The 70,924-nt window shown below is 51.2% G+C and overlaps 3 protein-coding genes across 6 annotated transcripts in view; all 3 read right to left on the bottom strand.

Annotated features, from left to right (window-relative positions):
• Positions 1-15,201: 15,201 nt before the first annotated feature.
• On the bottom strand, positions 15,202-25,917 carry LOC127587219 (uncharacterized). Its single transcript, XM_052045429.1, has 6 exons — positions 25,754-25,917; positions 22,451-22,801; positions 20,505-20,765; positions 17,277-17,371; positions 16,516-16,669; positions 15,202-15,309 (listed from the first exon to the last, which is right to left on the bottom strand). Exons 1-5 carry the CDS (start codon positions 25,842-25,844, stop codon positions 16,541-16,543), a joined length of 927 nt encoding a protein of 308 aa, XP_051901389.1. The 5' UTR covers positions 25,845-25,917; the 3' UTR covers positions 15,202-15,309; positions 16,516-16,540.
• A 4,799-nt stretch (positions 25,918-30,716) lies between these two features.
• On the bottom strand, positions 30,717-47,434 carry LOC127587218 (hepatocyte cell adhesion molecule-like). Of its 4 annotated transcripts, none has more exons than XM_052045424.1 (5): positions 47,305-47,434; positions 36,944-37,288; positions 33,875-34,132; positions 32,476-32,579; positions 30,717-31,018 (listed from the first exon to the last, which is right to left on the bottom strand). In XM_052045424.1, exons 1-5 carry the CDS (start codon positions 47,354-47,356, stop codon positions 30,767-30,769), a joined length of 1,011 nt encoding a protein of 336 aa, XP_051901384.1. In that variant the 5' UTR covers positions 47,357-47,434; the 3' UTR covers positions 30,717-30,766. The 4 variants fall into 4 exon arrangements, with proteins under 4 accessions (XP_051901384.1, XP_051901386.1, XP_051901387.1 ...); XM_052045426.1 differs by having other exon boundaries at positions 33,875-34,129; XM_052045427.1 differs by lacking the exon at positions 47,305-47,434 and adding an exon at positions 43,734-43,815.
• Positions 47,435-53,578: 6,144 nt separating this feature from the next.
• LOC127587144 (uncharacterized) overlaps positions 53,579-70,924 on the bottom strand; it is an 18,366-nt gene continuing 1,020 nt past the window's right edge. The window contains exons 2-6 of the mRNA XM_052045336.1: positions 70,841-70,924; positions 69,022-69,291; positions 68,145-68,414; positions 65,956-66,081; positions 53,579-56,296 (exon numbers count right to left, since the gene is read on the bottom strand). The exon at positions 70,841-70,924 is cut by the window's right edge and continues 96 nt beyond it. Coding sequence (XP_051901296.1) covers positions 56,256-56,296; positions 65,956-66,081; positions 68,145-68,414; positions 69,022-69,291; positions 70,841-70,924 — 791 coding nt within the window. The 3' untranslated portion in view covers positions 53,579-56,255. The remainder of the gene's footprint in view (positions 56,297-65,955; positions 66,082-68,144; positions 68,415-69,021; positions 69,292-70,840) is intronic.

Here is a 70,924-nt window from a genome sequence, read left to right as displayed (position 1 = left end):
GCAACTGTGTTTGACTGAGCAGGTCAGGTATCCCGGTCTCCCAACAACAAGTTCCCCAGAGACTGATATCCGTGGTTTATCTGCAAATAAACACGTTAACGGTATCGTTAAAAATATGTAAACTTTAAAACAGCATAGAGTTATTCAGTGAAACTTTAGGAAGGTATTACTTCTGCTCTTTCTTTGTACCGGGACAGGTGCTTCTCCACAATTATTACTTAGGATTGCACAGACACCAGTCTAACCAACATACACATTCACGCATGTTAACGTGCATAGTTCTCTGAACACTTCTTCTGTAAAGGCCCGAAAATGAATGTTGACCCTCCACTAGAACATGGAACAGTACAGCACAGGAACGGGCCTTTCGACCCAACATGTCTTTGCCAAGCCTGATGACAAATTAAAGTTATCCCTTCTGCCTGCACATGATCCATATCCCTCCACCCCCTGCATATTAAGGTGCCTATCAAAAAGCCTCTTGGACGCCTGTTGTATCGGCCTCCACCGCCACCTCTGGCAGTGCCTTCCAGGCACCCACCACTCTCTGTGTAAAAAAACACACAACCCGCACATCTACTTTAAACTACCCCCCTCACTTTAAGTACGTGTCCTCCAGTATTTCAGACTTCTACCCCGGAAAAAAAGATTCTGACGATTTCCCTTACCTCTGCCTTTCATAATTTTAGGTACTTCAATGGAATGGAAAATACGTGACAGTATTAAATAACAGTTATAAAGATGTGTTTCCAAATGACCAGGCTTGGGAATTAAGGATTGAAAGATACGTCTCTTCTCAAAGAAATAGGCAAAATTGTCATTTTCATTCGTGCAAGAACGCGTTTGTCTTATAAGAAGAGATGATGCCGTCGAGACCTGTTCTCGATCCAGTTTAGATCGAGTTTAGAAGAATGAGAGATGACGTCGTTGATACTACCACAATAATTTAAAGGGTATTTGGGGCGTTTGTGATTTCCCAACGGGCATTTCTAGAACCACAGCCACTGTCTTAAGAAAAAGCGCCAGGGCAAAAGCGAGAAGAAATATTTTTACACTGAGAATGGCGAATCTTTAGGATTCGTTTTTCTTTTAGCCCGGGGATCCTCTGGGAATAAGTAACCGAGTTCGTCCAAGGCAGAGGTCGATAGAGCTTTAGTTATAAAGCGAATCAAGGGAGCTGATAATAGTGCAAGAAGCAGGTACATGTTGGGGCAGCGTCGTTTTGAATGGGTGTGCAGGCAAGAGGGGTGAATAGGTTTCTCTATTTTCTAAGCTACGGCCTTACGTAGCTCAGAAGTTAACGAATATAAGAAAGATAATGGATATGAACGGTCTGAGCTCAGGAAATGGTGGAGTGGAGTCAGATTGGGTTCAATTAAGGAACAACAGGGGACAGATAACGGTGGTGGGAGTTTGTACAACGCCCCACAAAGTGACGGGAACAGGCGGTAAAGTGCATATTAGAAAAGGACAGACGCACGTAAGAAGGTTGGTGCAAATACCACGAGGACCACTGGTGTTCATATGGAACGGGAAAATCAAATAGCCAATAATAGTGCAGTTGATGAATTCATGGACTGAAAGACAAATGGCTTTCTGATTTAGTACTGCAAGAAATCAAGGAGAGAATTGCCTATTATGTTTCTCATTCTGTGCAATGAGAAATTGGTAATTGATGATCTGGTTGTTACTGGACCATAGACAATCACTGACGCAGTATGTTAGGTTTTCGAGTAAATCCTGAAGGTAGTTTAGCTCAATCTAATTTCAGCGTACTAGGTTTGACATTTATCTTAAAAATGCAGTTATGAAGTGTAAGTTGACTGTGGTAGATTTTGACATCATACCAAACGGAAAGATGGCAGGCAATAATGGTAACCTCTGAAGAATTAACACGTGCATTACAATAAACATAACTTTTAGTCAAAACAATTAAGCCGAAGTATCAGAAATATTCCAGCATTGGTATTCAAGAGACGTTAAAGGTGACACGACCACAGAAAAATACATGATGTTTTCATTGTGTCCGGGAGTCCCGATGGACAGATTCGAACCGAAATCCCTTCCCACAGATGCTGTCTGACCTGCTGGTCTCCTCCAGCAGATTGCTTGTTGCTTCATAATGTTACCAAGTTGGGTACCCCCACTATTCCCTTCACCCCGTCCGCCATCCCAAGTAAACTAAGGACAAATAGCGGTCTCGACAGCGGTGTCAATGTCCCCTGAAGGAACACCAATAAGCTTGCACCGCAGAGATCAGTGAAAACACACAAAAATCATTCGTGAGAACTAAAGTGCAGCATTGCCTATGGGCATCTCATCTGTGTATTGGAGAGCACCGGGGTGGCTCTTTCTCAGAAGGGCAGATTGAACGTTCTGTGGAAAAGGTGGAAACGGGAACAGCTCCAGTGCTTGGACTAACGATATGGACTGGTCCCGACAGACCTGCTCATACGTATGTGGAAAGGAAAGTTCTTTTGAAAATCGTCAGCATTTGTGAATAGTTTGCCCTAGAACTGAAGGGATGTATGAGGGTTTTGTTCAATCTTCAGTGTAAGTGGCGGATTCATTACCTGAGAGGGAGGTGGAATCAGATTCGAATTGAATCATTTGAAGCCTGGAACCCAGTCTGTGGAAGCAGAAGGAGGAAACGGGGTCGTTGACACAGAATGACTTCTGACTTCAAAGCGCCGCGGTGGGGCAGCCGGCAGTCATTCCAGGAGACAATAACTTCGTTCTATTCCACAGCTCTCGGAGCCACCTCTGCCTTTCCTGCCCGCTGCGTGGGACAATTTCAACAAGAATTCTTTCCCACTTTACGAAGCATTTAAATTCCCCCAATAGGGGGAACATTAACTGTAAAAAGTAGCAATTGAAGAAGACTTACATGAAATTGAAATAGTGACATTGCCGGTCGCTGTGCATATTCCTGTATTTTTGTTGTTACTGATCAGTCTGAAGAAATAGGTGCCTTCGTCAACATTGCTGATATTATTTACCCTCAGTGAACATTGTCTCTGTGTCAAGTCGCCGGTGAATTGTACCCGACCTCTGTACTTAACAGATACTTTTTCCGAGTCTTTGGAATCATAGAGAACGGAGACAAGATTATCATTTTCCTTCTTCATCCACGTACCGGATGCACTGTTGCAGCCTTGGGGAAGACCAAATGTGCACGGGAGCTCGGCACAGGAACCGTGCACTGCCGTCAGATTCCGCGGAACGTTCACAACGGCCAATAAACTGTGGACAACTGACGGAAAACAAATCAATCAAGCACGCGAACAGTAGCCTGTAAGTTCTTAACATGTGGTTACATTAAACATTATTGAGTTATTCTTCAGGGGGAGAACTACAGAAAAAAGGCTCAATGGTCAATAACCAAATTATCAATCGTTAAACGAATAATCACCAGAATTGGGATTAGCCCCTGATACATCATATTGGAAATATACCTTGGCTGTGCATCAGCAGCGAAATAACCACGGTACTCTTCATGGCTGAATGAAGGTCAAGGTCAAAGTGAGTACAGCCGTCATCATCACTGTTACGATTGTTTGTGGACTGTGCTTATTCTTTGTACTTATTTCTTGGTGAATCTCGAGTTCGGAGATCAGCAGTCCTTCAGTCACGTGGTGCGGTGATGTCACAGGGTGTGGGATCCTTACACTGCTGGTGTGAGTACTTGGGGGCAGTTGCATCAGCGTGTCTCTGAGTTATGGTCCGCAGTTCCAATATGCACCGGGCCGGTCTACAGTTAAAGCTCTGAGCTCAGTCTGAGCCCACCACGTGTCAAGTCGCGGATGCCCAACATGGGAATAGTTTGTTACGTATTTAACTATTATCAAAGTTAATTTGACATTTCCACCCCGGGAAAAAGATTCTGACAGTCTACCCTAAATTTATATACTTGTATCAGGTCGACCCTCACCCTCCGATGCCCCATAACAAACAACCCAAGATTATCCAAACTTTCCTTATAGTCCATACACTTTATTCCAGGCAGCATCCTGGTAAACCACTCTGCACCCTCTCCAAGGACTCTACATCCTTCCAGTAATGTGGTGATCAGAACTGCACGCCAGGTCGGGCACAATTCAGCGGCGGCTTTACACAGTGCAAGCTGAGGACGGTTAAGCTCCGGAAATCCTTTACTTATCTTTGTTGCAATTGTCAATATTTGAACAATTTCGTTCGGCTTTGTCGTGTAAACACTTTCCACAGAAATGACACTTTACCGCTTTCAGTTATTAAGAACACAGGTCGTTCCGACGAGGTTATGGTGCCAAGATCTTATTTGGTGGGAATTTTCACCAGAATTAACTCACCTTATAAGCACAGGGGCTTTCGTACACACCCAGGTGATACGACAGCTGAATCATTATATCCTGATACCGGTCCAACACATTCGCCTGTCGCGCGAATAACGATAGAGGAACTGCGATACAGCTGAATAAAACATTGGTTAGGCCGCAATTGGACTCTTGAGTGCAGTTCTGATCACCCCATTACGGGAAGGATGTGGCCTTGGATGTGGTACAGAGTGGATGCTGCCAGGATTAAAAGGTACGGGCGATAAGGAAAAGTTGGACAGTCTTGTGTTGTTCTCCATGGGGTGTCGGAAAATGAGGGCCGACCTGATGAAGGTATATAAATATAAGAAGCATAGATAAGGTGGACAGTCAGAACCCTTTTCCTAGGGCGGAAATGTCAAATACTAGAAGGCATTGTTTTAAGGTGAGAGGGGGAAAGTTCAAAGGAGATGTGCGGGGCAAGTTTTTCTTTACACAGAGAGTGGTGGGTGACTGGAATGCACTACCGAGGTGGTGGTGGAGGCATATTAGACAGCGGTGTTTAAAATTGATTTAGACAAGCACATACAAGGAATGGAGGAATATTGAACATGTGCGGTCAGGTGGATTTGTGTTCAATTTGGCATCATTGTCGGCACAGACATTGTGGGCCGAAGGGTCTGTTTCCGTGCTGTACTGTTCTGTGTTATATGTTCTGTATCACGGCAAACGTAACAGAAATTTTTGAGGCCATTTATTTCACATTCTGTTCCTGTGATGTACTGTTCTGTGTTCTGTGTTCATGCCATTCAGGGAGTCACCATTTAAAGGCTTGAACGAACTTTTGAAAAGTTTGAAAACGCGCCATCATCGTGCTTCTTTTTTCTCCCACACGACTCGGAGAAGTGAGCTGAGAATTCAGGAGCAGATGATATTCAGTGATAATTCTTAGATTCGTGTTGTCGTATAAAGCGTACAAAAAGTAAGGCGGGCCATTCGCCCAATTGTGCGGACGCTGAAGGCAAACAATATTTTCAGCAAAATGCACCCTTCCCGTGTGACTCTTCATGTCTATCAATACACTCTTCTACACTGAGCCTGTAGAACCCATGCAGACATATACAACGTCTGAACAATTATTGTTGATCAAACACATAATTCAAAAGAGGCTCCGTTCGTCCATTTTGCATCGCTGCAAATCCAGCCCATCTTTGCCCTGCTGCACACGGTTAGCGGATGTTGCCAGACCGGAGATAAAAATAATCTCGTGTAAATGTCTCGAATGATTCTGCTCTGATAAAGACATGGCATCAGCAAAATAAGTTGTTCTTTCCACATCTCAGTTACAGCCTCCGACCACAATCGGCGCGAAATCGCATTCCTCGAGTCTCCTCTACTTCTCAGCAACTCTTTCTAATCTATCCTCCTGCTGAGAGAAATATTCACTATAGAATTATCTAGATTCCCCATAATTTCATGCACCTTAATTAACACTCCCCTAAAACTTCTGTTTGTTCCAAATTAAATGTCCTTAATCCGTCCTATCGTTGTTCATAACTAACGTTCTGCGATCCTGGCAAATTCTCATAAATCCTTTTGCACTCGCTCCACAACAAACTCTGTTTTTCGGTTAAGTTTGCCACTGCAGGTTAAGTGTGCAAGTTTGTGTTTCGGCTGCTTGTTGTGTCTGGGTTATTGCTACCTTTACAATAAAATTAAACATTATGTTTCCTTGCCTTTAATCATTCCCCTGTTCTAACCATGACAACGTCTGTTGGAAACATTGGCTATTGTTGGAAACCTCTGAGCAAAATTGACTTGGCAGACTTGTTTAGAATCACTTTCTGCAATCAGAGATGGCTAAAGTCTTTTTACCCAGTTTGTGCAGCTTTGAAACGAGCTCATTACACATATTGCAGAGGCTGGTTCTATGCATTGTCATCAAATCGTCGGCTAGTAATTTATTTTCAGAACTGGCCCATGAAGCGATATGTGGTTAGTTTCCGACTCTATTTGGGTTTCAATGTGACTGCCCACATAATGCTCGCTGAGCGAGTTGGTTTATTCAGCCCTTCTGATACTGCAGCACTAGCCAGAGGCGCTGTGCCGATGCAGATGCGGTGAGCCAGCACGCATCTATCATGCAGTATCTTTCTCAGATCAGACACTTTATAGAATGTTTACCTGTGGTTAGGCAACGTTGGCTTACAGTTAACAGAACAGTCAAACGAGCTGTTGTTCCCTATTGTTTGTTTAAACTGCAAAAGACATGAAACTTCACAACACGGTCTGAAACACACATTTACTCATGAATATATCCAGACATTTCTTGCTGAAACGATTGAGATGAACTCTTGACCTCAAAATATGCCTCGTTATCACCTTCCACCTTATTGTCTGTCAGCACTGCATTTTCTCTGTAACTGTGACACTTTATTCTACATTCTGTAATTGTTTTCCCTTGTACGACCTCGATGCACTGATGTAATGAAATAATCTGTATGGATCACGTGCAAAACAAACTTTTTCACTGTACCTCGGTACATGTGACAATAATAAACCAATTTATCAATTTAAATTTACCAATTTAAATGTTAACATAAAACACAGAACAGCTCAAGTTCAAGAGATTGTTAGATAAGCATATGGAGGAATTTAAAATAGAGGATATGTGGGAGGAAGGGGTTAGATAGCCTTAGGCGTGGTTTAAAGGTCGGCACAACATGGTGGGCCGAAGGGCCTGTATTGTGCTATACTGTTCTAAAACTTTCTAAAACCCATCACTGTACAGGCCATTCGGCCCACGATATTGATACCAATTTATACTAAATGTCCTCCTCCTGTGTATCATCCATATCCCTCTATTCCCTAAATATTCATGTGTCTAAAAGCCTTTTAAACTCCACCAAACCACCTGATTCAGCAGCTATCCCTGGTGACCCACTCCAGGCACCAAAATTTCTCTACGTGAAAAACCTGCCCCTCACATCGCCTTTAAACATCCCCCTAACCTTAAAAGCATGTCCTCTGGAGTTTGACATTTTTACCTTGGGGAAAAGATTCTGGTAGTCTACTCTACCTATGCCTCTCATAATTTTGAAATCCTCTTTCAGGACTCCTCTCAGCCTCCGACGCTCCAAGGAGAACAACCCAAGTTTGTCCAACTTCTCCTTACAGCTCATACGCTCTAATCCAAACAGCATCCTGGAAAACCTCTTCTGCGCCCTCTCCACAGTCTCCACATCCTTCCTATCAAGGGGCGACCAGAACTGTACACAATACTCCAAGTAATGTCCGATTAAAGTTTTACATAGCTGCAGCATCACTCCCTTACTCTTCGACTCAACACCTCTACCAAGGAAGGCAACCATACCACACGCCGTCTTTACAGCCTTATGCACTTGCGTACCCACTTTCAGTGAGCTATGAACCTATTGGTATTGGTTTACTATTGCCACTTGTACAGAAGCACAGTGAAAAGCTTGTCTTACAAACCGATCGTACAGGTCAATTCATTACACAGTGAAGTTACAGAGAGCCAACATCGCTCTGCACCTCATTGCTGTTGAGGGGTCGACAATTAACTGAATACTTTCTCCTTTCATTTCACCTACCAACGTGCAACACCTCACACTTGCCCGGATTAAACTCCATCTGCCACTTCTTTGCCCATATCTGTAGCTGATCTTTTTCTTGTTCTTGCAATGCCGTCAAAGCACAGCATCACTGTGCATTTGTGATCTTCAATGAAAACAATACGAATCAGCTGCCTGGAACTCGACATTTGATACTTTAGATCGAAAGAACTTTTGGGTCCGTTGTGCAGTTGCTGAGTGCTGACAGGGTGTTGATATTTGTGTAGGTTTCACAGTAACACACTTGATGCAGAATACGATCACAATCTGCTGACGACCCCGAGGATCTTGACCTTAACCTCAGTGATTCCGCCTGTTGGCAAATGTTTTCAGGCCTCCCCTGCAGCACCAATCTCAAACGGCAACTTGAGGTGAAGGCGAAGGCGAGACACTGTGCAATGTTTCGAACGAGAATAAAAAAGAAACAAAAAAAACACCCCCGAAGTGGTCTTCAGATGAAATATTCCGTTGTTTGTTATAAACTTGAATTTGCTTTAATTTAAGGCGGAGTGATTCGGAGTGAACCACAATACCGAGTGTTGTGTCCGCATTTTCATCTATGCCCATCTGACTGCTGCCGTAGGAATATTTGCAAACCGGGCGGAGGCCACTTGGTATGTGCCAATAAAAATACCACAGCTAAAACTAAAGAAAGAAAATCAATCTACTTTAAAGACCCAAATCGTTGCCAAAAAGGACGAGACTCTCGAAGTGAAAAACAAAGCACTCTATAAACACGATGGGGATTTCTACATCTATGAGCAGGGAGTTCCAAGTCCCATCACTCCCCATATTCCATGTTACCTGAGGATTTAGACGGTCATTTCCACACAGAGAATCTATGTCGGCTCAGCGAGCTAATTTCCATGCAGCCTATTCTCCACGCCACCACCCACATTTCTATCAACTCCCCAAACCCAGATTCTGCCATTCACCTGCATGTTTGAGGTAACTTGGAGTAAAGCGTTAACCCACCGACCCGCTTGTCTTTGGCGTTCCACGTATAAAACCAGGTGGTGTAATTTCATTCTGTTCAAATATGTTCAATGCACCAATACACTATGCTCGAGGGCGCAGTAGGTTTGAGTGCAGAGGGTGTCCTTGTCCTTTCCGATGGAAGAGGCTGGCTGTGCAGAACACAATGTTGACAAACACTTCGTCAGGTGCTGCTGTCCATTATGTAGCGATGCAAACTCTGGGCTGTAAAGTCTTCCATGTGAAATTCCTGTGTGGATATTTTCTCTGACCCGCTGAGTGTTTCCATCATTTTCTGCTTTGCTTTCATATTGTCAGAATCTGAAATTATTATTTTTTTTTATTTATAATTTTTTAAAGTTTGTTATTAGAAACCGCGACTGCCACCTTGCATTGAGCAAAACTTCAACCATGCAATAAAGGCAGGGAAACAAAAGAAGGAGGGGCAGGACGGTCCCTTGGAAGTCTGATCTCCAACCGATCCTGGCTGATGTGATCTTTGCATCAAACCGACTTCTGACCCCTCTCAGTAACTCGCCCGACCTAAAACTATCTCTCAACTTCTTGAAGAGATACAACGATACATACATGACCATCAGCTCCACTGCAAGAGTACTTGAATACAAAGGCAGAGACTGCTCATGGGAACCATTTCTGACTCCGGTGAGACTCCACCTGGAATGTCGTGTGGATTTCTGATCTCCACACCAAGGGAATGGTGCACCCGAGACAGGGAATCTGGGAAGAAGACCATTGAGCTGGGAATCGGGTTTGACTTGGCGGGGGTCATTAATGTTGGGGTTATGGACACGGGCGACCGGTCAGAACCGAGATGGGAAGAGGCAGTGCACAGGGGGACATAATTAGGCCGTTCGTCCCATCGGGTCTGCCCCGGCATCCATGACAATCATGTCTGGTCATTCACTATAGCGCTGTATTCCAGTCTTCTCGCAAGATCCCCCGACACAGGTAGACAGGATGGTGAAGAACGAGTTTGGCGCGCTTCCCTCCATCGCTCGGAATACTGAGTGCAGGACGTCATGTTACAGCTTTACAAGACATCGGTCAGGCCAGGTCTGGAACCCTCCGCACAGTTATCGGCACCTTGCTTTTGGAAGAATGTCATTAAACTGGAAATGGTCGAGTGAGATTGACGAGCATGTTACGGGACTGGAGGGCTGGAGTTATAAGAAGAGGCTGGGCAGGTCGGGACTGTTTTCCTGGAGCGAAGGAGGCTGAGGGGAGAGGGGAGAGCGGGAATGGGAGAGGGGAGAGGGTTCGATCCCGACCTCCGCCTCTGTGTGTGTGTGTGTGTGTGTGTGTGTGTGTGTGTGTGTGTGTGTGTGTGTGTGTGTGTGTGTGTGTGTGTGTGTGTGTGTGTGTGTAATTGCCACGTTCTCCCTGTGACCCCATGGGTTTCCTCGCGTGCTCCGGTTCCCTGCCACATCCCAAAGACGTGCGGGATCGGTGGTTTAATCGACCGTCGTAAATCCCCCAGGGTGTGGGCGAGGGGTGGAATCTGGAGGGTTGGTGGGAAGGTGAGCGGAATGAAAGTTAGTGGTGCAGATGGGTGTTTGATGCAGCTGAAGAGCCTGTCTTTGTGCTGTATGACTCTCTCCCCCTCCCTCCCTCCTTCCCTCCCTCCTTCCCTCCCTCCTTCCTTCCTCCCCCTCTCCCTCGATCCTTCTCACCGTTTCTCTTCCTCCGTCCCTTCCTCCCTCCCTCCCCCTCCCTCTCTCCCACTCTCTCCTCCCCTCCCTCCCTCCCCCTCTCTCTCTCTCTCTTTCTCTCGCTCTCCAGCAACTGTTCACGATATACATTAACGATTTGGAAGAGGGGACCGAGTGTGGTGTACCTAAGTTTGCTGATGACACTAAACTGAGTGGAAAAGCAAATTGTGCAGAGGATGCGGAGAGTCTGCAGAGACATATAGATAGGTTAAGTGTTTGGGCAAGGATCTGGCAGATGGAGTATAATGTTGGTAAATGCGAGGTCATCCACTTTGGAAGGAATAATAGAAGATCAGATTATTATTTAAATGGTGAAAGATTGCAGCGTGCTGTTGTGCACAGGGACTTGGGAGAGCTTGTGTATGAATTACAAAAGTTTAGTTTGAAGGTGCAACAGGTTATCAAGAAGGCAAATGGAATGTTGGCCTTCATTGATAGAGGGATTGAATTTAAGGGCATGGAGGTTATGCTGCAACTGTACAGGATACTGGTGAGGCCACACCTGGAGTACTGGTGCAGTTCTGGTCTCCTTACTTGAGGAAGGCTATACTGGCTTTGGAGGATATGCAGAGAAGGTTCACCAAGATGATTCTGGAGATGAGAGGGTTAACCTTTGAGGAGAGATTGAGTCGCCTAAGACTATACTCGCTGGAATTCAGAAGAATCTTGTAGAAACATACAAAAATATGAACGGGATAGATAAGATAGAGGCAGGAAGGTTATTTCCATTGGTAGGTGAGACTAGACAAGGGGACATAGCATCAAGATTTGGGGAGTAGATTTAGGACGGAGATGAGGAGGAACTGATTTTCCCAGAGAGTAGTGAATTTGTGAAATTCTCTGCCCAGAGAAGCAGTAGCGGCTACCTCATTCAATATATTTAAGACACAGTTCGATAGATTTTTGCATAGTCGGGGAATTCAGGGTTATGGGAAAAAGGCAGGGAGGTGGATCTGAGCCCACGGCCAGATCAGACACGATCTTATTGAATGGCGGAGCAGGTTCGACGGGTCAGATGACCTCCTCCTGCTCCTATATTTTTATTTTCATGTTCTTATGTCCTTCAGCTGGAAAGAGTGCAGTAAGGTTTATGAGAATATAGTCAGGACTCGAGGGACTGAGTTATGGGGAGAGTTTCGGGAGGCTAGGACTTTATTCCTTGGAGGTTGGAGACGGGGGTGCGGAATTGATCTTATAGAGCTTTATAAAATCAAGAGGGGCACGGATAATATGAATAGCCAAAGTATTTTCAACAGAGTAGTAAAGTCCAAAACTAGAGAGCATGGGTTTAAAGTGAGAGGGGAAAGATTTAAAACAGACCGGAGGAATAACGTCTTCACCCAAAGGGTCGTGCGTATATGGGACGAGCTGCCAAGGGAAGTGGTTGAGTCATGTACAATTACAACATATAAAATTTATTCAGACAAATATGTGAACAGGGCGGATTTAGCGGGATATGGACCAAATGCGGGTAAATGGGACTCGTTGACGTGGACGAGTTGGGCCGAAGGGCCTGCTTCCGTGCAGTATGACCACGACTCTGTGACTCTGACAGATTTGGAAACACGTTGGAGCAGCCATTGCGTGAGTAGCCAGCGTAAGAGTGGGGAGCTGAGGCTTTGGCTCAAGAGGCTTCGGCGTGGAGAGGTGGAGGCTAAAGTGAGGGTATGTTAAGTTACTTTTCCTTCTTTATTATTGTACAAGTAGAGCAGTGGGGATGACACCCAGTGCAGTGTGGTGTGTTCCTCTTGCAGGATGTAGGAAGTCAGGTAGACCTCCGGTGTCCCTGATGACTATCCCCATGATAAGTGCATACGGCTGAAGCTCCTTTCAGACCGTGTTAGGGAACTGGAGCTGGAGGTGGATGACCGTCAGATCATTCTGGAGACTGAGGGGTTGATAGACAGGAGTTACAGGGAGGCAGTCATAACTAGGTTGCAGGAGACAGGTAGCTGGGTGACCTTCATGAGAGAGAAAGGGAATAAGCAGTCAGTGCAGAGTACCCATGTGGTCGTTCCCTACAATAACATCGTTTTAGATAGTGTTGGGGGGGAAACACCTAGCAGGGGAAAGCCACAGTGGTCAGGTCTTGGGCACTGAGTCTGGCTCTGTGGCTCAGAAGGGAAGCGGGAGAAGAGGCAAGCGGTAGTGACAGGGGATTCATTGGTTAGGGGAGCAGACAGGAGGTTCTGTGGGCGAGAACAAGACTCTCGGATGGTATGTTTCCTCCCATATGCCAGGGTCAGAGATGTCTCGGATCGAGTCTTTTGCATTCTTTAGGGGGAAGCTGAGTAACCAGAGGTCGTGGTACACGTTGGTACCAATGACATGGGCAGGAAGGGTGACGAGGTCGTGCTAAGTGAGTTCAGGGAGTTTGGTGCTAAGTTAAAAGACAGGACCTCCAGGGTGGTGATCTCAGGACTGCTACCCTTGCCACCCGCGAGTGAGGCAAGAAATAGGAAGATAGTACAGTTTGTAGTTTAACATGTGGCTCAGCAGGTATTGCAGGAGGGGGAGCTTCAGATTTTTAGATCATTGGGCTCTCTTCCAGGGCATGTGGGATCTTCACAAACGGGACGGTTTGCACCTGAACTAAAGGGGGACCAATATCCTTGCGGGAAGGTTTGCTAGTATTGCTCGGGGGTGGGGGGGGAGGTGTTAAACTAGAGTTGCAGGGGGGTGGGAACCAGAGTGGCAGGGCAGCAAGTGGACAGGCTGTGGGGAAAGTAGGTGTTAAGACTATAAGCAAAGATGAAAACCGAAAGGTAGAGGGTGGTGGGACTAATGTTCTGAGCTGTGTCTATTTCGATGCAAGGAGTATTGTAGGTAAGGCAGATGAACTTAGAGCGTGGATCCGTATGTGGAATTATGGTGTTAGCCATTGGTGAGACTTTGTTGCAAGAGGGGCAGGACTGGCAGCTCAACCTTCCGGGGTTCTGATGTTTTAGGTATGATAGAGGGGAGGGTGGAATTACTCATCAGGGAAAATGTCACGGCAGTGCTCAGAGACGACATATTGGAGAGCTCGACTACCGAGGCAATTTGGGTGGAATTGAAGAATATAAAAGAGATGAACACGTTAATGGGACTATATTATAGACCTCCCAACAGTCATCGGGATTTAGAGGAGCAAATTTGTAGAGAGACAGCAGACAGTTGCGGGAAATATAATGTTGTGATAGTAGGTGATTTTAACCTTCCACATATTGACTGGGACTCCCATACTGTGAAAGGACTGGAAGGGATCGAGTTTGTCAAATGTGTTCAGGAAATTTTCCTTAATATGTGGAGGTCCCAACTACAGAGAATGCGATACTGGATCTCCTCTTAGGGAACAAGACAGGACAGGTGACAGAAGTGAGTGTAGGGGAACACTTTGGACCCAGTGATGATAATTATCTTGAAACTAATGAAATTATGGAAAAGGATAGGACTTGTCCTACGGTTAAGATTCTAAACTGGAGGAAGGCCAATTTTGATGGCATCAGAAGGGATATGGCAGGCGGGGATTGGGATAGGCTGTTTTCCGGCAAGAGATGCTTGATAAGTGGGAGGTTTTCAAGAGTGAAATATTGAGAGTACAGAATATTTATGTTCCTGTTAGGATAAAAGGCAAGGCTGACAGGTTTAGGGAACCTTGGTTATCGAGGGATATTGAGACCCTGGGAAAGGAAAAGAAGGAGGCGCATATCAGGTATAGGCAGTTAGGATCAAATGAGGCGCTTGAGGAGGATCATTACCAACTTCCTGTTAATTTGTCTTTGTTACTCCTGTGTATTTTCACTTCATTGTGTGAGTTTATGGAATGCATTGATCGATGAAGAGTGTTTCATAACCAGATGTCAAAATCAGTGTTGTGACAATCATTCGGGAATCGTGAGTGTGGCGTCTCAATAATATCAGCCTCCTGAGTTTCTGCAACTTTGTGCGTGTCTGTGTGCATGTGAATGTGGTTGTGTGGTTGTGCATTTCTGTGTTTGTGAATGTGTGTGTGCGAGTTTGTATGTCGGTATGTATGTTTTTCATTAGTGTAGAAACGTGCTTATGTTTGTGTGTGTTTGTGTGTTTGTACATGTGTGTATCGATTTGTGTGTCTGTGCGTGTGTCCATGTGTGTGCATGCGTGTGCGTATGGGTATGCCTGCGTGTGTATGTGTAGGTGTGTATCTGTATTGCGCGTGCGTGTGCATGTGTCTGAGTGTGTCTGTGTGTCTGTGCGTGCATGTATGTGCCTGTCTATATGTGTCTGTGTATCTGTGTGTATGTGTTTATGTATAAGTATGTGTGTCTATGTGTTGTATGTGTCTGTGTATATGTGTCTGTGTGGTTATGTGTATATGTGTGTATTTCTGCGTGTATGTGAGTGTGTCCGTGTGTGTGTTTTTCATTAGTGTGGAAATGTGTTTATGTTTGTGTGCGTTTATGTGTTCATACTGTTACGTAACAGCAGCAATAAAAACGCAACGAGCAAGGTTTCAACGTTAAACCCTATTTATTAATAACTACTTGTAATTTAAAAAGTTAGATATCAGACATTGACCGAAATAAACCGAAGTGTGTGTGGCTAGTTCTCAAACCGCCAAGTCTTGGAACAGTTCTCAAAGTTTTACGATGGCAAACCAGTTCAGTTCAGCAAGTCACGAAGCAAAACGATGAGCAAAGGCTTCTGAAAACCACGCTAGAACGCAGAGAGAAAGAGTTTACGAATTTCACAAGTTCCACGTTGGAACCAATACGACGCCACAATCGCCGAAGATCTCCGCTTTGTTCCGAAATATCTGCCATACAGAGAGCACTCGATACGTGGCCGGCCACAGATATACCTGCTTCCCGGTACAGGTTAACGACAAAGTGGACGCCACTGATTGCTCCAAGAATCCATGTATGGATTGCGAAGTGACAGTCACACAACTAATGGGTTTCACCCAGAGATACAGAGGCTGGCAGTCAATGCTACCAACTCTCTCGTCTCTCCTCCCTTGAGAGAGCGACACCCACCGCCCCACCCCCCACCCCCCAGCAGTCCGTGCCACGGCCCGCCAAACTGACACCACCGTTCAGGTGCCTTAAAGGGACACTCACCAAGTTGCAACCTGGGGCTCGTAACAATACATTTGTCGGCTTACATTGGTATCAATGTGTCTTTGCGTATGTGCCTATGTTTATCTGTGTCTGTATCTGTGTCTGTATCTGTGTCTGTGTGTGTCTTTGTGTGTGTGTGTATATATGTGTGTGTCTGTGTGTGTGCGGGTATGTATGTTTTTCATAGTGTAGAAATGTAATTATGTTTGTGTGTGTTTGTGTGTACATGTGTCTGCATACGTTGGTGTCAATATATATTTGTGTGTGTGCCTATCTTTGTGTGTGTGTGTGTGTGTGTGTGTGTGTGTGTGTGTGTGTGTGTGTGTGTGTGTGTGTGTCTTTTACATCCGTGATATGGAGGGATATGAATCGTGTAGTTCAAGTTGGCGTCATTGTCGTCACAGACACTTGTGATGTTCTGTGTTCTATGTAGTTGGGTTGCGGGGTGGGGTTTGGGAAGGGGCTGGAGAAGCTTTGATGGAAATGTGCGACGATGAAATAGGATGTGTGCAGGATCAGTGTAAGGGGGTGCTGGGTGCGCTGTGCTGACTCGGCGGGCCGAGGGGCCTGTTCCTGAGCTGTGCGACGCTGTGACCGGACGCCAGCAGAAACAGTAACTCTGTTTCTCTCTGCACTGGTCGGGCCTGAACAGCTGAATACCGTCAGGGTGATAGTTCCTTGTTTCATGCCTCCGCTGTGTTCTGGAAGGCAACGCCACTCCGGTTTGTGAGTAACTGCCTCGTGCTAAAAATCTCACCGACATATTATATCCGCAATAAGTAATTGTCCGGAGACACATTACCATCAATGGCCCTTCCCATTAGATTCTACTCGCCACCCCCTTCCGGGGGATCGGTCGAATTGTCGCTCCCTCCCACGGTCGACAGTCGATAGCGTTCCGCCGGTGATGACCCGTCTCTCTGCCGATTCTTCCTGCAGCGTTCGACACCCTTGAGCTACAGCGGCAAGAATGAGAGAGGTATCACCGCCCCTCCGGGAGGGAGGTTGCCCCATCCAACTGTTCCGCCTCCACTCGTCCTGTTCAACCTCCCTCTTCCGCACACCCCGGAGGACCATCCCTTTGGTCGGGGAGGCTTCTCCCTTCGTTCAGCGAGAAGCAATTTGCGGGTAAATGAGATTGGCGTAGAAGAGCAAAAAAATCAGCCCGGACGCGATGGGCCGAAGGGCTCTTGGCCGCACAGCTCTATGTCTCCCAGTTGAGCCTCCCTAAATCCTCAGTCCTGGCGAGAGGCCACTGACCTGAGACCTTCGCGATCCACCTCTCACTCCCAGTCCCTCTCCCTCTCCCCCACCCTCGTCGTCCCTCCTGCCTTCTCCCCCCCCCCCCACCACCTCTGCCTCCCTCTCCTCTGTGCGCCATCCTTCTACCCTCTCTCTTCCTCTTTCTTCTCCCTCCCTCTCTATCCACCTCCCCCACCCCCGGCCCCTACGATACACCCGACCCTCTGCGCATTTGTCATTCTCAGCCTCTCCGTTGGCTGGGACGCGGAGGACACAGGGTGACAGCACTCTGCCTGCATGACACCCCGACACCACACTCACCACCAAATAACCAACGAAAGGCAGTAACAAGATGCCAATCACCACCAGGGCAATGTAACATTTGTTTTCTCTGCAGAACTGAAAGCTGTCCGATTCTGAAATTATAAAAAAACACATCTGTACAACTTGATATTTGCGTTCCTCGTGAAGGAAGGCAGTTCGTCCAACTGAGCCTGTACTGCGCTCAGAGGAATTCCATTCAGCCCATTCCCCCACTTAATTCCCCAGCGTCCCATTCTCCCACCACCCACCCACACATTGGGAGGGGATAGTTTCCAGGAACGAATTAACCCAAAGACCCTCACGTCGTGGAGAGAGCAGGACGCCCTAGGGGAAACACACGGGTCACAGGGAGAATGTGTAGAGATTCCACACAGACAGAGGGAGGCGGAGGTCAGGAACGAACCCGGGTCTCTGGGGCCGGAAGGCAGCGGCTCTGCCCGCTGGGCCACTGTGCCGCCGTCTGGAGTAAACTTCTGGACATTGACACAGACCACCAGGTGTAAATATTTTAAAATTCAGTTTATGATCTGATTGGGAGCGATGATGTAGTGGCGATCTGAGGAACTCTGCCCCAGATACCCTCAGACAGGATCCGTACCCGACTTCATGGGATGGATCCGTAGAAAACACGACCATTGGGCCCTGATCTACTCCACCATTCAATACGATCAACGATCCTCGAACTCATCCCGCATTCCAACTCTCTCCATTCAACCTTCGATGACCTCCGTGACTGGAAATCCGTCCGTCATAGAACAGAGTTATACAGCACGGCAACAAGCCCTTCGGCCCAACTCCTCCATGCTGACCAAGGTGCCCACCTGAGCTCTTCCCATTTGCCTGCATTCGGTCCATGTCCCTCTGAACCTTTCCTATCCAAGGACTTGTCCAAGTGTCTATTAAGTGCTGTAATTGTACCCGGCTCTAGCACTTCCTCTGGCAGCTCGTTCCACATACGGACCACCCTCTGGGTGAAAAGTTGCCCCTCGGGTCCCCTTTAAATGTTTCTCCTCTCACCTGAAACCTGTGCCATCTAGTTTAAGACTCCCCCTTATTTTGGGGAAAAGACTGTGACGCCCCTCATGGTCTTATAAACATCATAAGGTCACCCCTCCGCTCCAAGGCTGTCCAGTCTCTCCTTATAACCCAAGCTCTCTAGTCCCCATAACATCCTGGTGAATCTTTTCTGCCCCCTCTCCAGATAATAACATCCTTCCTATAGCTGGGCGACCAGAACGGCACACAATTCTCCAATACGTGGAACGGTACTGCGCAGGAGCAGGCCATTCGGCCCACCATGTCTCTGCCGACCACGATGACCATTTCATCTTCACCCCTATCCGCACGTGGTCCATATCGCTCCATTCTCCGCTTGATCATGTCTCTGTCAAACGTTGCCATCGTTTGTTTCCACCCCTTGCCCTGCCCACGTTTTCCCGACACCCACCACTCTTTGTGAATAAACTTGCCTCGTAAATCTCCTGTAAAACTCCCCTCTTCTTTAACCTATGTGCTCTGTGGGTTTGCCTATGGAACAGCCAAATATTGTGTCAACTGCAAAACGACTAATCAGACTACCGACACCCAAATCACTCTCTCTCTCTCTCACACACACCCACACACACACACACACACCCCCCCCCACACACACACACACACACACACACACACACACACACACACACACACACACACACACACACACACACACACCAGCACTGATCACTGTGGAATTCCAGCCGTCACAGACCTCTGGTCAGAATTACACCCTTCCACCACTACCTTCTGTATTCTATGTTGAAGCCAATTTTGATCCAGTCTACCAAGACTTCATGGACCCCATCTGACTTAACCTTCTGATTGAGTCCACCATGATGATGACAGCTTTATTAAAGGACATGCAGACAACATCCACTGCCTGACTTTATCATCTTTAGAACGACGTCAAAAAACTAAATAAAGTTTGTAATAAATGACACCCCCACACAAAACCATCCTGACTGTCCCTAATAAATCTACGTTTACCAGACGTGCGTAAATCCGATCCCAAAGAATCTTCTCTAATAATCTCACCACATAATCTAAAATCCACCGGCCTATAAATTCTGAATTGTCATTGCACTTCTCACCCAGTCTGTATATCACCCAGTCCATTCTTCACCCAGTCTGTATATCACCCAGTCCATTCTTCACCCAGTCTGTATATCACCCAGTCCATTCTTCACCCAGTCTATTCATTATCCAGTCTATACATCACACAATCCAGACAACATCACCCAGACTATACATCACCCAGTCCATACATCAGCCAGTCCATACATCAGCCAGTCCATACATCACCCGGTCCATACATCACCCGGTCCATACATCACTCAGCCCATACAACATCCTCCAGTCTATATTATATCCCCCAGTCTATTCTACACCCAGTCCATACTTCACCCAGTCTATACAACATTAGTATCACCTCACACGGACAATGTCACCGAATGCCTGTCCATTACTGGACCCGACTACAGACGGTCCATTTACTCCCACCGCCCTTCCCACGTTCTCTGCACCCTAGCTAAACCTCCGTGTTATCTTTCCCAGTTTCACTGAAGGACTTCAGGAAATTTAACCGGTTTCGCTTTCCACAGACACTGTTAAAGTTCCTCCAACACTTCCGTCGTTGTGGCAGGATTGTTGCAGGTTGCGGTTTAATACAAACCCCCATCCATCCACCCCAGACAGTTCCTTTCCCCTTCCCCGCCTGCTTCCCTCTGTCTGTCACCCAATCGGTCCCCTGTCCCCTTCCTTCCATAATTGTTCCCACCTACCCGCCAACCCTCCCTGATCTGCTCCCACTCATCACCGTCCTTTCTGATCTAATTCTTTACCCTGCGGCCCCACGTCGCCTCTACCTACCATCCCCGGCCTCTGTCGCTACCTCCACCCTTCCCTCCCCTGCTGACTCCATCCGCCAGTCACCCCCTCCCCCTCACAAGGATCCACCGATCCCTTGCCCGCTGCTGCCTCCACTTCCCCTTCATGTCTTCACGCTGTCCATCTCCCCTCTCCACTCTCACCCTGATGCGGGCTTTCGACCAGGTATGTCGAGCAAGGCGCTGCCTCCGCGGACGCTGCCTGACCCGCTGAGATCCTCCAGCAGTTTGTTAATGCGCCAGATCCCAATATCTGCCGTCCCTTCTGTCTCTCCTGGCTACGTCCTGGACTATTAATTACCGGAAACGTTGAAATGCGCCTCCTTGTCATTGACATCGTTTCTAACGAGGCACCTGTACACGCGGCAGTCGGAAGACTCCAACTCAGATACGGTCAGGACGCTGCGGTTTGCCGACATTATATACTTGCTGCTGTTGTCTACAGCCCCGTTGCTCAGGGCCCAGTTAAATATCGGGTCCGTCCCGGCTGCGACCTTGCACGTCAGAATAAGGGTGGCCCCTCGGTCCAGGCGGCCTTGGATGCTGAGATTGGAAACGGGCTCTGCAAACAGCAAACTTAAAATCAAAACAGCTACAGATGCTGAGACTCCGGTGAAAACGAATGCAGGGGTCAGGCAGGGTCAGTGAGGAGAGAGAGAAAGGGTCAAGGTCGAGGTTCTGCGACCCAGCGAAGGGCAGACTCGACGTGTGAACGGTTCCTCTCTCCACAGGGATGAAAGACTAACACAGCGGCAGGTATTGGAAACAGTAGGAATTGCTGGAAGGAATCATCCAGTCGGGCAGCGTGTGGAGAGAAACCAGTCAACCTTTCGGGCCAAGGTCCCTTCCTCAGAACTCACGTGACCTCGTCTCTCTCTCTCTCTCTCTCTCTCTCTCTCTCTCTCTCTCTCTCTCTCTCTCTCTCTCTCTCTCTTCCCTTTCTCTCTCCCCCGTCTCTGTCAGTCTCTCTATCTCCATCTCCCTCCCTCTCCCCCTTTTCGTATGTCTATCTCTCTCTCTCCCTCCTTCTCTCCACAGATGCTGCCTGACCTGCTGAGTATATCTAGAATTTTTTATTTTTGTATCAGCTTTCCAGTATCTGCAGTTTTTATTTATTTTTCAGCTTCTCTCTCCTCGGGTGCTGCCTGATCTGTTGAGTTTTTCCAGCATTTCCTATTTTTGTTCCTGAAACATCAAAAAGTGTCCATCTGTATAAAAACTTTGCTTAGACCACAACTGGAGTATTGTGTGCAATTCTGGTTGCCCCGTTACAGTAAGTATGTGGAGGCTTTGGAGAGGGTGCGGAAGAGGTTTGCCAAGATGCTGCCTGGATTAGAGGGCATGAGCTACTGGGAGAGGTTGGACAAACTTGGGTTGTTTTCTCTGGAGCGTCGGAGGCTGAGGGGAGACCTGATAGAGGTTTATAAAATGATGAGAGGCACAGATAGGGTAGATAGTCCTTTTCGTGGTGTAGAAATATTGTATATAGGAGACATATATTTAAGGTGAGCAAGGGAAAGTTTAAAGACCATGGCCACAAGAATGATAAGGAAATGGCTATGTGGGAGGGAAGGGTTAGATAGACCTGAGAGCAAGATAAAATGGCACAACATTGTGGGCCGAAGAGCCTGTACTGTTCTATAATGCTGTATGTTCTAAGATGTCTGAGAAAAGTGTTTTTACACAGAGAGTGGTGGATGCCTGGAATGTGCTGCCTGCGGTGGAGTGGGGGCAGATACGATAGAGGTTGAGACGGACACGTGAACAGGAAAGAAATGGAGGGAGACAGACCATGTGCCAGCAGATGGGATCGGTCTAATTTGGCATCCTGTTCGACCCAGGTATGGAGGGCCGAAGTGCCTGTTCCTGTGCTGTACTTTTCTATGTTCTGCCAGTGAAAGAAGAGCTCCGATCTCAGGTAGAGGTACAGGAGCCTGAAGACCCAGATCTCAAGGTTCATCAACAGCTTCTTCCCCGCAGCCACCCGGTCATCGACGGACATGACACTCCCCCAGCCTCCCTCTTTCCCCCGTTCCCTCAACTTGCACTGATGTCCTTATGTCCTGTGAGTTATGTATAATTTATGTTAGTTTATGTTAACTTCTGCTTGTCATGTCTGCAATGTACAGTGCCGCTGCTGCAAAAAGTTCACATTCATGGCATTTACACCCCGGGTGTGTTGGCCTATGACAATACACTTGAACTTCAACAATGAACTTGAACATGAATCGTGTGTTAATCAGTTACCATAGAGTTTCCCCATGAATTGCTCTGTGCTGATGTCACCGTTCTCTGAGACCATCTTGAGCTCATAAACTCCGGCGTCGTTTGGCGTGAGTTCGGTCAGTGTTAATGCTATAACGTCTGCCTGCATTGTGCACCTTCCCCGTCCCCGGTACGTGGAGTAGGCTACTGTCACAACCTGGTCCGGCGAACAATCGACAATTATCTGATTCCTCCCGTTCATTTTAATCCAGGACGCCGAAGCGACGGTGTCTCCCGGGTCCATCTCAAAGTCAGCCGCGATGCTAAAGTTGGCTCCCTCGACAACGCGGAAGTCGTGTTGCGTCGGCGTGATCCGGATCTTGGCGGCCACATCTGGGGGGAGAACAGTCAACATCTGGCATCATCCCACAGTTGGGTAAAGGCTCCGGGCATGTTAGTTCATGGGGACTTCCAGCAATAACCACGGGGGCAGCAACTCGGACCATGCCACTGAGCTTGTGGATGTCAGTCGGGACTTATTGATCAGAGTTTTAACCACAGTGACCATTGGTCGGGACTTAACCACAGTGACCGTACGTCCTCAATTCTAGTCTACATGTTATCCCGGCCGGTTAGACAGAGATACAGTACAGGAACAGGCCCTTCGGCCCACCTAGTCCGTGCTAACCATCTACCAACCCATTTACACTGATCCCATTCCATTCTTCCTAACTCTCCCCAGATTCTACCCCTCACCCACGCACTATGGGGGAGGAAGACAAGTCACAGCTGACCATTAACCCAACGGATGTGGGAGGGAACCGGACCCCCCAGGGGAAACGCACGCGGTCACAGGGAGAACGTGCAAACTCCACACACAGCGCCGGAGGTCGGGAGTGAATTCGGTTCTCTGGGGCCTAGAGGGAGTGGGTCTATCCGCTGCGCCACCGGTGCACAGAGTACTCCAGATGTGGGCTGCACACAGTACTCCAGATGTGGGCTGCACAGAGTACTTCAGTGGTCCAGAACGCTGAACCAGAGACCACAACTCACTGAGCAGGTGCCCCTGCAGTACGCAGGCGGACTGGGTGCAAAGACGCCAGAGACTTCCTGTATTTGTATGGAATATGCTTGTAAGTATTTTCGTCCCCCACCACCCTCCCCGTGGAAATATCTTCCATGGCACAGAGTTTTTTTTTCCTTAACGAAAGCAAAGCCATTAGAAAAAAAACGAGCTATCCAAGAGCCAAGTGCAACCGTGTATCCAACAGTGACTGTGTATCCAAGACTGACCGTGCAACCAAGGGCAACGGGTTACGCCCAGAGAGCCTGTCTGTTGGAATTTGTGAAATGCCTAATGAATGTTTTCAAATGACGACAGAAATGTTTTTATTGTCATTTGCTGAGCTTTTTCTACAATTCTTCCTCATTCCGAAAATATAAGTGTGGAAAGGTTGCTGTTTACCTCACACAGCAGATCACGAGGCGGAGGGAATGTAGCGGAGCGGGTTCTGATATTCTGCGGAACAGTGACTGCGGACATACTCTGAATGTTTCTCAAGGTATGTCTGTGGTAGGAAAAGTGTGGCGAACAAGCAGCCAGGGTACCCGTTGTGTCCCCGCGTTGTTCCGTCTGCACATCCCTTGTCTTCGACGATAAAGTAGTGGGAGGGAAACACGGAGAAAGCGAAAATTGCGGGGGCGGGGGAGGGGGGAAAGGGAGAACAGGCAGTAGGGCAGTGGGTCAGAGGGTTGAGGGGGCAGTCAGGAAGGACAGGTGGAGGAGGGGAGAGTCAAGGCTCGGAGGAGAATGGAGAAAGGCGAGGTGATCTGTGGGGGGGTCAGGAAGGGAGGCTGGAGGAGGGGAGCAGAGGCAGGGAAACCGACAGGGAGTAATTTCGGAGGAGGGAGGTAGACAGAGGGAGGAGTGGATGTGACGGTGGAGAGCGGACGAGAGGGGAATTGAGGAGAGGATTGGAGGTGCCTCACCTGGAAGACCTGCTTGTGTCCCTGGACGGAGGTGAAGGAGGGAGGTGTAGGGGCAGGTGTTGCACCTCCTAGGTTTGCGGGGGCAGTGCCTGGGGACGGCGAGCGATGGGCGGGGAGGGGTGAGCGAACCAGCGAGTCACGGACCAAAGCAGCCCCTCCAGGTGAGGGAGCGGTTCACCTGTTCCTCCTCCGATCCGCTCTGTGGCATTCGGTGCTCCCGCTAATCGTCTCCTCTACCTGCACTCCGTCCACCACCGACATCCTACCCGCAGCCACTTCAACTCCCCACCCCACTCCCTCACCGATCTCCACCCTCGACCTCCTCCACTGCCGGGGTAAGGCCCAACACACACTGCAGGAGCAACACCTTGCATTCCCCCCGGGCAGTCCACAGCCGAGTGCCGCCAATAATCTCCAACTCCAGGTCACCCACAATCCTGCATTTCCTCCCCTTCTCCATCTGGTCCACCCCACCCCCATCCTCACACACACCCATCTCTCCAAAAGCCCCCTGCCCCCCGATACCCAGTCTCTTTCCCCGCCCCAACTGGCTCCGTCTGCCCATCACCCGCACACCTCCCACTGGGCCTCCTCTCCCCAAGTGTTCCCATCCGCCCATATTCCTCCCCCGTCTGGATCGGACCCCACTCTCTGCGGCCCTTTGTGGTCTGCACATCACCTCCCAACTGCTGCCGCCCCACCCCTCCCCACCTGGCCCCATCAACCCCTCCTCACTGCCAGCTCATCCCTCACCTCCACCCCTCGGCGAGCCGGCGACTGTCCCTCTCCCTCCACAGATGCTGCTCGACCCGCTGAGTTTATCCAGCGTCTCATCCTCCATTAATTTTGCTCCCGATTCCAGTACCTGAAGTGTCTTCCCCTCCTCCCCCCCCCCACCCCCCACCCCGTGTCTCCAGCGGTTGGAGGGTGTTAGGTGGAATGGAGGGTGGGGAAAAGCAGGATTCAGGAGAGGTGGGAGAGGAGGGGAGGGGAGGACGGACGACGGGGGGGGCAGCAGAAAAAGAATTGAATTTGATTTGGGGGAGTGAGAGAGTAGGGCGTGTGGGGAGACACTGAGTGTTGGAACAACTACAAAGGAAGGTGTGGGTTGGGAAAGGATGGTTGAAGTGGAAGGCAGGGGAGAATTGTTCTCCCGATTGTTAGGAGAACCTCCACTCCCACAACCTCACCTCCACATTGTCTATCTCCAATCCCGCTCGCCCCCTCTCCTCACACTCTGCAGACGGCGTTCTCACCATGGAGACAAATGACAGATCCGTAACCTCAGCCCAGTCCCGGCCTGCATCCCCTGACACTGGCACGGAGCTGGCAAGTCAACAGAGAAGGTTCACTCACTCTGGAAGAGGAGAAGGGAGAGAAGGCCCCAGAGTCCTTCTCCATGTGTTCGACTGGTTCCATTTCCTCTTGCCCGTAAGGAGACTGCCATGGTCTTCGGAGCAGGTCAGGACAAGGCACTTCCGAAACCGGACACTTTTCACTTGGTCACACTGTGTTCAACTCCTTCTGTCTTGCCAACGCTCTGACATCTGATTTCAAACCACTCTAGGTATTCTCGCAAGAATGAGGAAGCACATTCTCAAGTTCCTAGGGTATTAATATTTGAAAACAAATTACGTGTTCAGTTTCATTTGGAGTCACAGAGACACACAGCCCAGAAACAGGCCCTTCGGCCCAACTCGTCCATGTAACCAAGTTGCCCATCTAAGCTAGTCCCACATGCCCGCGTTTGGCCCATATCCCTCGAAATCTTTCCCATTCATGGACCTGTGCAAGTGTCTTCTAAATGTTGTTAATGTACCTGCCTCACCCGCTTCCTCTGGCAGCTCGTTCCACACACCCTTCATCCTCTGTGTGAAAAACTTGCCCCTCTGATCCCCTTTAAATCTTTCCCCTCTCACCTTAAACCTGAGCCCCCTAGTTTTTGGTTCCCTCTCCCTGGGAAAATGATAATGTGCATTCACCCTATCTGCGCTCCCCATAATTTTAAGAACCTCCATATCGTCATCCCAATGCTCCAAGGAATATAGTCCCATCCTGCCTAATCTCTCCCTATAACTCAGGCCCTTGAGTCCCAGCAACATCCTCGTAAATCTCCTCTGCACTCTTTCCAGTTTAACGGCATTTTTCCTACAGCAGGGCGACCAAAACTGAACACAGTGCTCCAGGTGTGGCCTCAAATTGTACAACTGCAACATAACGTCCCAACTCCTGTACTCAGTACCTTGACTGATAAAACCAGCGTGCCAAACGCCTTCTTCACCACCCTGCCTACCTGTGACACCACTTCCAGGGAACCGTGTACCTGCACCCTCATGTCCCTCCGTTCTACAACACTCCCCAGGGCCCTACAGTTCACAGTGAATGTCCTGCTTTGGTTTGACTTCCCAAAGTCCAGCACCACGCATTTTCAGAGTGAGTGACTCAGCAGAACCAGTACAATTGCTCAGAACCTCTGCAACCTGTGGGCACGATGGCTTCTCCTCTCACACATGGGCAGAGCACGTCTCATCTATTTCCGTCCCTCTGCTCCTGGACGGAACCAGAACAGAGTTCCATCGGCCCTCACCTTCCATCCCACCGACCTCTGGATTCAAGGGATCATCCTTTGCCCTTCCCACCAGCTCCATAAAGATTCCATCACCAGATACACATTCCCATCTCCTCCATCGTGGATAGGTGGGTTAGTAAGTTTGTAGATGACACAAAGATTGGTGAAGTTGTGGACAGTGTAGAGGGCTGTCAAAGGATACAGTGGGATATAGACCCAGATATGGACGGAGAAATGACAGGTGGAGTTCAGTCCGGGCAAGTGTGAGGTGTTGCACTATGGAAGGTGAAATATAAGCGGAAAGTAGAGTTAATGCTAGGACCCTTAATATTGATATACAGAGGGATCTCTGTACATCTACGGGTCCACGTAGATGTGGCCACACAAATAGACAGGGTGGTAAAGAAGGCATACAGCGCGCTTGCCTTCACTGGTCGGGACATTGAGCAGAAGGGTCAGGAAGTCATGTTGCAGCTGTATAAACCTTTGGTGAGGCCAAACTTGGAGTATTGTGTGCAGTTCTAATGACGCTGTTACAAGACGGATGTGGAGACTTTGGAGAGGGTGCAGGAGAGGTTTACCAGGATGCTGCCTGGATTGGAGGGCATGTGCTATAAGGAGAGGTTGGACAAACTTGGGTTACTGAGGGGAGACCTGATGGATGTTTGTATAATTATGAGAGGCATACGTAGGGTAGACTACTAGAATGTTTTCCCAGGGTGTCATGGTTCTGAGTGCTGGTTCTCGGTTCTGCCCATTGTCCCCATTGATGGGGCCTTGTTGTGCAGCACATGGTTTCCATGCACTACTATTTGCCTAATGACACACACCTGAGTTCCATCAGGAGACTAGTATAAGAACCCTCGTTCCACAAACACTGGTTACCAGATTATTGGTCTATCTCTGGATATACTTCATCTTCTGGCTGTGAGCTGTTCACGCTAGAGCATTCATGGTTTCTCCTAGAACACCATGAGTCCTGAGGCAAGATTCCTTCTGGTAGCAGTTCTGTGCTCAGTACTAAGGAAGCATCCTGACTCCAGTTTCATTCTGGTGTTCTGCATTTGGGTTTGCCACGACCTCGCTCTTCGTGCGACATTGTGATGGGTAGTAATGCCAAATACTAGAGGACACACGTTTAAGGTGAGAGGATAAAATTCAAAGGAGCTGTGCAGGGCAAGTTTTTTTTACACAGGGAGTGTTGGATGCCTGGAATGTGCTGCCACGGGTGGGGGAGGAGGAAGATACGACAGAGGGTTTTAAGAGTTTATTAGATAGACACATGAATGTGCAGAGAATGGAGGGATGTGGCTAATATGGAGGCAGATAGCTCCAGTTTAATTTGTCAGCACAGACATTGTGGGCCGAAGGGCCTGTTCCTGTACTCTTCTATCTTCTGTTTTTCAATGGTCCGCCAACTTCCTGTATTATGACACTTTCCCACACATCCCAACCAACAGCAGGAGCTGCAACACTGGCCCGTTCACTGCAGAAACAAGGGACTGCAGATGCTGGCATCCAGATGGGGGGAAACAGGAAGGTGCTGGAGGAACTCAGCAGTCCAGACAACATCTGAGGAGGAAAAACAGATGGTCAACATTTCAGGTCAGGACACTTCTTCAGAACTGAAGATGGGGAAAGGGGGAAGTCCAATATAGAGGAGCAAAAAGTGGACAGAAGAGGGGAGGCAGGGTGGGCACAAGATGCTGATAGGTAGATGTAGGTAACAGATTGTGATAGGCAGGTGTGGTCCCCGCCTCCCCTCTTTGGTCCACCTATCACTGCTCTGCTTTTCCCTCCTAGATATTGGGCTTCCCCTTTTCCCATCTTCAGTCCTGAACTGAAATGTTGACCACCTGTTCCCCCCCCCATGGATGATCCTCCAGCATCATCCCATTCACCCCCTCCCTTACCCCCACCCAGCGACCCAAACAGCCCTCCCAGGTGAAGCAACGGTTCACTTGCACATCTTCCGATTGAGTCTGCTGTACTCCGTGTTCACCGCACTGTCTCCTCCGTACCAGAGAAACCTGATGCAGATTGTGGCTCCGTTCTGCAGAGCCTCTGCCCTCAGCCTATTCCTCATCCCTAGCCCACTCTCACTCCGATCTCATCGGTCCGTGACCTCCGGACCCATCGATCCATGACCTCCTGCACTGCAACTGTGAGGCCCAACACAATCTCAGGGAACAGCACCTCATCCTTCGGCCACGCGTGTTGCAGCCTGTTGGACTCAAGTGTTTGACCCACGCCCGAATCTGGCTTCACGTGGGGCCCAGTCACCGTCTCAATTATGGCTCAGATCAGGACAGTGCTCGAGGAAAGTCTCTCAGGCAGTGATGGGTCAGGTTACTCAGCCCCTGTGTACACTGGCAAGCACCGACTGAGAGCTCAAACATACTCTACTGATCCAAAAACCTGCGAGCGATTTATTGTATTGGCATTGGAATAGTTACATGTGGGTTTCCTAATTTCACACCTTCATCAGTCCCCACCTCTCTGCAGTATTTGCTCCTTGCTTTACCTCTGCCGGAGTTGTCTCCCTCTGCCTGACAGATGGGACTTCACCTTCCTCTACCAGACAGCCATTTTCCCCCATCCTCCCTGCTCTGATTGATTGTTCTGCTGTGTCCAGGTCTCCTGAATGCAGCCCGCACCCCAGCCTCCCTCCGTTTGCCTGTGCTTCAGCTTGCTCTGCCTCGCAACCTCAACACTCCCCTCACCTGCTGAGTCTCCGTTCTTCCAAGCTGACTTTGAAGCCGCCACCACCATTCACCCATCTTCCCATCAGCACCTCCCAGTTTCGATGACACTTAAGTTGACCACATGACAAACTTTCCCAATTTTCTTGTGATTCCTGGAGATTCCTCCTTCAGTGACTGTCTGAGCCAGTCCCACTCACCAGCATTTGGCCCATATCCCTCTGAACCTTTCCGACCCATGAACCTGTCCAACCGTACCCGCCTCTACCAGTTCCCCTGGCAGCTCGTTCCACACATCCACCACCCTCTCTGTGAAGCTGTTGCCCCTCAGGTCCCCTTTAAACCTTTTCCCTCTCACCTTAAGACCATTCCCTCTGGTTTTAGACTCCCCTACCCTGATGCTGCCTCAATGTTTGCTGCATTCGCTGCAGGGGTGGGAGGGCAGAGACTGTTGTGTTGTCCCAGCCCCAAGGGGCAAACTGATGACTGCAGAGCTGAGGGGGTCAGTGGAGAACATCTGTGGTCAGGGTCAGCGGACAACACGGAGTCATTAAACTACCACACGGTGACTGAGTCTGGGGGAAAACCTGACTTCCCACAGCAGAGACAAGCTCTAAAATATTGGAGAACAATATGACCACCTGGAAATGTAGATGTGGAATAACTTATTCAGAAGCCTTTAATCACAACAGCGAGTACAGGACAATCCAGAATTCTGCACATTATCAGCTTCCTGCCAGCTTGTCGTTGTTCTCCTGTGGAATTTCATTCCATTGTGAGTCTGAGGAATACATTGATGAAGAGTGCTTGGTATGTACTTGTTCAAATCAATGTGTTGGCACATTCAGGAATCATGAGTGTGGCACCTAAATCACGTCATCCTCAATTTCTGCATGAATGTGGTCGTGTGTGAGTGTGGTACATACATTCTGAAAGTAGTTGGACACAAGAGTAATGATTATGCACTGTCCCAGCTCCTCTACCGAGCAGCAACATCAAAGACCATGAAGTCAGAAGTTCTGTGCACGCACCCCCAGTTTGTTTCTTCCCCCCCATGCTCTGGTATCCTCCACGTCCCAGAGCCAGTGGTTTAATTGCTCATGGTAAACCAGCCCAGGCATGGCGATGGAGAGAGGCTGGACACACGTGGACTGTTCTCTCAGGAGTGACGGTGATCCGATGGAAGTGGACAGTATGGACTAGGTGGGCCGAAGGGCCTGTTCCTGAGCTGTCCGACGCCATGACTGGGTGCCAGCTGAAACAGTGACTCTCTTTCTCTCTGCACTGGTTGGGCCCAAACCGCTGAATACCGTCAGGGTGATAGTTTCCTGCCCTTTGTCCCCACTGCCTCTGCAAAGCAACGACACATGGAGATTGCTACTAACAGCTTTGATAAATATCCGAGCCACAGCTTATACCCACAATAAATAATTGTCAGGAGACATGTTCTCATCAATGCCCAGTCTCATTAGTTAGGTCCTCAGGGGCATCTGTCGAACTGTCGCTCCTTCTCCTGGGGCGTTGTGTGCCATTGGACACCACAAGGGCTTCACCTACAATGGTGGATCTACTCCTCACTGACGTCCATCTCTCCGGCCAACATCTGGCCCCTGGCTCATTCGTCCTGCTCCAAAGCTGCAGCATCGACAATGAGAGAAGTGTCACCACACCTCCGAGGGGGAAGACTCCCCCCCCCCACCCCCCTGCCAGCTGTTCCCCCTCCATGTCCTGTTCAACCTCCCTCCTTCTCACACTCAGACACTCCACCAGCACCTCAGAGGACCATCCCTTTGCTCAGAGAAGATCTGGCACCCTCGGAGGGCAGGTGGGATCAGTGTAGATGGTCAGGGTCAGCATGGACTTGTAGGGCCGAAGGGCCTGTAACTGTCCAGTGCGACAACTCTTGAGCCCCCAGCAGGTCCCAGATCTGATGAGAGGTCGGTGAGATCTCAGCACTGCATCGCTGACCCCCAACCTCTCCCTCTACCACCCCACTCTCCCTCCCCCCTCCCTCTCCCTCCCCCCTCCCTCTCCCTCACTCCCCCTCTCCCTCACTCCCCCTCTCCCTCACCCCTAACTCTCCCTCCCCCTCCCCCACCCTCGCCCCTCTTCTCCCTCACCCGCACTCTCCCCCACTCTCACTCCCTCTCCCTCACTCCCCTCCCTCACAGCCCCCCACCTCTCCCCCTCACTCCCCCACTCTCACTCCCCCACTACTCCCTCACCCTTGCCCACACTCGCTTCCCCTCCCACACCCCCACCTCTCCCTCTCCCTCACCCTCCCCCACCCTCACATCCCCCACCCCTCCCTCCCCCTCCCCCACCCTCGCTCCCCCTCTCCCTCACCCCACCTCTCCCTCCCCCTCCCCCACCCTCACACCCCCTTTCTCACATCCCCCACCCCTCCCTCACCCTCCCCCACACTAACTCCTCCTCTCCCTCACCCCCACCTCTCCCTCCCCCTCCCCCACCCTCTCTCCCCCTCTCCCTCACCCTCCCTCACCCCGCCCCTCCTCTCCCTCCCCCTCCCCCACCCTCGCTCCCCTCTCTCTCACCTGCCCCACCTTTCCCTCCCCCTCCCCTTCCTCCCTCTCTGTCCTTCCCCCTCCCTCCTCCATCTCTCTCCCTCCATTTCCTTCCCTCCTTCCCCTTCCCCTACAATATCCCAACCCGCGTCCCACTCACTCCCCTCCCCCCTGGCATTCTCTGGCGGTTCTGTTCCATTGGGACTGTCATGGGGTCACCAACCCCTGCAGTGAGCCGCAGGCTGAGGACCCGGTCCTGGGCTGTCAGGAGGTCACACTCACCAACACAGCGATACCGACCAGGAGGAGGATGACGATCACTGGCAGGATGCCGTAGAGTTTCCTTCTGCTCGGTTCTCCTCTGCAAAACGGGAACCCATCAGATGCTGAAATGATAAAACGCCCGTCTTTAAAATCCCATTCTCGTTTTCCCATTCTCCGCTCAACCCCACACTGGGGGGTGGGCTAATTAACCCACCGACCCATGGGACACGGGAGCACCCGGAGGAAATGCAGGGAGACCATGTGGGAGGCTGGGGATCGAACCCGGGTCTCTGGGTGGGAGGGGGGAGGGGGGAGGCATCGTCGCTACCTGCTGCGCCACTGAGGCACCCTCCACACCTGTAGTTCAACAGTTAACTCGTGGTCCTCGCTGTCCAATCACTGAGGTTCAGTCAAACACTAACACGGCTGGAGAGGAATTTAAATTAAATGCACCTTTGATTTATAAATCAAATATTCATCAAATCACCAGATGCAATGAGATTTAAATTCAGTTTATGATCTAATTAGGATTGGGAGGGATCACCACCGACAATGTAGTGGCGACCTGAGGAACGTTTCCCCAGATACCCATAGAACATACAACATGGAGCATGCAACGTAGAACATGGAGCAGTACAGCACAGGAACAGGCCCTTCGGCCCAACATTTCTGTGCTGATCATAGACCTAATTTGAACCACATCCCTGCCTGTCCATGTGTCTGTCTAAATGCCCCTTCAATGATGCTGTTGTATCTGTCTCCACCCCCCACCCCCCCCGGCAGCCCGCTCCAGGCACCCACCACACTTTGTGTGAAAAACTTGCCCCACACATCTCCTTTGAATTTTCCCTCACCTTAAATGTATGTCCTCTAGTATTTGGCAATACCACCCTGGGGAAAAGATTCTAATTATCTACTCTATCTGTGCCTCCATTAATTAAATAAACCTCTATCGGGTCTCCCCTCTGCAACCCAAGTTTGTCCAACCTCTCCTTATAGCTCATGCCCTCTAATCCAGGCAGCGTCCTGGTGAACTTCTCCTGCACCCTCTGCAAAGCCTCCACACCCTTCCTGTAATGGGCCGACCAGAACCTCACACAACACTCCCATTGCAGCCTGACCAAAGGTTTCATACAACTGCATCGTGACCTCCTGACTCTGAAACCTAGGTATGCCGTACACCTCTCTACCGCTCTTTCTCCGCGAGTTACCCCCTCCGCCTCTGACGCTCCAGCAGGAACAGCCCATGTCTGTCCAATCTCTCTCTGTGGGAGATCCCCAGGTCTATCGAGAGGGAGCTGTTCCTCACCCGGTGACCCTGGGCCTGGGTCACACAGACCCCTCTTGGATGCCCCGAACCCTCTGGACGCTCTCCCCCGCCCACCTTTGCCTGCGGGGAGAGGGGACAGTGACACACCTTGGAGAGAGTACGTGGCAGACTTCAGGCCGAGTTGATTCTGCACCAGGCAGGTGTAGACGCCACAGGTTACAGGGACACCGGTCAGCAAGGTGAGGTTTTGCCTGTCCCAGGACAGAGCCGCCCAGCTGCTTCCCTCCACTCCAACGCCGTCCTTGTCCCAACAGTACTGCAGATCGGTGCCATTCTCGGCCGCACAGTGGAGCGAGACGTTGTTCCCCGACCGACATTCCCAGATCTCTGGCTGCGAGGGCTCTTCTGTCCGGTGGGAGAGAAGGGACAACTGTTTCCGGGTGTTGGGAGAAGGGACCGCGGTGATACCGCGCCCATTGTGTGAGTGTTCAGGGCCTCCAGGACCCCTCACCCCTCCTCACACGGAGCGTTCCCACCCACCGACCCACCAACCCAGGATAACCCATCTCAGCCCAGTCCCGCCCAAACCATCACTCTGGCTGGGAGTGAACTACCCCCGTTATGTCAAACCAGGAGGGGTATCACTCCCCTCCCTCTGTAACCCCCTCATTCCCTCTGTAACCCCCTCCCTCTCTGTAACCCCTCTGTAACCCCTTCCCTCCCTCTCTAACCCCTCCCTCTGTAAACCCCTCTGTAAGCCCCTCCCTCCCTCTGTAACCCCATCCCTCCTTTTCTAATCCCCTCCCTCCCCGTAACCCCTCCCCCTCTGTAGCCCCTTCCTCATTCTTTAACTCCCTCCCTCCCTATGTAACACCCTCCCTCTGAAACCCCCCCATCCCTCTAAAGCCCCTCCTTCACTGCGACCCCCTCCCTCCCTCTGTAATCCCCTCCAGCCCCTACATCCCTCCATGTCTCTGCAACCCCCTCCCTCCCCTACACCCCTCCCAATTTCTGTAACCCCTTCCAGCCCCTGCACCCCTCCCCATCTCTGTAACCCCTCCGGCCCCTAGACCCCTCCATATCCCTGGAGAGAGTTTAACTGGGTGGGAATGTTCAGTATATTGGTGGAGAATGGGATTGTGTAAAACCGTGTCCAGCAAACAGTTCCAACTCCTCAGCAGGGAACTTGCAGAGGAAATGGGTGGCCAGGTTCTTGATGTACACTGTGTGTGCGTGCATGTGTGCGTGCGTGTGTGTGTGCGTGCGTGCGTGTGTGTGTGTGTGTGTGTGTGTGTGTGTGTGTGTGTGTGTGTGTGTGTGTGTGTGTGTGTGTGTGTGTATGAAACCGACCAGCCTGTGTTGATGTTGGTTTGAGGAACCGCAGCTCCAGACTCAGCCAGTAGACGGCGGCAGACACCAGTGTGTGGCGGACTGTATGTGGACTGCACTAGGAGTGTTGTGTGCAGTTCTGGTCGCCCAGCTCCAGGAAGGCTGTCATTGAGCTGGAGATGGGGCAAAAAAGGTTCATGGGGACATTACCAGGACTGGAGGGACTGAGTTATGAGGAGAGGTTGGACAGGCCAGGACTGTTATCCCTGGAGCGAAGGAGGCTGAGGGGTGACCTGATAGAGTTCTATAAATCACGAGGGGCATCGATAAGGTGGACAGTCACAGTCATTTCCCCAGGGTTGGGAATCAAAAACTAGAGGACACAAGTTTAAAGTGAGAGGGGGAAGATTTAAAGGGGACCTGAGGAGCAACTTCTTCACGCAGAGGGTGTGTGGAACGAGCTGCCAGAGGAAGTGCTAGAGGCGGGTACAATTACAGCACTTAAAAGACACTTGGACAGGTCCTTGGATAGGAAAGGTTCAGAGGGACATGGACCAAATGCAGGCAAATGGGACGAGCCCAGACAGACAACTTGGTCAGCACAGACCAGTTGGGCTGAAAGGCCTGTTTCTGTGCCGTGTGGCTTTGTGATCACATCGTCCTTACCCTCCCTGTCTCTGTAACCTCCTCCGTCCCCTACACCCCTCCCCATCTCTGTGACCACCACCACCCCCCGGCCCCTAAACCCCTCCCTGTCTCTGTGACCCCTCTGGCCCCTACACCCCTCCCCGTCTGTGACCCCCTCCCTCCCCTACACCCTTCCCCGCCTGTGACCCCCTCCCTCCCCTACACCCCTCCCCGTCTCTGTAGCACCTCCGGCCCCCACACCCCTCCCTATCCCTGGAGAGAGTTTCTGGGTGGGAATGTTCAGTATATTGGTGGAGAATGGGATTGTGTAAAACCATGTCCAGCAAACAGTTCCAACTCCTCAGCAGCTAATTTGCAGAGGAAGTGGGTGGCCAGGTTTCTGATGTAAACTGTGTGTGTGTGTGTGTGTGTGTGTGTGTGTGTGTGTGTGAGAGAGAGAGAGAGTGTATGTGTGTGTTACTGACCTGCCTGCGTTGATGTTGGTGAGAGAAGCCGCACCCCAGACGCAGCCAATAGATGGCGGCAGACACCAGTGTGTGAGTCGCCACTGGGCGAGTGCAGGGGTTGTGAATACTCAGCGGTCAGGCCACCCCCACCCCGGCAGCCCATCCCAGGCACCCACCGCTCTCTGTGTAAAAAAACTTGCCTCACACATCTCCTTTAAACTCTCCCCCCTCACCTTAAAGCTGTTCGCTCTTGTATTAGACATTTCCACCCTGGGGAAAGGACTCTGTCGACCTCATAACGTTATAAACCTCTATCAGGTCTCCTCTCAGCCTCCACCGCTCCAGAGAGAACAACCCAAGTCTGTCAGACCTCTCCTTGCAGCTCATGCCCTCTAATCCAGGTGAACATCTACAGTCAGGTCTCCCCTCCACCTCTCGCAAGGTGGGGTCTGTGTTGTTACAGGGGTCGGACACCGCGGAGCTGGGGGGGGAGGGGGAGTAGGGGGAGGGGAGTGGGTGTGGGTGGTAAGGAGGGGTGTGGGGGGAGGGGGGTTTGGGGGAAGGGGAGGTGGATGTGGGGGAAAGGGGATGGGTGGGGGGAAGGGGGAGGGGGTTGTGGGAGTAAGGGGAGGGGTGGGGGGAATGGGGGAAGGGGCAATGGGGAAGGGGAGGAGGGGTGGATGGGGTGAGGGGATGGGGAAGGGGAGTGGGGGAGGGAGGGGGGAAGAGGGGGGAAGAGGGGGGAAGGGGAGAGGGATGAGGGAGAGAAGTGGGGGCTTCACAGCCAACTCACTGTAGATGTGGACGTGGGTGTACGCAGAGAGCTCAGTGCCGCTGTCAGTGATCAGGCTGAGCAGATACAGCCCGGTGTCGCTGGAGGTGAAGTTCAGGAGCTGCAGGGAGCCGGTGTCAGGGTCAAACTTCACCCGGTCCACGTACGGGGCGGTGGGGATCATCCTGGGGCCCGAGAACACGTACTGGAAGACCCGGAGCGTCGCGTTCCGGGTCACCTTCAAGGTCACACTGTGGAGGTCGCGCCGGATGCCCAGGTCATACACGGAGCCAAAGTCCAGCCGTCTGCCGATGATGCAATGCAGGTCCCGGTGTCCCGGCACTGGGTCTGCTGCCGGACACTCACCTGTGGGGGTCGGAGAGAGAAGGGGGGGGTCAGAGACCTGGACAATCACCTGTGGGGGTCGGAGAGAGACGGAGAGTGGTGGTCAGAGACGAGGGCACTGACCAAGGCATGGGTCTTCCTCCTCACTGCCCCTCCCACAGTGCCCCCTCCTCACCGCCCCTCCCACAGCGCTCCCTCCTCACCGCCCCTCCACACCACCTGCTCACCGCCCCTCCCTCTGCACTGCCCCTCCACACCACCTCCTCGCTCCAGGGGTGTCTGTGGATGAGGTTGGACAAGCTGGCCTTGGCTCTGCTTCAGTTTACAAGAGTGAGATGACTTGATTGAAACAGTTCAACACCTGAGGGTGACACGGTGGGGCAGTGGGCAGAGCCGCCATCTCCCAGCCCCAGAGACCCGGGTTCGAACCCCACCTATGCCACTGCCTGTGTGGAGTTTGCATGTTCCCCCTGTGATACCCTCTTGTGGAGATCCCCCCGGGGGCTGTGGTTCCCTCCCACATCCCAACAACGTGTGGGGTGGGTGGGGGTATCAGCCGCTGTGAATTGACCACCAGTGATAGAAATGTACAGCATGGAAACAGGACCTTCGGCCCAACTGGTCCATGCTGACTGTCATGTCAATCTACATCAGTCCCATCTGCCCACGTTTGGTCCACAGCTCTCCCCATGTCCCTCTACACCTTCTCTGTCCACTGACCCATCCAAGTGTCCTTTAAATGTTGTTAATGTACCTGCCTCACCTCTGGCAGCTCGTTCCACATACCTACCACCCTCTGGGTGAAGAAGTTGCCCCTCAGGTCCCAATTAAATCTTCCCCCTCTCACCTTAAACCTGTGCCCTCTGGTTTTAGATTCCCGACACTGGGGAAAAGACTGTGATCACCCACCTTATTTACATCCCTCGTGGTTTTATAAACCTCCTAAAGGTCACCACTCAGCCTCCAACATCCCAGAGGGAACAATCCCAGCCTCTCCCATCTCTCCCTACAATCACAGCCCTCTGTTCCCGGCAACGGCTGAGGGAATCTCTTCTGCACCCTCTGTGGTAGCCACATCCTTCCTGTGGTGTGGCGACCAGAACTGTCCACAGTGCTCCAGCTGTGGCCTGACCAGTGTTTTGTACAACTGCGGCATGACGTCCCAACTCAATGCCTCGGTCAATGAAGGCAAGACCACCAAACGCCCCCTTCACCACCGTGTCCACCTGTGTCACCCACTTTTGGGGAGCTGTGGGCTTGTACCCCAGGTTCCTCTGTAATCAACACTCCTGAGATCTCAGCCATTTCTGATACACACTCTGTTAGTATTTGACTTCCCAAAGTGCATCACATACAACACAGAACAGTTCAGCACTGGACAGGCCATTCGGCCCACAGTGTTGTGCTTACCTTGATGCCGATTTATACTAAATGTCCTCCTCCTGTGTATCATCCATATCCCCCCATTCCCTTCATATTCATGCATCTATCTAAAAGCCTCTTAAACTCCCCCAGCCTGCCCGCTCCCACTGCTACCCCTGGTGACCCAGTCCAGGCACCTACACCTCTCTGCGTAAAAAAACTTGCCCCTCAAGTCACCTTTAAACCTCCCCCCTCTAACCTTAAAAGCAAGTCCTCTGGTGATTGACATTTCGACCCTGGGGAAAAGATACCGACTGTCTACTCTATCTGTGCCTCTCATAACATTATAAACCTCCATCAGGTCTCCCCTCAGCCTCTGCCGCTCCAGAGAAAACAACCCTAGTCTGTCCAACCTCTCCTTATAGCTCATGCCCTCTAATCCAGACAGGGTCCTGGTGAACCTCTCCTGCACCCTCTCTGAAGCCCCCACATCCTATAACGGGGCGACCAGGACTTCCCACGACACTCCAAGACCTCAGACTTGTCTGGATTGAACTCCATCTGCCACCACTCCACCCAGCTCTCCAACTGATCTGAGCCCCTCTGTGCCCTGAGACACCTTCCTCCCTATCTACAAACTCCCGCAGTTGTTGGGTGGTAAACTGTGCGGGGAGTTGATGGGAAAATGGGGGGATAAGATGAGATTGGTTTGAATGGGCCATTGATGGTAGGCACAGATTCTGTGGGCCGAAGGGCCTTTCTCTGTGCTGTGTGACTGACTGAGTACTTCTAGTCCCTACGGCAGTGCTTGGGACATCTGATTGTGCAGGAATCGACGCTGGGGATTCCAACACTGGCCTCCCAAACTGAAACTGATTCCTTGGGCTGTGCTGTGGGAAGTTCTGAGGTTGGACACAACCAGACAGAATTCTTGGGTTCTTACATGCCAGTCAGAAATGTGAAGTTCAGGACGGAAAGTCCCTTCGCAATGTCGGAAAGAACAATTCTCCCCTCTGCTTCAACCAAAAACTCTGCAGATGCTGGAAGTGTCAAATAAAAACAGAAAGTGCTGGAAACACTCAGCGGGTCAGGCAGTGTCTGATGGGAGAGAGAGACCGGGTGAAGTACCTGCCTTCGAATGGAATCCAACCCCGATTCTCCCTCCACAGAGGCCTGAAACAGAACTTCAGGTGGGCAGGTCGGATGTGAATTCTCCGACTGCAGAATGATCAGATCCGACCACGGAGGTCGTTAGCAGGGGTCCGGGGGAGAGTGTCAGTGTTTACAGGGGGTCCCCAGGGACTGCGTCAGTGTTTACTGGGGGTCCCGGGGTGTGTGTCGGTGTTTACCGAGGGTCCTGGGGTGAGTGTCATTCACAGGGGGTCCCGGAGAGTGTGTCCTTCACAGAGGGTCCAGGGGAGTGTGTCGGTATTTACAGGGGGTCCCGGGGAGAGTGTTATTCACAGAGGGTCCCGGGGAGTGTGTCAGTGTTTACCAGGGGTCCTGGGGAGTGTGTCGTTCAGACAGGGTCCCGGAGAGTGCGTCAGTGTTTACAGTGGGTCCCGGGGTGTGTGTTGGTGTTTACAGGGAATCCTGAGGTGTGTGTTTGTGTTTACAAGGGGTCCTGGGGTGTGTGTTGGTGTTTACAGGGGGTCCCGGGGTGTCTGTTGGTGTTTACAGGGGGTCCGGGGGAGTGTGTCAGTGTTTCCAGGGGGTTCTGGGGAGTGTGTCAGTGTTTACAGGGGGTCCCGGGAGAGTGTCAATGTTTACCGGGGGTCCCCGGGGAGTGTGTCCGTGTTTACCAGGGGTCCCATAGAGTGTGTCAGTGTTATTTCCTCGGACCTTGAGAGAGACTAGTGTAGAAATTGCAGGGGCCCTGGCAGATATATTTAAAATGTCCTTAGCCGCGGGTGCGGTACCAGAGGACTGGAGGATGGCTCATATTGTTCCACTGTTTATAAAAGGCTCTAAAAGTAAACCAGGTAATTACAGGCCGGTGAGCCTGACATCAGTAGTGAGTAAATTATTGGAAGGTGTTCTGAGAGGTCGGATATACAAGTATTTGGATAGCCAAGGGCTGATTAAGGATAGGAAGCATTGCTTTGTGCGTGGTAGATCGTGTTTAACGAATCTTGTACAGTTTTTCGAGGAGGTTACCAAGAAAGTAGATGAAGATAAGGCTGTGGATGTTGTCTACATGGACTTTAGTAAGGCCTTTGACAAGGTCCCACATGGGAGGTTAGTTCAGAAGGTTCAGACACTCAGTATCCATGGAAAGGTTGTAAACTGGATTTGAAATTGGCTGTGTGGGAGAAGACAGAGAGTGGTAGTGGATGATTGTTTCTCAGACTGAAGGCCTGTGACCAGTGGTGTGCCTCAGGGATCTGTGCTGGGACCATTGTTGTTTGTTGTCTATATCAATGATTTAGATAATGTGGTAAATTAGATCAGCAAATTTGCTGATGACATTAAGATTGGAGGCGTTGTGGACAGCAAGGAAGGCTTTCAAAGCTTGCAGAGAGATCTGGAGCAACTGGAAAATGGTCCAGAAAATGGCGGATGGAATTTAATGCAGACAAGTGTGAGGTGTTGCATTTTGGAAGGACAAATCAAGGTCGGACATACACAGTAAATGGTCGGGCACTGAGGAGTGCGGAGGAACAAAGGGATCTGGGAGTTCAGATACATAATTCCCTGAAAGTGGCGTCACAGGTAGACAGGGTTGTAAAGAAGGCTTTTGGCATCCTGCCATTTATAAATCAAAGTATTGAGTATAGGAGTTGGGATGTTATGGTGAGGTTGTATAAGACATTGGTGAGGCCAAATTTGGAGTATTGTGTGCAGTTCTGGTCACCTAACTATAGGAAGGATATCAGTAAGATTGAAAGAGTGCAGAGGAGATTTACTAGAATGTTGCCGGGTCTTCAGGAGTTGAGTTTCAGGGGAAGATTGAACAGGTTAGGACTTTATTCCTTGGAGCACAGAAGAATGAGGGGAGATTTGATAGAGGTTTACAAAATTTTGAGGGGTATAGACAGAGTAAGTGCAAGTAGGCTCTTTCCACCTAGATTAGGAGAGATAAGTACAAGAGGACATGGCCTTAGGGTGAAAGGGGAAAGTTTTAGGGGGAACGTTAGGGGGAACTTCTCAGAGAGTGGTGGCATTGTGGAATGGGCTGCCATCCGACATGGTAAATGCGGGCTCACTCTTAAGAGTTAAGAATAAATTGGATAGATACATGGACGGGAGAGGTCTGGAGGGTTATGGACTGGGTACAGGTCAATGAGACCAGCGGAATAAAGTTTTGGCACAGACTCGAAGGGCCGAATGGCCTGTTTTCTGTGCTGTAGTGTTCTATAGTTCTATGGTTTACCAGGGGTCCCGGGGAGTGCGTCAGTATTTACCAGGTGTCCCGGGAGGTGTGTTGGTGTTTACTGGGAGTCCCTGGGGAGTGTGTCACTGTTTACCGGGGGTCCTGGAGAGTGTGTCGGTGTTTACAGGGGGTCCCGGGGAGGGTGTCATTCAGAGCAGGTCCCGGGGAGTGTGTCAGTGTTTACAGGGGGTCTCGGGGAGTGTGTTGGTATTCCCCCAGAAGTTGTCAGTGTGATCTCCCCACATTATATTCCATCAGTCCAGTTCCCCCAACTCACCCTCCTTCTCCATCTCCTGCTGACCCCTCAATGCGCCCCCCCACTCCCACCCGTCCAGAACCCCCACCACACTGGGGAAGATGTCGAGGTCGCTGGGACAATCCACACCTCCACATTGGGAAGAGCCAGGCACTGGATCTGATCCCTGAGGAACCCCACTGCTCCCAGCCCGTACCTGGGGAACAAGCCGGCTCTTCCCACCCCTTGCTTCCAATGAACCCTTTCCCACACTCACAGGAAAATCCAAATTGAACTTTTACCTGCACCTGGTCTGTAGTCTGTGAATTGTCAGCACGCCATTCACTGTGTAATACACAGCTGATATCACCCCGTGTGTACGGTACAACCACATTCACATACAGACCTCGCTCAACTTTATGATACAATCTGAGCCTTGGACCTGTAAACAACTCCACCCTGTGTTTACTGTTTCCTGCTGCCACACGCACTGATTCTGGGTTGAAAACAATTCCTTTCCTGCCACAGATGCTGCTCAGCCCACTGAGGTCCTCCAGCAGATTGTGTGTTGTTCAGTCATGACAACTCCCACAAAAGGCGGGATCAGTTCGTCCGTCCTCTTTTCTCCCTCTCCCTCTCCCTCTCCTTCGCGCTCTCTCTCTCTCTCTCTCTCTCTCTCACACACACACACATACACATAACTTGGTCCTCTGCCAAGTTCTTAATGCCTCCACTTTTTTGAGTCTGTTGCTATTTCTGGCAACTTTACTGGATGGTCCCTCAGATGACACATGCTCCAGATCCCACATCTTCCTGGTGTCTCCTTTGTGGCTGACTGCAACCCACAGAACCTGGAACAGTGCAGCACAGGAACAGGCCCTTCGGCCCACCGTGTCTGTGCTGGACACGAAGCCGAATTAAACTAAACCCCTTCTGCCTGCACACGGTCCATCTCCCGCCATTCCCTGCACATCCACGTGTCTGTCTAACAGCCTCTTAAACTCCTCTATTGTATCTACCTCCACCCCGACCCCTGGCAGCACATTCCAGGCACCCACCACACTCTGTATTAAAAATCTGCCACACACATGTCCTTTGAACTTTCCCCTCTCACCTTAAATGCAGGCCCTCTGGTACTTGACATTCCCACCCTGGGAAAAAACTCCGGCTATCTACTCTATCCGTGCCTCTGATTGTTTTATAAACCTCGAGCAGGTTGCCCCTCAGCATCCACCGTTCTGGAGAAAACAAACCAAATCTGTGCAACCTCCCCTTATAGCTCATGCCCTCTAATCCAGGCAGCATCCTGGTGAACCTCTCCTGCACCCCCTCCATAGCCCCCACACCCTTCCTGTAACAGGGCGACCAGAACCACACACAATACTCCAAGTGCGGCCTAACCCAAGAAAAAAATGTAAATAATATTTACAGCACGGGAACAGGCCCTTCCAGCCCAATGAGTCAGCGCCGCCCATTTTAAACTCATGTTAACCTACCCATACGTCTTTGGAATGTGGGAGGAAACCGGAGCACCCGGAGGAAACCCACGCAGTCACAGGGAGAACATACAAACTCCTTACAGACAGCCACCAGAATTGAACCCAGGTCGCTGGTACTGTAATAGTGTTACACTAACCGCTACACTACTGTGCCGCCAGCCTTCATTTGCGTATATATAGTTCCCACCAGTCACAGATCAATCAGTTTTCCTGTTCACATTTTTGTGCTTTAAATACATCTTTGCAACTTGTTCATTTTCACCAAACCTCTTCTCCACAACCACACCCCTCGATGTGATCTCCCCACCCACCACAGACAACTCTCCTCACCACCTTCACAGCTCCCTCCGTTTACACTTCAGATCTCACTACCATGTCAAAGCTCTCGCTTTCAATCTCACTGATTCGGTACATCACCAAAGACTCAAAAATTTCCACAGATGTCTGGTGGAGAGCATTCTGACTGGTTGCGTCACTGCCTGGTATGGAGGCTCCAATGCGCAGGATCACAAGAGGCTGCAGAGGGTTGTAGACTCAGCTAGCTCCATCATGGGCACAACCCTCCCCGCCATCAAGGACATCTTCAAGAGGCTGTGCCTCAAGAAGGTGGCATCCATCACTTGAGGACCCTCACCACCCGCGACATGCCCTCTCCTCGTTACTACCATCGGGGAGGAGGTACAGGAGCCTGAAGACCCACACTCAACGATTCAGGAACAGCTTCTTCCCCTCCACCATCAGATTTCTGAAAGGTCCATGACCCCATGAACGCAACCTCGTTATTCCTTTTTGTTGACACTATTTATTTATTTTTGTAATTTATAGTAATTTTATGTCTTGCATTGTCCTGCTGCCACAAAACAACAAATTTCATGTCACATATCAGTGATAATAAACCTGATTCTGATACTAATTCCCTGTCGATCTCTCTCATTTTATGCTCACTCTCCCCACCGTCTCAGTGACCACCGGGTAGTCAGGAAGCCCTCTCTTCACAAAATAAGATCCTAAACATGACCCAAAACCCATTCCAGCCACATTCCAAGAATTCTCTTCCCACATGTGAGAGGTGATAAATTCCTTAACTCTGTGTGCAGGGGATAAATTCCACTGAGATTATGGTATAAACATTGTCTTTCGTACACCTTGGACACGACACACCTGGAATTACAACCAGGATTACGTTCCACACTCTGACATCTCAACTCCACCCAGAATGATTAAAATCAGATATCACCGTCCATTAGAGATTGGGAGGGGTATAGGGGCCAGAGGAGGTCACAAAGATGGGGAGGGGTATGGGGAGGGAGGGTTTCACAGAGACGGGGTGGGGTGTAAGGTCCAGAGGGGGTCACAGAGACGGGGAGGGGTGTAGGGGCTGGAGGGGTTCCGGAGACAGGGAGGGGTGTAGGGGCTGGAGGGGGGAGCCACAGAGACGGAGTGGTGTAAAGGAGGGAGTGGGTCACGGACAGAGGTGTGGGACTGACTTTGGAAGGACAGACATTATGCAGTGTTGTGTTCTGTAGTGCCCGAGGTGAGGACAGGGTGAGATGGTGCACAGAGCCGTGTTCATCACCAGAAAACACTATTTGGGGGGCATGAAACCCTCTGAAACCTGACCAGCGCCAACATCACACACAGGGGAGAAACAACAAGACGGGTCAAGTGGCCTCATTTTGTGTTGTCTCCAGAACTCTGACGGACACAGAACACGGAAAACGTAAAAGTCCAGCACGAACAGGCCCTTCGGCCCATCATGTCTGTGCCGAACACAATGCAGAATTAAACTAAATCCCTTCTGCCTGCACACGGTCCGTCTCCCTCCATTCCCCGCACATCCACGTGTCTGTCTAACAGCCTCTTAAACCCCTCTATCATATCTGCCTCCACCCCCACCCCTGGCAGCACATTACAGGCACCCACCTCTCTCTGTGTGAAAAAGCTTGCCCCACACATCTCCTTTAAACTCTCCCCCCTCACCTTAAATACACGTCCTCTAGAATTAGACATTTCCACCCTGGGGGAGAATGATACCGGCTGTCTGCTCTATCTGTGCTTCTCATCATTTTATAAACCTCTGTCAGGTCTCTCCTCAGCCTCCGCCGCTCTGGAGAAAACAACCCAAGTTTGTCCAACCTCTCCTTACAGCTCATGCCCTCTAATCCAGGCAGCGTCCTGCTGAAACTCTCCTGCACCCTCTCAAAGCCCCCACACCCTTCCTGTAATGGGGCGACCAGAACCGCACACAACACTCCCAGTGCAGCCTGACTAAAGGTTTATACAGCTGCAACGTGACTTCCCAACTTATACGCAGCACCCTGACCAATGAAGGCAAGCATTCCGCACGCCCTCCTTGCCACCCTGTTGGCCTGTGTGCCAACTTTCAGGGCTCTATGGACACGCCCCCAAGGACCCTCCGTACATCAATGCCCCTGGGGGCCCTGCCATTTACTGTGTAAAAATATAAAGGAACTCATCAAATTACAGTGCAGTGGATGTGAGACATGGGGATCTCCCGCTCTTGTGGGATCTCAGTGACCCAGCACAGAGTCAATGGGCAGAACGTCCTCCTCTGTCATTAGGAAGTGTGAGGGAAACCGTTTCCCAGGGTGGGGTGTCTATTACCCGACAGACTAGTTTTAGAGTGAGGGTTAAGAGGTGCAACAGGGATCAGAGGGGGAATTTCCCCCTCAGAAGGGAGGTTGGAATCGGGAATGCACTGTCTGAGGGCAGGGGGTGGAGGGGATGTGCGAGGAGGCAGAGACTCTCATACACGACTGGAGAATCCAGACCAACGCCGGACACACCAACATATCCTGACCCACATTGGACACACCGCTGTATCCAGACCAACACCAGACACACCGACGTATCCCGACCCACATTGGACACACCGCTGTATCCAGACCAACACCAAACACATGGATGCATCTGGACCAACACCGGACACACCGACGTATCCAGACCAACACCGGACACACTGACGTATCTGGACCCAGACCGGATACACCAACGATCCGGACCAGCACCAGACACACCAACGTATCCAGACCCACACCGGACACACTGACGTACCCGTGCCAGCACTGGACACACTGACGTATTTGGACTCACACCGGACACACCGACGTATCCAGACCAGCACCAGACACACCAACGTATCCGGACCCGCACCGCACACACCAACATATCCAGACCAACACCAGACACACTAACATATCCGGACAAGCACTGGACACACCGACGTATCTGGACCAGTACTGGACGCGCTGACATATCCAGACTCGCACCGGACACACCAACGTATCCGGACCAGCACCGGACACACCGACGTATCCAGACCAGCACCGGACACACCGACATATCTGGACCCGCACCGGACACACTGACGTATCCGGACCAGCAGTGGAACGACCAAGGCAGGGATGGGTACGGATCGAAAGCTGGGAAACGGGATCGGTGTCGGTGGGTCAGTACGAACTCGATGCGCTGACGGTCCTGCTACCACACTGCAGGACTCCCCAAGGCTCTGAACTTGGGGAAAGGAAGGTCTCCAGACAAACCTCACCTGTCAACAGCAGCAGTGTGACCAACATCGCTCCATCCCATCGGCAGTCCATCTCAAGCTCCTCTGGTCGATGAAACTCCCACAGGCTCACCACCAAGGTGAGTGATTCCCCCCCCCCCCCGTCCCCTTCTCTCCCTCCCTCCCTCTCTCCCTCTCCCCTCTCTCCCTCTCTCCTTCCCTCCCTCCCTCAACCTCCCCCTCCCCTTCTCCCTATCTCTCCCCACTCCCCCTCTCCTGCTCTCTCTCTCCCTCCCTCCCTCACCCCCACTTCCTCTCTCTGCCTCTCTCTCTCCCTTCCTCCCTGTCCCCTTCTCCCCTTCCCTCTCTCCCCCTCTCCCCCTCTCTCCTCTCCCCTCCTTCTCCTTCTCCTCTTCCTCTCCTTCCTTCTGTCTCCCTCCCTCTGTCTCTCTCCCTCTCTCTCTCTCCCTCTCTCCTTTTCCTTCCCTCTCTCTTGTCTCACAGAAACTGAAGACTGGAATTCACACTGTGCCTTGGTAATGATGGGTCAACAAACAGCCAATAATTACCAGTGAGTCAGACAGGAGAAGCTGTGTGTTTGAGTTGCTGAATCTAGGTGTGTCTCATTCATTACCTCTGATGCACATAATTAACTTTTGTGTGAAAAGGCAGCTTCAAGCTCTCTGCGGAGAGAGGCAGTGATTTCCACCAACACCAGTTTGGGGACTCAACCCCTCCTTGCTTCCACATTGTTGTGGACAATCGCTTCCTTCTGGAGCAACACACAATCCGCTGCAGGATCTCAGCAGGTGGAGCAACGTCTGTGGGAGGAAAGGAATTGTCGACGTTTTGAGTCGAAACCCTTCTACTGGCTGTCTACTCTATCTGTGTCTCTCATCATTTTATAAACCTCTATCAGGTCTCCCCTCAGCTTCTGCTGCTCCAGAGAAAACAACCCAAGTCCGACCTCTCCTTCCAGCTCATGCTCTCTAATCCAGGCAGCATCCTGGTGAACCTCTCCTGCACCCTCCCTAAAGCTCCCGCACCCTCCCTGTAACAAGGCGACCACAATTGCACACAACACTCCCAGTGTGGCCTGACCCCTGGAGTGTTTAACCCTTTGATGCCCAATTGACCAGGTTCACCAGGTCTCCTTGATCTGGTCCAGTACTGCCTTGGTGTCGAGAGCAGTCACTCTCACCTCACCCCTGGTCCAATCACAGACTGAGGCTGTGATGGGACGTGGGAGGGCAACAGTCCCTGGTGAGGGCAGATGAAGTGGGTGTGGGGGAGTCAGTGATGGAGAGCACATTGGCTCTGTTATTGAGTGAAATTGTGTAACATCTTTGTATAATTTATGTTTAAGTTTTTCTTGTGAATGCTGCTTATCTGATGCTCTGTGCCTGTGATGCTGCTGCAGGTAAGTTTTTCATTGTCCCTGTGCACACACAGAGTTGTGCACCTGACAACAAACTGGACTTCAGTGTCAGGTTTCCTGCACCACCAATGTTTTTCCATGTCAGAAGATGAATTTCACACTGAGAACTGAGCTCTCGGCTCCACCGTCTGTCAGAGTTTCCTGCCCATTCCCCCATGTTCTCCATTATCAGATATTTCATGCACCTGGTGATGAGGCACAGGCAGCAGCTGACCTCAGGAATGCAAAGAACTCTTCACAAAACACAATGCACAAAGCTCTTCAAAAGGTCGGCTGGGTGTTCCCTTCACACCTCGCTGACTGTGTGTGAGTAAATCTACGTCAGTGGGCAAGGCCAGTCTCCAGCTACGATCATTGCTTCTCCCCCATCTCCACACCTCCTCCCCATCACTCCATTCCTCCATCCCTCCCTCCCTCCCCATCTCCCCACCTCCTCCCTCCCCACCACACCAACCCTCCCTTCGTTTCCCTTTAAGTCCTCTGCACTGTGTTCAACACTCTGCCCTGTCCTGAACTGATCCTTCAGTCACTGTGGGAGGATTTATCCCCCTGACATCCAGGGCGTCTCTTGTCTATACTGAATCATTATCCCTCCCTCTCTCTCTCTTACTCTCTCTCTTAATCTCTCACTCACTTTCTCTCACTCTCTCCCTCTCCATGTCTCGCTCTCACACACACTTCCTCTGTCTCACACACACATACACACTCTCTCTCAGTCACTGTATTGCGGAGGGCCATGACTGTCACGTGACAGCACTGCCCATTACCTGGTTGGAAGACACACCACTGCCAATCAAGGTTTGGCTCCACCGCACCCATCAGTGCACACCTGACCATTGGTCCCTTTAAGCACCTTTGTACTTGGCCTCGGGCCATTGGCCTTTTGAACTACCTGGGCTGGACCCGCCAGCCCTCCAGCACTATAAGGAGTGCCACATGTGCCTGGTTCAATCTCTTTTTGATTGCTCAGAGGGATTCATCCTGCTCCATCCCAGGCGGAGAAATCATGGAACGGCGCTGGAGGGATCGTTGGTAAGGTGTGCACTTCAATAGGCTTAGGAGTGTTCTAGCTGGTATTCCCGGTAGCATAGAGCCATGCCTGCACTGAGTCAAGGGGTGGCAGGCATCATATCGCTTTTCCTTGATTGTCTGTACCCAGTCGTGTGTGTGTGTGTGTGTGTGTCTGTGTGTGTGTCTGTGTCTGTGTGTCTGTGTGTGTGTCTGTGTGTCTGTGTGTTGTGTGTGTGTGTGTCTGTGTGTGTGTGTCTGTGTGTGTGTGTGTTGTGTGTCTGTGTGTGTGTGTGTCTGTGTGTGTCTGTGTCTGTGTGTGTCTGTGTGTGTGTGTGTGTGTCTGTGTGTCTGTGTGTCTGTGTGTGTATTTTGCCCTGCTTGCAATTTCCCCATGCTCACTACCACCGGTGCGCATGTGTGTTGTCCCTGTTACATTTTCCCTGTGTTTGTCTTTGTAAATAAATCATTTATCTCTAAGACTGTGTTCAGAGTCCTTGTCCTTCAAGACCTCAAATCTGTTTCACAACAGACACACACACACACACACACTCCCTCTGTCTCAGACACACACATACAAACACACACACACATGCTTTCTCTCAGACACACACATTCTCTCTGTCTCAGACACATACACACACACACACACACACAAACTATCACTCTCTCTCTGATGAAGGGTCTCGACCCAAAACGTCATATGTTTATTTTCCCCCACAGATGCTGCCTGACCTGCTAAGTTCGTCCCACATTTTGTGTGTCTCTGTCTGTCTGTCTCTCTCTCTCTCTCACACACACACACACACACACACACACAGACACACACACACTCACATGCACACCCTCACACACACACACCATCAATCTCTTTCTCTTTCTCTCAGCCCCAACTTTTTCTTTCTCATTCTCTCTCACAATCTCCCTCACTCCCTCGTTCTCACTCTTCACTCTCTCTCCCTGTTGCACTCTCTCTCTCCTCCCCAGCCCCTCTGCCTCTCTCATCTCCTCTCCTTCTCTTCACCTTTCTCCCCCCTTTTTAACTCCCTCTCCTTCCCTCTGTCCCTCCCTATGTCCCTCCCTCTGCATCTCTTTCTCCCTCCCTCTCTGCCTCTCTCAGTCCCTCCCTCCCTCTCCAATCTGGGATCACCCATGTGAACCTTCTGTCCCCCACCACTACCCCACGCCCGACGTACAGGGTGGCCACAGCCAGTCCCCATCACGGTGAGTGTGGGTGAACACAGAACCCCCCCTCATCTCTCCATTCCTTCCTTCCACACAACACCTCTGGGCTGATTCCCCTCCTCCCTGCTGCTGGTGGACCCGAGGCATCATCTCCATCTCTCCATCTCCACAGTTGCTGCCCAACTGCAGTCTTTACACTGTTCTCTGGGTTTATTCCAGACCTGAACCGTTGACCCTGTTTCTCTCCCCACAGCCTCTGCCCGACCTGAGTGTTTCCAGCTGCTGGTCGAACCCTGATTTCAGGAGAGAGGCAGGAGTGAGTAATGCACAGGGCCGTGTCAACCAGGGAGTGCCCTGACCTTTAACAGTGTGTTCGTTGTCCTGTGAGACAGAACCACACTGAAAGGGCAGTTGTGGTGGACGCCCTGCCGACTGGATGCTCCTGGCTCCGCTGTTATCTCTGGGATTACTCACACAGTCCCAGTGACAGGCCCAGTCTCTGAACCTTACTCTCTGAGTCGCAAGGTGAAAGGTCTAACTCCACCTCGAATGGACGGATGACTTCAGGTGCTCAGGACACAGGGTGGGGTGGGGCACAGTCGGAGGGGGAGACAACCCAAGGAAAAGTCTCACCGGAACACAGGACAATACCAGGAGTCACCAGTCTGCCCCTCTAACCTGCCCCACCATTCAGCACTACCTGCCCCAGCCATCACCTCCCCCTCTATCCCTGTTCCCCATCACCCTCAATCCACCCCCCAAGTGGGAGTTATCTTGCCTCAGCGATCCATCCTCCAAATCCCTCCGTGGCAGAGAATTCCTGAGATACCCCTCGACCCCTGCCCCCTGCCCACCAGGTCCCCACCCACCTCAGTGTTAAATGACCCTGACCTTGTAACTCTGTCCCTCGATCGAGACCTCCCACAGAGGGAAACATTTCTACATCAACAGGGCTTTTGACAGGGTCCCTCACAGCAGGCTGCTCTGGAAGGTTGGGTCCCATGAAATCCAGGGAGAGCCAGTTAGGTGGATTCACAATTGGCTCGCAGGTAGGAAGCAGAGGGTGGGGGTTGAAGGTTGTTTCTTTGAATGGAGACCGGTGACCAGTGGTGAGCCGCAGGGGTCAGTGTTGGGACCCTTGTTATTCATTATTTATGTAAGTGATTTAGATGTGAATGCACAAGGTTTGATCAGTAAGTTTGTGGATGACATGAAATGAGGAGGTGTTGTTGATAATGAAGGAGGTTATCGTAGATTACAGGGGGATCTTGATCAGTTAGGGAAGTGGGCCGAGGAGTGACACACAGATAAGTGCATTTTGCAAAGTAAAACCCGCATAGGACTTGTACCATGAATGGTAGGGCACTGGGGAGTGTAATGGAACAGAGGGACCTAGGTGTACAAGTGCAGAGTTTGCTGAAAGCGGCATCACAGGTAGACAGGGTGGTGAAAAAGGCATTCAGCATGCTGGCCTTCATCAGTCAGGGCACTGAGTACAGGAGTTGGGACGTTATGTTGCAGTTGCATAAGTCGTTGGAGAGGCCACACTTGGAGCACTGTGTGCAGCTTGGGTCACCCTGTTGTAGGAAAGATGTGGTTAAACTGGAAAGAGTGCAGAGGAGATTTATGAGGATGTTGCCAGGACTCGAGGGCCTGAGTCACAGGGAGAGGGTGGCCAGGCTGGGACTTTCTTTGGAACGTAGGAGAATGAGGGGCAACCTTATAGAAGTGTTTAAAATTATGAAAGGCATTGATAAGGTGGACGGTAACAGTCCTATCCCCAGGGTAGGCAAGTCCAAAACCAGGGAGCATACATTTAGGGCAAGAGGGGAAAGATTTAAAAGGGACCTGAGGGACAACAGTTTCACCCAGAGGGTGATAAGTATACGGAACGAGCTGCCAGAGGAAGTGGGTGAGGCAGGTACAACAGGATCATCTAAGAAGCACTTGGATCGGTACACAGATGGGCGGGGGTTGGGGGGATATGGGCCGAGCGCAGGAAATTGGGACTAGCTGGGTGGGCACCGTGGTCAGCAGGGACTAGTTGGGCCGAGGGGCCTGTATCCGTGCTGTATTGCTCTGTGACTTTGTGACTCTCTCTCCCTGTCCTGTCCCCTCAGGGTCTGAGATGTTTCAGTGAGGTCACCCCTTGTTCCTCTGACACCCCTCAGGAGACAGACCCAACCCATTTAATTGCTGCCTGTCAGATCATGACAGCAAGATCCCAAGCACCAATCCCCGCCATACCCACCACTCCACTGGTCTATTTATTCCCGTTCTTCGTTTGCTCCTGTTAACATTCTGGAAAACAATTGGTCGAGTCAGAGGGTCACACAGCACAGAAACAGGCCCTTTGGCCCAACTGGTCCATGCTGACCGTCTACCTGAGCCGGTCTCATCTGCTTGCGTTTGGCCCATGTCCCTCTAAATATTTCCCATCCATGGACCCGTCCAAGTGTCTTTTAAACCTTGGAACTGTACCCGCCTCTCCCACTTCCTCTGGCAGCTCGCTCCATATACGACCACCCTCTGTGTTAAGAACTTGCTCTCAGCCTTTCCCCTCTCACCTTAAACCTGTGCCGTCTAGAGACTCCCCTACCCTGGGGAAAAGACTGACTGTCCACCTTGTCTAAGCCCCTCATGGTTTTATAAACATCTGTACAAAGGGTGTTCATTTAAGAATCATTTAGTTGAACATACATTTATTGGAGATTTGATGCAGCAACAGATTAAATATACAATAAAACAATTTGAAAAATATATTGCTCTTATAATTTACAATGACATACACATGGTTGGCTTAAAGTGCAGGGTGTACAACTTAACGCAAGGGTAACTCCTGAGGTCTCTAATAAAACGAGGTATCTTCTCAACGTCCTGTCTCCAGGTTCTCCCTGAGTCACCGGCTGGTGAAGCTCAGCCCAATCCACAGGCTGGGGAGCAGCCCCCAGCTTGGCATGTCCTGGACCACCAAGATGTGGAAGGGGCAGTGATGTGGGAGGGGCAGTGAGGGGGGAGGGGTGGTGATGGGGGAGCGCCGTGCTGTGGGAGGGGCGGTGATGGGAGAGGGGCGGTGAGGAGGGGGATGGTGAGGGGGAGGGGCGGTGAGGGGGGAGGGGCAGTGAGGGGGAGGGATGGTGAGGGGGGAGGGCCGGTGACGAGAGAGTGCAGTGCTGTGGGAGAGGCGGGGAGGGGCAGTAGAGGGGAGGGACATTGAGGGCGAGGAGTGATGAGGGGGGAGGTGCAGTGAGGGGGGTGGGGCAGTGAGGGGGAGGAGTGATGAGGAGGGAGGGGCAGTGAGAGGGGAGGGACGGTGAGAGGGAGGGGCAGTGGGGTGAAGTGGGGGTGAGGGGGGTGCCCATTTACATGGACTTTTCAAGCCATGGGGTCCTGAAGGGGTTAAGTCCGTCAACCGCCTTCCACCCAGGACTGGCCCTTACCCCACCCTCCACCTGACCCAGACCACACGCCAGCCGGCGGGATCTTGCTCCCCCTCCAGAGCTCGCGACTGGGGCGAGGGGAGGCCATTCGTCCCTCCAGCGCTGCTGGGATCCGGCCAACCCCTCTCCATCGCCTCGCATGGTCTCAGCTGATGCTCAGCCAACCAGCCAGGACCGGTGGCGCAGCAGGTAGAAAGGCTGCCTCCTGGCCCCAGAGACCCGGGTTCGATCCCGACAGCCGCCGCTCCCTGGGACCCCAGGGGTTCACCTCGGGGGGGGGCTCCAGTTCCCTCCCACGTCTCAGAGACATGCGGGGTGGGTGGGTTAATGAGGTGGGGGAACTGAGGAGGGGCGGGGAAGGGCTGCTGACGGGAATTACAGAGCGGGATGGGTGCAGGATCTGGCACTCGCGGGGCAGTGCGGACCCGATGGACTGAAGGGCCTGTTCCCGCCCAGCAACGGGACGTGGGAACCCTGAGTCCACCAGAGGGGCCAGGTGCTGGAGGAACTCAACGGCTCGGGCAGTGTCTGGAGAGGGCTGACCTTTCAGGTCGAGACCCTTCACCTGGGCTGAAGGTTGGGGTTGGAACTTGAGAGTTTGACCGTCCATTTCCCCTCCTCAGACACTGCCTGAACTGCTTCTTGTGTGTTGCTCTGGGAACGTGGGGTGGGGATGGGGTGGGTGGGAATGAAATGGGATGAGTGTCTGGGGGCTAGCAGGGAAGCCAGTGGCCAAAGGTCCTGTCCCTGTGCAGCGTGGCTCCATGACCAATCACCCTTCCCCACCCCCCTCCCACGCTCCCCCTGGGACCACTGTCCCAGATCCCCACCACACTGAGGGACGTTGAACCCAGCTCTAATACGGGGACCCGACCCCAAATGTCGACAGTCCCCCTTCCTCCCCCACAGAGGCTGCTCAACCAGCTGAGTTCCTCCAGATTCCCAGCACATCTGCAGTCTCTATGTCCCTGCTTTAATCCCAAACCAATCATTCCCAGGAAAGACTCTCTCCCTTCCCTATCATTAACCTCAACCACAGACACTCATGTGCCTGATAGGTGCTCCCACTACATGGCCCCGGGGTAATCTCAGCAGACAAGACGGAGCCAGGCGAGGCACCTCCTCTCCTCCCCCAGTGACAGCTCTGAGAACAGATGGGGTGGCTCCACCCCTCCCTTCAGGCCTGACTGTGTGTGGTAATGTCTGGCACAGAGACAGAGTTGTTGGAGCCAGAGATGTGGGGAATGTCCCATCACGCTCCTGACTGGTGTCTTGTAGATGGGGGAAACAAGGCGGATGTTGAGTGCATGGACTAACTCCACCCAGGGAGGTGGGGAGCATCCCTCATGTTCCTGACTGGTGCCTTGTAGATGGGGGAAAGACCTTGGGGTGTCAGGAGGTGAGTCACTCTCCGCAGGATCCCCGCCCTCTGACCTACTCCTATAGCTCGCGGTGTTTCTGTGGCCAGTCCGGTTGGGTCTCTGGTCAGTGTTGACCCCCGGGATGTTGACGGTGGGGGTCTGGGCAATGGGAACACCATCCAAGTAGTTTCTCCTGTTGGAGATGTTCATCCTGTGGTCCTTGCCTTCAGGTAACTCCTCTCCTTGGGCAGGGGTGCAGAGAACAAGGTCAGGACCTCCGGTTGTGCACAGACGATGTCTCAGTCCCACCTCTGCACACACCCCCCCTCCACCGCTCTCCTGAAGTTGTTGATGCATTTGAGCTTTGGAATAAATAAGTTGAGCTGCGTCGGCAAGGCGCTGACCAAAACGGTGAGGGAGGGACTGCTTCACTCTTCCCGGGATCGCTCGGTCTCCCGCGGCACACTGCTGGTCCTGGCTGTGGAGACCAGCACAGGACCGGGTGGCAGTCGTGACGGCGTGGGCAGGACGACGGGGAACCACCGCAGGTGTCCAATCCCTCTACTTCTTGGTCCTTGCCTTCTGAAGAGATTTCAACCCAACTGTGAGAGAGATGGACAAGGGGAGAGTTCAGACTCCAGGGCAACGTACACACCTCCCCGCATCCACCCCGAGTACCTCGCCGTGCAGAAGCAGCAGTTGCGGGCCATTCGGCCCCTCCAACCTGCTCTCCCAGTTACCGAGATCGTGGTTGATCTTCTGCCTCCTCAGCCCTACCTTACTTGCCGAGAGGGTGATGGTCAAATAGACTTATTCTGGCTGAGGTCTGTAACAAAGGATGTTCTGCAGGGATCCACACTGGGACCTCTGCTGTCTGTGATGTATAGAAATGACTTGGATGGAAACATGGACAGGTGGGGTAGTAAGTTCGCAGGCAACATAAAATTGGTGGTGTTGTAGAAGATTGCCAGAGGATACAGCGGGATACAGATTAGTTGCAGATGTGGGCGGAGAAATGGCAAGAGGAGCTTAATCCGGCCAAGTTTGAAGTGTTGAATTTGGAAGATTAAATGTAAAGGGACAGTACACAGTTAATGGCTGTGTTGGTGTATGGAGGGGTCGTGGGGTCCAAGTCCATAGCCCCATGAGAGTGGCTGCACAGGTTGATAGGGCGGTAATGAAGGCGTACGGCATGCTGCCTTTCTTAGTGGAGGCACTGAGTTCGAGAGTCGGGAAGTTATGTTGCAGCTTTATAAAACTCTGGTTAGGCCACAGTGAAGTATTGCATTCAGTTCTGGTCACCCCGTTATGGGAAGGGTGTGGAGGCTTTGGAGAGGGTGCAAGAGAGGTTCACCAGGATGCTGCCTGGATTAGAGGGCATGTGCAAGGGTGAGAGGTTGGACAAACTTGAGTTGTTTTCTCTGGAGCAGCAGAGGCTGAGGGGAGACCTGATGGAGGTTTATAAAATTATGAGACGCACAGATAGAGTAGGCGGGTCAGAGTCTTTTCCCAGGGTGGGAATGTCAGCCACCGGTGGACAAGCACTTAAGGTGAGAGGGGAAACTTTACAGCTTTTGCCCCTCAGGTTGTGTGAGACTAGAACCAGAGGACACAGGTTTAGGGTGAAAGGTGAAATATTTAAGGGGACTCTGAGGGGGAACTTCTTCACACAGAGGGTGGTGCGAGTGTGGAACGAGCTGCCAGCAGGGGTGGTGGATGCAGGTTCAATTGTAACAGTTAAGAGAGGTTTGGATAGGTGGATAGGAGGGGTTTGGAGGGATATGGTCTGGGTGCAGGTAGATGGGACTAGGCAGAAGACCAGGTGGGCCTGTTTCTGTGCTGTAGTGCTCTATGACTCTAAGCGAAATCTGTGAGGCAAGTTTTTTTTACACAGAGAATGGTGGGTGCCTGGAATGTGCTGCCAGGGGTGGGGGTGGAGGCAGGTACGATAGAGGGGTTTCAGAGGCTGTTAGACCAATGCATGAATGTGCAGGGAATGGAGGAAGATGGATCATGTACAGGCTGAAAAGATTTCATTTAATCTGGAATCATGTTCATAGAACATAGAACATTACAGCACAGTACAGGCCCTTCGGCCCACAATGTTGTGCTGACGTTTTATCCTGTTCTAAGATCTATCTAACCTTTCCCTCCCACACAGCCCCACATTTCTCTATCATTCATGTCTATCTAAGAGTCTCTTAAATGTCCCTAATGTACCTGCCCCCACAACCTCTGCCAGCAGTGTGTTCCATGCACCCACCACTCTCTGTGGAAAAAACTTATCCCTGACATCCCCCTTATATCTTCCTCCAATAACCTTAAAATTATGTCCCCTTGTGTTAGCCATTTTTGCCCTGAGAAAAAGTCTCTGACTGTGCACTCGATCTGTGCCTCTTATCATCTTGTACACCTCTATCAAATCACCTCTCATCCTCCTTCTCTCCAACGAGAAAAGCCCTAGCTCGCTCAACCTATCCTCATAAGACATGGTCTCCAATCCAGGCAGCATCCTGGTAAATCTCCTCTGCATCCTTTCTAAAGCTTCCACATCCTTCCTATAATGAGGCAAACAGAACTGAACACAATACTCCAAGTGTGGTCTAACCAGAGTTTTATGGAGCTGTAACATCACCTTGAGGCTCTTGAACTCAATACCCCGACTAATGAAGACCAACACACCATACGCCTTCTTAACAACCCTATCAACCTGCGTGGCAACCTTGAGGGATCTATGGACATGGACCCCAAGATCCCTCTGTTCCTCCACACTGCTGAGAGTCCTGCCATTAATCTTGTGTTCTGCCTTCAAATTCAATCTTCCAAAGTGTATCACTTCACACTTTTCTGGGTTAAACTCCATCTGCCACTTCTGCATCCTACCAATGTCCTGCTGTAACCTACAGCAACTTTCTACACTATCCACAACACCACCAACCTTAGTGTCATCTGCAGACTTACTAACCCACCCTTCCACATCCTCATCCGTCATTTATAAAAATCACAAAGAGCAGGGTTCCCAGAACAGATCCCTGCGGAACACCAATGGTCACCGAACAATATCTGTTCGGCACAGATATTGTGGGCCGAAGGGCCTGTTCCTGTTCTGCACTCAGTATATGAGTCATTGCTCTGTTATTCTGCTCCCCTCCCCCCACTCCTTCCCCACAGGCTTCCCACTCCAGTTTTATCTCCGACCAATCTCTCTGGTTCCCTGCCACACAGCACGTCCCAGCTCACTTCACCTGGCCCTGTGTGTCCCCACCAGCGTCTGCAGTGAGGCCGTCACCGGGGCCGTGTGTGGGAGATTCCTGCTGACATTCATCGCTGGGCTTCTTCTAAATTTCATAGTCTGACCCAACGTTTCTGGAGAACAGATTCTGCGGGTCTGTTCATTACTTCCTCTTGTGGAGACAGCCTGTACCTTTTCCTCAGGGTGGAAATGTCTAATACCAGAGGGCGTGCGGTTAAGGTGAGTTCAAAGGAGATGTGTGGGGCAAGTTGTTTTTTAACACAGAGATCGGTGGGTACCTGGAATGTGTTGCTGGGGTGGGGGTGGAGGCAGGGGTTTAAGAGGGTCTATGATAGGCACATGAATGTGCGGGGAACAGAGGGAAATGGACCGTGTGCAGGCAGTTGTTATTAGCTCAGCACAACATTGTGGGCTGAAGGGCCTGTTCCTGTGCTGTACTGTTCCGTGTTCCGTGTTCTACCTCAAGGACCAACAGCAGCAGCAGACCATTCGGACCCTCGAACCTACTGCCCCAGTCACCGAGTCTGATCTTCCACTTCCCCTGCCCTGTCCCTGCACCCCTCGATTCCCCTCCGGTCCAGCAACCTCTCCCGATGAGCTCAGTGAGCGAGAGAGAATTCCCGAGATTCCCTGCCTTTTGGATGAAGAGATCCCTCCCCATTTCCGTCCTGAACGTCCGACCCCTTATTCTGAGATGGGACCCCTGGTCCCAGACTCCCCAGCCGGGGAAACATCCAACCGGTCCATGCCGACCACACCATCCTCCCTGCTCCTCCCTGTTACCTGCGTTCTGCCCGTATCCCTCCAAGCCCCTCCCCTCCATGTACCTCTCCAAATGCCTCTTAAATGTTGCAATTGTACCCACCCCGACCACTTCCTCTCGCAGCTCATTCCAGGTACTCACCACCCTCAGTGTGAAGAAGTTACCTCTCAGGTCTCTATAAAATCTCTCCCCTCTTACTTTGTACCTGTGCCCTCTAGTTATGGACTCCCCAACCCTGGGAAAAGACGATGACCGTCCACCTTATCCATACCCCTCATGATTTTATAAACTTGTATGAGGTCACCCTTCATTCTCCTACGCTCCAAGGAATAAAGATCCATCATGGCCAACCTCTCCCTATAACTCAGGCCCTCTAGTCCAAGCAGCAACCTCGTAAATCTCTTTTGCACCATCTCCAGCTTGACAGTGTCTTTCCTATAACAGGGTGACCAAAACTGTACACAGTACTCCAAGTGCGGCCTCACCAATGACTTGTATAACTGCAACATAATGTCCCTATTCCTGAACTTGATGCCCTGACTGATGAAGGCCAGCATGCTAAATGCCTTCTTCACCACCCTGCCTACTTGCACGGCCACTTTCAGCGAACTGTGCACTTGTACCCCCAGGTCCCTCTGTTCCACAACACCCGTCAGTGCCCTGCCATTCACTGTACAAGTCCTACCCAGGTCTGACTGTCAAAAATGCATCACCTCACACTTATCTGAGTTGAAACCCATTTGCCATTCCTCAGCCCATCTCCCGAACTGACCAAGATCTCTTTGCAGTTCACTGTAACCTGCTTCACTATCAACAAGACCCCCTAATTTAGTATCATCAGCAAACTTGCTAACCGTGCCTTGTACATTCATATCCAAATCACTTACATACATAATGAATAACAGAGGTCCCAATGCTGACCCCTGGGGCACCCCACTCATCACAGGCCTCCAGTCAGAGAATCGACCTTCAACCATCACCCTCTGCTTCATGTCATTGAGCCAATTCTGAATCCAGCTCACTAGCTCCCCCTGAATCCCATGCAACCTAACCTTCCAGATCAGCCTGCCATGTGGGACCTTGTCAAAGGCCTTACTAAATCCACATAGACAACGTCCACTGTCCTACCTTCATCTATCCCCTTAGTTCCCTCTTTGAATAAATCCAAAAGTTTCTTCAGACACGACCCTCCCACGCACAAAACCACACTATTCCTGGTCAGGCTTTGACCATCCAAGTTCCCTCGAGGAACTTTCCTACAACTGAAGTCAGGCTCGCCAGCCTGTAGTTCCCTGGCCTGTCCTTGCTACCCTCCTTGAACAATGGAACAACACTGGCCACTTTCCAGTCTTCTGGAACTTCACCAGTGGCTAACAATGAAGCAAATATCTCCACAAGGGCCTCAGTGATTTCTTCCCTGGACTCCATAAGGTCTGGGGGTGCACTTGGTCCTGAGGATTTGCCCACCTTAAGGTGCTTCAAGGCCGCAAATACCTCCTTCCTCATAATATGCATATGATCTAAGACCTCATTACTTATTTCCCTGGCAGCCATGATATTCTCCTCAGTAAACACCAAGGAGAAATGGACATTAAAAATCTCAGCTGTCTCCTACGACTCCACACATAGGTGACCCCGATGGTCTTTAAGAGAACCTAGTCTTTCCCTGGTCACCCTTTTCCTGTCAATATAACTGAAGAACCTCTTGGGATTATCTTTAACCCTGCCTGCCAAATCCATCTCATACCCTCTTTTTGCCCTCCTAATCTCCCTCTTAAGCCTGGTCTTAAACTTCCTATATTCGTCAAGGGATTCATTCGTACGCAGCTGCCTAAACACGGAGTACACTTCCTTCTTCTTCCTGACTAGAGCCTCTCTATCTCTCGTTAGCCAGGGTTCCCTGAACTTGTCTTCTCTTCACCCTGATAGGAACACGTTGCCCCTGGACACTTTTGAAAGCCTCCCAATCGCCAACTGTTTCTTTGTCTTTCTATCGAGTCACCCAGTTGACCCCAGCTACATCCTGCCCAATACCCCCAGAGTTGGCCCTGCTCCAGTTCAAGACTTTTAACCTGTGGACCTGTTCTACCTTTTTCCATAAGTATTTTAAAACTATTAGAATTCAGGCCATTGAACCCAAAGTTACTTGGCCGCCTCGTTCCCTAAGAGGAGGTCCAGTATTGCTCCTTCCCAAGTAGGTTCCTCTAGATATTGCATGAGGAAACTGTCTTGGACACACCGCACAAACTCTGCTCCATCCAGGCCTTTTGCACTCTGGGTGTCCCAGTCGGTACTGGGAAAGTTGAAATCTCCCACTGGCACTACCCTACTATTCTCACAACTACCTGCAATTCCTTGGCACATCTGCTCCTCACGTTCCCGCTGACTACTGGGGGTCTATAATATCACCCTACCAAGGTAACCATCGCCTTCTCATTTTTATGTTCAACCCAAATGGCCTTGTTAGATGATCCCACAAGAAATCCTCTCTAAGCACTGCTGCTATGTTGTCTCTCATCAAAGCATCAACACCCCCTCCACTCCTACCTGTTCCCCTGCAGGCCTAAAGCATCGGCATCCCGGAACATTGAGCTGCCAGTCCTGCCCTTCTCTCAGCCACGTTTCTGTTATGGTCACAATATCCCAGTCCCCAGAGCCAATCCACACCCTCAGTTCATCCGCCTTACCTGTTAAACTACGTGCATTGAAATAGATGCAATTTACAGCAGTGGTCCTACCCGCCCCTTTTACTGTGAACACGGCCATCCTGATTGCTGGGCTCACACTCTTTGGTTGCTGCACCTACCCCTGTCATAGAGCACTACAGCACAGAAAGAGGCCCTTCGGCCCATCTAGTCCGTGCCAACCTAATCTTCTGCCATCTACCTGCACCCGGACCATATCCCTCCAAACACCTCCCATCCATGTACCTATCCAAACCTCTCTTAAATATTACAATTGAACCCACATCCACCGCTTCCTCTGGCAGCTCGTTCCACACACGCACCACCCTCTGAGTGGAGAAGTTCCTCCTCAGATTCCCTTTAAATATTTTACCTTTCATCCTAAACCTATGACCTCTAGTTCTGGCCTCACCCAACCTGAGAGGAAAAAGCCTGCATGCATTCACCCTACCTACACCCGTCATAATTTTGTATACCCCTATAAGATCTCCCCTCATTCTCCTGTACTCCAGGGGTTGGAGAGTATGCCTGGATTGGAGAGTATGGATTATGAGGAGAGGCTAAGGGAGCTCGGGCTTTACTCTTTGGAGAGAAGGAGGATGAGAGGAGACTTGATAGAGGTGTACAAAATATTAAGAGGAATAGATAGAGTGGACAGCCAGCGCCTCTTTCCCAGGGCACCAATGCTCAATACAAGAGGGCATGGCTTTAAAGTAATGGGTGGGAAGTTCAAGGGAGATATCAGAGGAAGGTTTTTCACCCAGGGAGTGGTTGGGTCATGGAATGCACTGCGTGGGGTAGTGGTGGAGGCAGATATGTTGGTCAAGTTCAAGAGATTGTGAGATAAGCATATGGAGGAATTTCAAATAGGGGGATATGTGGGAGGAAGGGGTTAGATAGACTTAAGCATGGTTTAAAGGTTGGCACAACATGGTGGGCCGAAGGGCCTGTATTGTGCTGTATTTTTCTATGGTTCTATAAAGTCCTAACCTATTCAACCTTTCCCTGTAACTCAGGTCCTCAAGTCCCGGCAACATCTGTGTAAATTTTCTCTGCACCTTTTCAAGCTTATTGATATCTTTCCTGTATGTAGGTGACCAGAACTGCACACAATACTCTAAAATTGGCCTCACCAACATTTTGCACAACTTCAACATAACATCCCAACTCCTGCACTCAATGCCGTGATTTATGAAGGCCAATGTGCCAAGAGCTCTCTTTATGACCCTATCTACCTGTGACGCCACTTTCAAGGAACTATGGATCTGTATTTCCAGGTCCCTTTGTTCTACCGCACACCTCAGAGCCCAACCATTCACTGTGTAAGTCTTACCCTGGTTTGTCCTTCCAAAGTGCATCACCTCACACTTGTCTGTTTTAAATTCTATCTGCCATTTTTCAGCTCATTTTCCCAGCTAGTCCAGATCACTTTGCAAGCTTTGATAGCCTTCCTCGCTGTCCACTACACCCCCAATCTTGGTGTCATCTGCAAATTTGCTGATCCAGTTTACCACATTATCATCTGAATCATTAATATAGATGATAAACAACAACGGACCCAACACCGATCCCTGCGGCACACCACTAGTCACAGGCCTCCAGTCAGAGAGACAACCATCTACTACCACTCTCTGGCTTCTCCCGCTAAGCCGATGTTGAATCCAATTGGCTACTTCATCCAGAATGCCAAGCGACTTAACCTCCTGGACCAGCCTCCCATTTGGGACTTTGTCAAAGGCCTTGCTAAAGTCCATGTAGACAATGTCCACCACCTTTCCTTCATCGACCTTCTTGGTAACCTCCTCAAAGAACTCTATAAAGATTGGTTAGACGTGACTGACCACGCACAAAGCCACATTGACTATCCTGAATGAGGCCTTGTCTATCCAAATACTTGTATATCCTGTCCCTCAGAATACCTTTCAATAATTTACCAACGACTGAGGTCAGGCTCACCGGCCTATAATTTTCCGGCTTATTCTTAGAGCCTTTCTTGAACCACGGAATGACATTAGCTATCATCCGGCACCTCACCCATGGCTAAGGACGTTTTACCGACTTCTCACCGACTTTGCTTTCTCGAGTCCCACCCCGCTGCCAATCTAGTTTAAACCCTCCCTGGTGGAAAGCAAATTTCCCCGCTGGGATATTGGTTCCCCCTCTTGTTCAAGTGCAATCTGTCCCTCTTGTACAGGTCACCTCTACTCCAGCAGAGATCCCAATGGTCCAAGAACCTGAATCCCTGTCCCCTGCACCTGGTCCTCGGCCACACATTCATCTGACCCATCTCTCTATTGCTGGACTCACTGGCACGTGGTATCAGGAGTAATCCGGAGATCACTACCCTCGAGGTCCTGCATTTTAATTTCTGACCTAATTTCCTCAGTAAAGCAGCCAACATAATCAAAGACCCCACCCACCCTGGACATTCTGTCTTCTCCACCCCCCCCCCCCCCCCCCCCCCGGTCAGGCAGAAGATACAAAAGCCTGAAAGCACGGACCACCAGGCTCAAGGACAGTTTCTATCCCACTGTTATAAAACTATTGAATGGTCCCCTAGTACGATAAGGTGGTCTCTTCACCTCACAATCTACTTCGTTATGACCTTGCAATTTATTGTCTGCCTCCTGTTACGGACTCAGTGAAAGTCCCTTTAAGATAGAGAGTGTGTGTGTATGTGTGTGTGGGGCGTGCTTACGTCAATAGAAGATAAAGGACGTAATGATGTTGTTGAAGAAGTCAGAAGAAGAAGGAGAGAGAGAGAGAAGGGAGAGAGACACCAGCCTGCTTGTTTTCTCTATCGATGGATGAGAAACAATAACTGTGTTTGCCACTGAAATCCATGTATGGAAGTTGGAAGTAATCCGGTGGAGTTCACTTTGTTGCTGACCTGTAGAAGGAAACAGGTATTTATGTGTGGACGACCACGGTTCGGATGCTTTTCGGGGTGAGGAAGTCACTACCGAGTAAACACTGGAGTGTCGTTTGGGTTCCATCGTGGAACATTTGGATTTCATATGTACTCTCTCTATGTTTCTCTACGTCTACGTCTTATCTTCAGACAACGGTGGTTGTTGAAGAAGCCCTTGCTCATGTTTCACCTTATGGCTTGCGGAACTGAACTTTAAGAACCATTCCGGAACTAGGAGTTTTGGACTTTGTCACACACACACACGACGAGTTTAGTTTTGGGGTTAACGTTCGAGGTTTAACATTTTTGAATTCTAACATACTAACATTTTTACTTTTATTTTACGTATTATCATAAGTAGTAATTAATAAAATAGTTTTTAACACTGAATCATGCTCAGTGTGTTTCTTTTGTTGCTGGTTCGTGACACTCCACTGCGCTTTCTCTGTCACTGTAACACATTACTCCGTTATCTGTATTGTTTTACCTTGTACTACCTCAATGCACTGAGTAATGAATTGACCTGTACAATCGGTAAGCAAGACAAGTTTTTACATGTGACAATAATAAACCAATTCCAATACTTCAGGAAATTCCTGATTTCTTTAGGGAATTTAATTTCTTTCCAGAACGTCAGTAGAAGAGCTCACCTCTCAGGGAAAACGCCAGCGATCCCACCAGGAGCAGAAAGCAGAGGAGGACGGGAGCAAGGACCAGGAGCCGGATCCGCACTCCTGGGCTGTCCGGGATCTGACACTGCGGCAAGTCTGAGGAGGCTGTAGGGTGCAGAAGTACAGGAGTTGGTGTGGTCAGTCGGAGGAGTCGTCACAGTGTAGCAGAGTGGCAGGAGTTGGTGTGGTCAGTTGGAGGGGACTGTAGGGAGCAGAGTTACAGGAGTTGGTGTGGTCAGTCGGAGGGGACTGTAGGGAGCAGAGTTACAGGAGTTGGTGTGGTCAGTCGGAGGGGACTGTAGGGAGCAGAGGTACAGGAGTTGGTGTGGTCAGTCAGAGGAGGCTGTAGGGAGCAGAAGTACAGGAGTTGGTGTGGTCAGTCAGAGGGGACTGTAAGGAGCAGAGTTACAGGAGTTGGTGTGGTCAGTCGGGGGGGACGTCACAGTGTTCCCACAGCCTCACACACATAGGCAATCACAGACATACGCAAGCACGCGCGCGCACACACACACACACGCACACACACACATAAGCGCACGCACGCACACACACACACATAAGCACGCACACACACACACACATAAGCACACACACACGCACACACACACACGCACACACACACATAAGCACACACACCAACATTGCCTCTTCGCTGACAATCAACACAGGCACACCTCAAGGATGCGTGCTTAGCCCACTGCTCTACTCTCTACACTCATGACCGTGTGGCTGGGCACAGCTCAAATGCCATCTATAGATTTGCCGATGACACCACTGTTGTTGGCAGAATCTCAGACAGCGATGAGAGGGCATACAGGAGTGAGATAGATCGGCTGGCTGAGTGGTGTCACAACAACAATCTCGCACTCAACGTCAGCAAGACCGAGGGATTGATTGTGGACTTCAGGAAGGGGAAGTTGGGAAAACAGTCCTCATTGAGGGGTCAGCAGTGGAAAGAGTGAGCAACTTCAAGTTCCTGGACATCAACATCTCAGAGGATCTATCTTGGGTCCAACACATTGGTGCAATCACAAAGAAGACATGCCAGTGGCTCTACTTCATTAGGAGTTTGAGGAGATTTGGTGTGTTACAAAAGACTTATACATTTCTACAGATGTACGGTGGGGAGCACTCTGACTGGTTGCATCACAGCCTGGTGTGGAAGCTCCAATGTGCAGGATCACAAGAGGCTGCAGAGGGTTGTAGACTCAGCCAGCTCCATCACGGGCACAACCCTTCCCACCATCGAGGACATCTTCAAGAGGCGGTGCCTCAAGAAGGCGGCATCCGTCACTGAGGACCCTCATCATCCGGGACATGCCCGCTTCTCATTACTACCATCGGATAAGTGGTACAGGAGCCTGAAGACCCACACTCTATGATTCAGGAACAGCTTCAACCCCTCCGCTGTCAGATCTCTGAACGGTCCATGGACCCATGAACATTCTTATTTTTGCACTATTTATTTATTTTGTAATTTACAGATTTTTGTCTTGCGCTGTACTGCCGCCGCAAAACAACACACTTCACGTTGTACATCTGTGATAATATTCTGATTCCCACATGCACACAGATACACACACACAGACACACACATAGATACACACACACAGATACACACAAACACGTACAGATACACACACACAGACACATACAGATACACACACAGATACACACACAGACACACACATAGATACACAGACACAGATACACACAAACAGACTGCGGCAGGTCGGAGGAGGCTGTTAGGGGCAGAGTTACGGGAATTGGTGTCATCAGTCGGGCTGGGATATCACAGTGTTCCCACAGTCTCACACACACTGACACAGATACATTCTCACAGATACATAGTCACACACACACAATCCAACAGACACACTCTCACACACCGTTGCAGGATCAAACCCCTGATTACAGGGAACTGCTGAAACAAATCTGCTGGAGAACTTTACGGGAGTGTCATCACAGAGACATTGGCAGTGGGAGGGGTGTGGGGGCTGGAGGAAGTCACAGATGGGGAGGGTAGAGGGGCCCGAGGGGGTCACAGAGACCGGGAGGGGTGTGGGGGTGGGAGGGAGGGAGGGGGTCACAGAGAAGGGGAAGGATGTAGGTGCCAGAGGGTGTCACACAGACCAACGGTGAGACAGACAGATGGACTGTGCTCCCACCTGTCAGGTTGATGCTGCGGGTTTGCCTGTTTAACAGGTTCCAGGCTGTGCAGGTGTAGGTGCCACAGTCGGCCCAGCTCAGCACAGACAGCACCAGGTCCTGCCCCAAATCCCGAGGCACTGGCCACGCCCTCTCTGTAACATTCCGGGACTCCTTGGTCCAGAAGAAACGCAAGTCGCTCCCTCCTGACACAGAGCAGCTGAGAGTCAGGTTCTGTCCAGGGGACGTCCTGTTGGGGGACACGGAAACATCGATCCCTGCAACCGGCTCTGGGAAAGAAGGGACAGTGGTTAGATCCTCCTAATTCTAGGGAACTCCCGACATTATCCCACCCACAGCCCAGGGAAATGCTGGATCATCACAGGTATCCCAGTGGGAAACAATGTGTCATCCAGAACCCAGAGTTAGCAGTAAACAATCCCACTCCCAGGGTCAGACACAGAGTGAAACTCCCCCCGCACCGTCCCGTCACACACTCCCGGGGTCAGACATAGGGTGAGGCTCCCTCTGCACCATTCCATCACACACTCCCAGGGTCAGACACAGGGTGAAGCTCCCTCCACACCGTCCCACCACACACTCCTGGGGTCAGACACAGGGTGAAGTTCCCTCTGCACTGTCCCATCACACAGTCTCGGGGTCAGACACACAGTGAAGCTCGCTCTACAGTGTCCCACCACAAACTCCTGGGGTCAGACACACAGTGAAGCTCCCCTCCATACCATCCCACCACATACTCTCGGGATCAGACACAGATGCCTCCCAGCAGCCATTAACCCCACCTACGATGACTGACCAGCCCTCACCCTCACCCCTCGAGTGGACCCACCTCCCTGGCCCTCAAGTGGACCTCCCTCACCCCTCGAGTGGACCTACCATACACGGCCACTTGGGCCTGGGCCTTGGCCTCAGCTCCATCCACGGCAGTGACGGTGATCTGGTAGAGGCCGCGGTCGCTCTGGGTGAAGTCGGAGAGCCGCAGGGAGCCGGTGGCACTGTGGAAGCGGACGCGGTGTCGGGTAGGGCGAGGAGGGCAGGGTGGTGTTCTTGCCCACGATGTACTGCAGGATGCGGGTGGGGAAGTCCTTGTCCACCCGCCAGGTGATGCTGTGCAGCTGGTCGGACCCTCCGAGACTGTACTCGGCCCTCAGTTCCACCGCCTGACCCAGCAGCCCGTACACCTCCGTCTCCTTCAGCTTCACTTCCAGACTGCCGGCCGGAACTGGAACAGCAAGATCCCAGTCAGCGGGCGTGCCAAGACACCCACCCCCAATGCCCCCCTACAATGTTGGAGAAGTGTCTAGAGCAGCGGGGGAAGAGAAGGGTTCAGGCCAAGGGTTGGGAAATGGGGCTGCTGTGAGTGGGTCAGTACAGACATGATGGGTCAAATGTACCACACTTCAACTCTTGGGTAGGGGCGAGTCCCACTGAGATACCTTCACTTGACTCCCTGCAACACAACCTCTCTCGTTGCATGTGGACCATCTGAATCCAGTGCAGCCCAGTGGCGCAGCAGGCAGAGCCGCCATCTCCCGGCCCCAGAGACCCAGGTTCGATCCCCGCCCGCACCGCTGTCTGTGTGGGGTCCCTCGTGACCCCATGGGTGTTCCACAGGTGCTACAGTTCCCTCCCACGTCCCAATGACGTGCGGAGTTGGTGGGTTAATGTGGGTGAGGGGTGGAATCGGGGTGGGAGTTGGTGGGGGGAATTGAATGAGATTGACGGATGATTAAGTGTTGTGTTTCTTCCCCCCCCCCCCCAGGGTAGGGGAGTCTAAAACTAAAGGGCACAGCTTTAAGGTGAGAGGGGGAAAATTTAAAGGGGACCAGAGGGTGGTCCGTACATGGAACGAGCTGCCAGAGGAAGTGGGTGAGGCAGGTACATTAACATCATTTAAAAGGCACTTCGACAGGTCCATGGATGGGAAAGGCTAAGAGGGATATGGTTCAAATGCGAGAAATGGGAGCAGCTTAGATGGGCACCTTGGTCAGCGCGGACCAGGTGGGCCAAATGGCCTGTTTCTGTGCTGTGTGAACCCAGAGGTGGTTCCCACTGAGGTGCATTCCCTGCTCCCCGAATAGCCTCTCCTGACAACCATCCAGTGGTAGGAGCCCCAGCCTGACAGGAGAATCAGGCAGCCAGCGATCTCCGCCACTGGACTCCCGCTGCCCGGAATCTCCCAGGACCATTTGGAGAGGGGAGGTGCCTCCATCCCTCCCATCGCCGGACGGCACAGGACTCCAGGCCACCACAGTGGGTAACTCTTCAATGCCCCTGGAAGTGGCCACAGTCGCGGGGGATCTGAGGACGGTCAGGATATTTGGGACTTGTCAGTCATGCCGGGAACCCCCAGGAATGAATGGGACTCAATCCTAAATTGGCTGCTCAAATGAACCAATGACTGGTTGGAAGTGCCAGTGGTTCAGACCCTGCGTCACCGGGAGGTGGTGGTGGTCTTCCATTACTCTGGGTCACGGAGACGGGGAGGGGTGTCGGGGCCGGAGGGGGTCTTGGAGACGGGGAGGGGTGTGGGGGCCTGAGTGAACTCCTCAGTAGTGAGGGGTGTGGGTAGGGAGGGGTGGAGGGGTTCCGGAGGTAGGGAGACCTGAACCGTAGGGATTCGGGAGGTGGGGAGGGAGGTGTAGGCAGGGAGGGTGCAGATGCCGGGGGATTCCGGACGCAGGGAGACCTGTACCGAGCGGGGCGCTGGGTCGGACCCCTCTCTTCTCCATACCCACACACAGCAGGATCAGGCGGATGACGAACGCGGCGGCCGGTG

This window comes from Pristis pectinata, chromosome 39 (assembly GCF_009764475.1).
Source record: "Pristis pectinata isolate sPriPec2 chromosome 39, sPriPec2.1.pri, whole genome shotgun sequence".
Lineage (NCBI taxonomy): Eukaryota > Metazoa > Chordata > Chondrichthyes > Rhinopristiformes > Pristidae > Pristis > Pristis pectinata.
This window is presented reverse-complemented; position numbering and strand designations above follow the sequence as displayed.

What these genes read in the sequence shown, in the direction of transcription:
- LOC127587218 (XM_052045424.1), bottom strand. Translation starts at nt 47,356, where the DNA reads ATGGACTGCCGATGGGATGGAGCGATGTTGGTCACACTGCTGCTGTTG. An exon ending in CACACTGCTGCTGTTGACAG is followed by an intron (nt 37,289 to 47,304) that starts GTGAGGTTTGTC and finishes CGACCCCCACAG; the next exon opens with GTGAGTGTCCGGCAGCAGAC. An exon ending in TGCCACGTACTCTCTCCAAG is followed by an intron (nt 32,580 to 33,874) that starts GTGTGTCACTGT and finishes TTATCATTTCAG; the next exon opens with CATCTGATGGGTTCCCGTTT.
- LOC127587219 (XM_052045429.1), bottom strand. Translation starts at nt 25,844, where the DNA reads ATGGCAGTCTCCTTACGGGCAAGAGGAAATGGAACCAGTCGAACACAT. An exon ending in ATTCATGGGGAAACTCTATG is followed by an intron (nt 20,766 to 22,450) that starts GTAACTGATTAA and finishes TGCTGTTTGCAG; the next exon opens with AGCCCGTTTCCAATCTCAGC. An exon ending in CTTTCGTTGGTTATTTGGTG is followed by an intron (nt 16,670 to 17,276) that starts GTGAGTGTGGTG and finishes TTGCCGCTGTAG; the next exon opens with CTCAAGGGTGTCGAACGCTG.